Raw genomic sequence first — 72,089 nt, forward strand, 5'->3', positions numbered from 1 at the left:
AGCTGAATGAAAGGAGGAGACAAAGAGAAGGGGATGATGTACATAAAGAGAGTTGTTGTTGTTATTGTTTAGTCACTAAGTATGTCCAACTCTTTGCAAACCTATGGACTGTACCCTGCCAGGCTCCTCGGTCCATGGGATTTCCCAGGCAAGGATACTGGAGTGGATTGCCATTTCCTTCTCCAACAGATCTCCCCTACCCAGGGATCAAACCTGCATCTTCTGCAATGGCAGGCAGATTCTTTACCTCTGAGCCACATAGGGAGAAAAAGAATATAAAAATCAATTGAGACAATAAATGATACTGTAGGTGCTGCAGTAGTAAACAATCCACCTGCCAATGCAGGAAATACAAGAGAAGCAGAAGATGCCTGCAATGCAGAAGATCCCTGGGTTCGATCCCAGGGTCGGAAAGATCCCTTGAAGAAAGAAATGGCAACCCACTCCAGTATTCTTGACTAAAAAATTACAAGGACAGTGGAGCCTCGCGGCAGGGCTGCAAAACAGCTGGACAGGACTGAGCATGCACACATTGTACTAGCACTAGATGGCAATTTGTTTTGCTACCAGCTAAAAATATTCAGGAAAATAAAATAATTTTAGTTTAGAAGGCAGTATTATTCTAAATAGGTATGTAAATACTTCTTGTGTTTGGCTGCATCTTTTTGTTTTCCTACAATTTTAAAACTCCATTTACTATTAAAAAATCAAAAACTTTTGAAACAACCTAATGATCCATCAATGAGGACTTGATTAAAATAATGTGCTTATTATGGAAAACTTCCACGGGTTCTTTGCTAGCTCAGACAGTAAAGAATCTGCCTGCAAAAAAAAAAAAAAAAGAATCTGCCTGCAATGCAGGAGACCCAGATTTGATCCCCGGGTCAGGATGAACCCCCTGGAGAAGGGAATGGCTACCCACTGCAGCATTCTTGACTGGAGAAATCCATAGACAGAGGAGCCTGGCGGGCTACAGTCCATTGGTTCGTACAGAGTTGGACACGACTGAGCAACTTTCACTTCACTTCACTATGGAAAACTTTGTAGTAATAAAACCACAGCTGACCTATCTTTCACTTTGTGAGCCTAAGGCTCACAGTACACATAGGAATCCATGAAAATATGTTAATTTAAATTTCAAGAAATAATAGTAATAAATAATAATCATTCCAGCCTTGATTATATTCATCTTTATATCAACACATAGTTGGTACCAACATGAAGTCATAAAATAGAACTTTTTTTTTTTTTTTTAATTTTATTTTATTTTTAAACTTTACATAACTGTATTAGATTTGCCAAATATCAAAATGAATCCGCCACAGGTTTACATGTGTTCCCCATCCTGAACCCTCCTCCCTCCTCCCTCCCCATTCCATCCCTCTGGGTCGTATTATTATTGCTATTATTACTATTACCATTACTATTATTCATGAAGAAAGGGACCAAAGAAGGCAAAAAAGCCTACGGCTCACAAAAAATTCACAGAAGTAAATAAAACATTATGACAAGTCTCATAATATACTGATATGGAATGATCGCTAAAGTATTTTAAAAAATAATACCAACAAAAAAAAATAATACCAACAAAAAAGCAAAGTACCAGACTGTATGTAAAGAACACTACCATCTTGTTTGTGTTAAAAATGACACTTTTATATAACTTATATACATATGTTTATCTCTGGAAGCTGCATGAAAAACAAGATATTTTTAGGCTTTGAAAGAGGAGCTGTTTATCTGGTGAGTAGGGATGGAAGACAGTTTTTCAGTAAATATCTTTTTATACATTTTGAATTTTGAACCATATAAACTTACTATGCTCAAATATTTTTAAATATTCAAAAATTTTAACCATTTTTAATATATAAATAGTTTCAGCTATTCACAGAAAATGTTTATTAATAAAAACTAGGTTTTCATCATATGGAAGCAATGGATCATTAGGAAGCATTTTTCTCTCATGAATGGCATTAAGTATATCTTTCAAATTAAAGAGCCACTTTAAAATACAACTATGGCTATCCAGATATCATACGCTCTTTCTGGAATGAAACAAACAAGTATAGTGTATCCAGCAAATTCCAAGTTGGGTTCTAGCTCTATCAAAGAATGGCAAGATCTGTTCACAAAGGTTTACATATTTAATGGCCTTGGTGGATCCGGTTTCTTTTTTGAGGTGCCCATCCTGTTTCTCACCTAGACATAAACTGCATTCCCTCCTCTGACCTGCTAATATCAACCACCAAAGACTATATTGCACCAAAGAGGCCCGAGGGAAGAGTTGCGGACATATCACTTACAGATTACAAACCTCATGACCCTTTCACCCCAGTGACCATTCGTGCCTCAATAAATTCCCACTGCCCCATAAGTGCAGGTTTTTACCCACTTGGTAACACTCATGCTAAGGAAGATTCTACTGTGCAGTGGGCATATAAAACCAGTCGAAACTGCTTTATTTCACACAATAATCTCATTCTTTCTTCCCCTCAAAACTGATACTGACTTTTGCTTTTAGGTTCACTGCCAATACACTATCCCTCACCTCAGGAATACTAACTTGCTGCATAGGATAAAACGTGAACTAGTATAACCCTCCTCTCTGGGGCCCAACCATCTCCCAAGTGCTGATGCAAAGAATGGGAGACAAAGGTATTATAGCCCTACTTCACAGTGGCCCTGGTCTCACACATCACCCTCCTGTGTTCTTACCTGTATTGACCACAGTACTGGGTTTACTTTCCACAGCTATTAATATTATTCATTGGGCTGGGTGCTCAGCTACAGTCAGTGAAACCATTCATCAGTTAGTACTGCCTCAGCTCTATCCACTTCAGCTTTTTAAACAAGTGACACAAGAAAATATTTTTTTAATCTTCAAGGCAGAGAAATTCTGTATACCCAATACCCTAAAATGAGAGCATCAACACACATTCCCTTAAGAAATAATTCATGGCAAAGATGCAGAAAATATTTAATCAAAATAATACACTAGTGGTATTTTTAATAAATACAGATTCGCAGATGATACCACTCTAATGGCAGAAAGTGAAAAGGAACTCAAGAGAAAAATCTGGGAGATAGTGAAGGACAGGGGAGCCTGGCATACTGAAGTCCATGGGGTCCTCTCACAAAGAGTCAGACACGACAAATGTTATCACAATAACAAATGTTATTACATCATTAGTAATAACAGTGTTCTAGCTATAGGGAAATTGTCCAATATAGTAAATACATAAAAAAAATCATTAAAATTCATGTTTACAGATACCTTTGTGACAAATAAAATATCATTTATGACATAAATATAAAAATAGAATATAAATTACATATAGTCTATTGTTCTGATTGGGCTTCCCAGGTGGCTCAGTGGTAAAGAATCCAGCTGCCAATACAGGAGACACAGGTTTAATCCCTGGGTTAGGAAGATCCCCTGAAACAGGAAATGGCAACATGCTCCAGTATTCTTGCCTGGAAAACTCCATGGACAGATAAGCCTGGCAGGCTACAGTCCATAGGGTAGAAAAGGGTCTGAGCAACTGAGCATGCAAGCATTGTTCTAAATATATAAGCAAAGATTGAAGGCAGGAGAAGGGGACAACAGAGGATGAGATGGTTGGATGGCATCACCAACTTGATGGACATGAGTTTGAGCAAGTTCCAGGAGTTGGTGATGAACAGGGAAGCCTGGCATGCTGCAGTCCATGGGGGTCACAAACAGTTGGACACGACTGAGCGATTGAACTGAACTGAATACATATATACACACAGGCACATATACAATCCTGGAATATTGAAATGACACTCTTAGGGTGGTGGAATTATTTTGTCTTGATAAGTTTCTAAACTTCAGTGGTATCAATGTATCACATTTATTATTTTTAAAAAATGCAATCTTCATGATCTACTGTAAGAAATAAATGACAAAGGTATATTTTTATTTGGTGCTATTTATATTATCTTTTATAGATATAACTTCTATTTATTATTTTTTGCTGGTTGCTCTAAGAATATTTCTCTGTATTATAATTGTTACAATGCCTATTTGGCAACAATATTGGGTCACTTCAATTTTCACTCCTACCCTTAGTAGTTTACTACTTCATAAACCCTTTCACACTTAACATTTCGCACCTTATATTTAACAAATGCAATAGCCTTAGGAGAGCACGATTCTATTTGTAAACATCCCACTTCTAACCTTTAGGAGCTTCCTACCTCATGAATCCCTTTTCACACCTGACATTTCAAACTTCACATGTTACATATCATATTTCACAAATGGGAAAGAGTCTATTTCCATTTACTTCACCTCCCTTTTCTTTTAAGTTCTATTGCCATGTTTTTATATGCACATACATCATAAACATGGCCTTATGCAAAGCACTGCATTCTTTTTAAGAAAATTAGGGAGAAATAAAAATAGGTTTTTGTATTTACACAGTGATTCTCCATTTCTGCTTGCCATTCTCTACTTTCTGTAAATAAAATTTTCCAACTTGTACCACTTCAATTCAGCCTGAAAAACATCCTGTGGTTTAGTCTGTTGGAAATGAGTTTCCTCAGCTTTCACTTGCCTGAAAACATCTTTAACTTTTTTTTTTTAGAAGATAACTTAACTGGATATAGAATTCAAGGCTGGTAACTTTTTAATTTCTTTTAGCACCCGAAAGATGCTACTGCTTCTGGTCTCCATTGTCTCAGATTAGAACTATGCCTTCATATGCGTTATTTTTCTTTGGTGTGTAATGCATCTTTTTCTTTGGCTCATTTCAAGATGTTCTAATCTGGACTCTGATATCTGTGACTCTGTGTGACTCTGATATGCCTATATGTGCTATTCTTGGCATTTATCTTGCTTACTACTCTCTGATCTTCTTGGAACTGTAAATCAAAGTTTTTTAATCATTTACTTAAATATTTTATTGCCTCATTATATTGCTTTTTCTTTTTGGGCTCCAGTGCATATATATTCAACTGTATAATACTGTCGTGTAAGTTCCAAGTGCTTTGTTCTTTTCTTGAATCTTTCTATATCTCCTTTTTAGAGACTGTATAATTTCTGTTTATCTATTTGCAAGTCCCTGTAAACTGTGTGCTGTGTACTCAGTCATGTTTGATTCTGTGACTCCATGGACTTCAGCCTGCCAGGCTCCTCTGTTTATGGGATTTTCCAGGCAAGAATACTGGAATGGATTGCCATTTCCTACTCTAGAGGATCTTCCCAACCCAGGGATCAAACCCGTCTCTTTTGTCTGCTTCACTGGCAGGCAGATTTTTCACCACTAGTGCTACTGGGAAGCCCCTTAGTAAACTGGTGAGATCCAATCTCAAACTCTTTCTCCTCTAAGAATCTTGTTAGGGCTTAGTTTCTAAGCTTTGTTAAAGTGAGTATAAAGAGGGCCTTTCTCTGGGTGTGGTCTTTATCATACAGCAGTGATTCCATTTGATTTCCACTATGTTAGGAGGTGTTAAAGAGATCTATTCAGTATGTCTGGGCCCTAATTCCAAAGTCCCCAGCACTGTTTAATATCTAATGTCTCTGTTCTGCTCCCACCTCTGTAACAGCAAGTTTCTTATTAACTTCGTGTGGCCATGTCTGGTAGTACTATCCAGCTTTCAGTCAAGGATGTGTGGGGAACCTCTATATGAACATCATGACCTCCACAGACTTTTTTCTTAACGCCCTGGCCCACAGACCCCAACCATTAAAAGCCTAGAACTCTGATCTCTGCCTCTTCAGATAAGAGAGACTCCCATATTCTGACTGAACTCCAGGTTCATGCACTATAGCTGGGAAATTTTCCACAGGCAGAGCTCCAGAAATACTCACCTCGTTTCTTTCCTCTCAGGAACCACAGCCCATTTATATAGTCGGTGTTTGTTTGTTTGTGTGCTTTAGATAGTTAACCTTAACATTTATTCAGATTCCTACTTGTTTATGCAGTGCCTAGTCCGACAACACTGTTCCTTCTTATCTTGAATTATTGTTCTTTAGTGGTCCTCTGAAATTCCAACTCTTCCTTCACCTTCAAGATTTTTAGTGCTTTCTCTCCACTTTCTGGTTTTGTGATCAGTTCATAGTCCCTTTTCCTGACTATTGAACTTTTTCCTTTTGGACCTTAGGGTATACACAATCCACCTGATGTGGCAGTATCCTGCCATTTAAAAGTATGAGAGACTCCTTCTATCAGATGTCACTATGAATGACCATTACAGTTGAGACAACCTCCTACATTCCCTCTTCCTTAATGGGCAAGCAAGGAAATTTTGCCACCAGAGAACATTTATTTGAGCCTTGTTCTCTACTGCTGCTGCTACTGCTGCTAAGTCGCTTCAGTAGTGTCCGACTCTGTGCGACCCCATAGAGGGCAGCCCACCAGGCTCCGCCATCCCTGGGACTCTCCAGGCAAGAACACTGGAGTGGGTTGCCATTGCCTTCTCCAATGCATGAAAGTGAAAAGTGAAAGTGAAGTCATTCAGTCGTGTCCGACTCTTAGAGACCCCAGGGACTGCAGCACACCAGGCTCCTCCGTCCATGGGATTTTCCAGGCAAGAGTACTGGAGTGGGGTGCCATTGACGGAGCTAAAATTGATATGCCTATCAATATAAATGGCTTAGACAGTAAAGAATCTGCCTGTAACGTGGGAGACCTGGGTTCAATCCCTGGGTTGGGAACAGCAACCCACTCCAGTATTCTTGCCTGAAGAAATCCATGGACAGAGAAATCTGGGAGACTGCAGTCCATGGGGTCGCAACAAGTCAGACACGACTGAGCGACTTTCACATACACACATCAATATAAATGAAATCCCTATCAATATGAGTTGTCTTCTTTTTCCTTACTAACATAAATTTCTATAGGGAGTAGAATATGCCCATTTTAATACCACAATTCTCAGATTACCAGAAGCTAGAAGAAGCCATGTGACATCTCTCTCTCCAATGAGATATGTGTCAAGGCCATCAGGTAGGACTTTGGGTAACCAGTAACTGTTTAAAAAGAAAAAAGACATGCATGGCTGCTCATTTCTCTTTATGCCTATCCCCCATCCCCTTTCTACTTATCCATAAGGCCAACTTAAATTTGTAACTCTCACCTTGACCAAAAACATGTGAAAAATAAATGCTTATTTGCTGTATGCCACTGATGTATTTTTCAATAGTGGTTATGCAGCATTATTCTAACAATAGCTGATTGAGACAATAAGCTAGACTCAAATCATGGAAGCCTACAACTAGGAGAAGACAAAATGTAAGAGGCAATATTGACCTCTGCGGCTATAGTGCCTGAGTTTATTGCCCAGCTCTATTGCTTTTACTCATGCTGATTTTCACCAACTTGATTACCCTTTATTGTGGTTTCTTAATTGTAAATTAGGAACAATAATGGCAGAATTGTTTAGCATTTCATAACATGAGATCTGGTACACAACAGATAATTAATATGCAATATTATTATTCAATATGTGACCAGGGAGGGACAATTAGATTTTACTTAATAGGCCAGTGGTATTTTACACACTTCCGTGGAAGACTCCTGTTCTGTCAGCTGGGGTGTTCCCTGATAAATCAGAATAATAGGGGTCTTTTCCTAGTATGCAGGTTAATTTAAGTAAGTATAACTTTTCTTCTCTTTTATGTTTTTAAATCTCTCCTGATTGATACAACTTGTTTGCAAGACAAAAACATGTAAATGAACAAGTAGCATTATTATTAACAGAAAAAATTCAAAAACACCAATTAGTTGGGCATTCTGTCTTTTAAATAGGCATGTGTGCCCCAAATTGTCATTTTATATTATACAAGCAAAATACAATATTTTCTCCCAGGAAACTGGTTTCTAGTTCCTGTGATGGAATTAAAAATGTTTCATGACAGTTTACAAATAACACAGTATTATGCAAAAACCACAATAATTTCCAGCTTCTCTGCCTGCTTAAGATCTCAAGCAATTTAAAAATAATTCTTTGTCAGAAGCAGGGAACAGAAAAGAACTGATTAACGACAGAGACATTAGGGAAATAGGGAAAAGTTGATAACATTTGGATATAGGTGGTGAGGGAATGGAGAGATTCTTAAATGTTAGTGCAAATAAAACTTACCCTGAGAGCTTAGTAAAAATGCATACAGAATCCATGTTCCCAATCCCCAAAATTCTGGCTCAGAATTTCTAGAATAGTGACCTAGAACTAACATTTTTAACAAATTCCATTTCTGATTCTGATTCAAGTAGCTAGCTGCAGAAACACTAGAATGATTAGAATGTTCGAATCATTTGGAATCATTAGTTTACCTCTGCTATTTCAGAATTATTTAGTACATTGCCATAACCAGTAAGCATGTTGCAGATAGAAAGCTAAGGATAAATGATGACTCCAAGATTTTACATCTGAACACCTGAGTAAAGAATAATGCCATTAATCAAGATGAGGAACACAATGGTAAAATGAGATCTTGTAAGGAAGGAAAGATGGTGCTTTTGTTTTGTTTTGTTTTTTGGTATGCTGAATATTGGATTTTTTTTGAGGAGTGGAAAGGAGTAGCATTAAATACTAACCTTCCATGTAAGGCTCTGAATAAGATTGTGGATAAGGGAGAGAAGAAACCCAAGGAGCCACTTCATTATGGATAAATGTCCAGGTTGGAAACTAAAATTAGTGTGTGTCACCAATGGTCTTTCTCACACTGGAACCCAGCATTAAGATGCCTAGTCCCGGCAGTTCTACATGGGTTTGCATGAGTCTATTACCCACAAGCAGCTAGAAGACACTATACTGACCACCTTACCTACAATAGTCCTTTACACAATTTTTACTATAGACTCTGTGCTTGTCATTTTTAACATGCACTTCAAAATAAGAATGAATGTGACTATTGTGTTATTTCCATCTGACCCTAAGGACTATGAGAGCAAGGATGATATCTTGTCTTCTGTTCAATACTCAAACACAGTTCTGAAGGAGTAGAAAATGTAAAAAATTTGTTGAATGAGGAAGTTTTTAAAAGAACAGATACTAACTTCAATTTCTGGTCTGTTGTTTTTGTTTATATCTGCTCACCCCAAAGTTCCACATTACTGATGTCAAAGTTAAAACAGGTAGAGACTTATTCAAGATGATCACAACAGAAAAGGGGGGCCAGGACTCTGTCTGAACTCAACTCAACAGAAAGCTTAAGATATTTTAAGAGTAGGAAAACTCTTAGGTCAGTTCTGTTTACCCAAAGGAAATTCCGACTCTTTTTGACCCCATGTACTGTAGCCCACCAGGCTCCTCTGTCCATGGGATTTTCCAGGCAAAGGATACTTGGGTGGGTTGCCATGTCCTTTTTCAGGGGATTTTCCCAACGCAGGGGTTGAATCCGGATCTCCTGCACTGCAGGCGGATGCTTTACCATCTGAGCTACCAGGGAAGCCTTCACATAGAAAAAGTAAAATTTCTCTAAGCTTCGTGACTGGAGGCAGTTTTACAACTTGAAACAAAGCGCCTGCCTAACTTAGGCTTCTATGCTTCCAAGGAGACTGGGAGATACGGGTGCTGTCTCCTTTTCTGACATTTTAAAAGGATGACTCCTAGTTCCTTAAGAAAGACAGCCCTGGGTTGTAACACGGGAAAGAACTTTTAAAAAGATTTATATCCCCAAAATGCAGAGAATCAATTACCAGTTACCAATACCTGTACCAATTATTGGTATAGTTACCAGTTTTCTAACGTAATGCTCTAAGGAAAGGGAGGTCAAGGACCTAGAGGCAGGAAAAAAATACCTGTCTAATAAAATGTGTACCTGAGGTGAGGGAAACGTCAAGGAGCTCTTTAATAAATGATTAGTTGTGTTTATGCAGTTTTGCACCAAAAAACTCAAAATATGAGCTTCCAATCTTTCCTGGTTTCTTCCTGCAAAGAGTTGCTGCACACTTGACACAACTCTGTTTCCTTTCTTTCTAGTGAGCCAACCTCCCTGTCTAGTAAAATGTGTACCTGAGCTGAGGTAAACGTCAAGGCGGTCTTTAATAAATGATTGGCTGTGTTTCTGCAGTTTTGCACCAACGAACTGAAATGATGAGCTTCCAATCTCTCCTGGTTTGTTCCTGCAAAGAGTTGCTGCACACCTGACACAACTGTTTACTTTCTTTCTAGTGACCTAACAACCCAGTCTAGTAAAATATGTACCTGAGCTGAGGGAAACGTCAAGGCGGTCTTTAATAAATAACTGGCTGTGTTTCTTCAGTTTTGCACCAACGAACTCAAATCACGAGCTTCCACTCTCTCCCGGATTCTTCCTGCAAAGCGTTGCTGTACACTTGACACAACTCTCTTCCGGTTTGCTTTCCTTGTAGGGAGCCAACCGCAGGATCCTTCCCCTCGCCTTCCGGAAGTGCGCGGGGCGCAGACGGCCTCGCGCTCCTGACGTCACGGAACGCGCCAGCCCTGGAAGGTTAGCAACCGGGAGCGTCCCTAGTAGCAGGGGGCCGCTGAGATGTACGAACTTCCGGTTGTCGACGGCAGCTGCCGCGGCTGCCGCCTCCGCCACCTGCAGCGGGCCCGGTCTTCGCCCGGGCTTCCGTCAGCGTTTCTCCTCCGTCTCTTCAGTTAACACGCCCATGGTCCCGCCTGGAGCCAGGGCGGCGGGCGCCGGAGCTCGCGCGCGGTGAGGGAGCCGGCCGCGGACCATGCAGCCGACGCTGTGCAGCTGCTGCCTCAGCCGCGCCCTGGCCTCGGCGCTCCTGCTGTCGCTGCTGCTGCCCGAGTTGAGCGGGCCCTCCGCGGGACGGCCGCCGGCAGCGCGGGCCGCGCCCGACCTCCAGCCTGCGGCGCGCGGTCCGCGCACCCGGCCCCCTCCGCCACCCGGCTCCTCCGCCGCCCGGCCCGCGGGCCGCGCTCCGGCCTTGGAAGCCGCGGGCGCGCGGGGAGCCGAGGGCGGCAATGGCAGCACGCCCGGGGCGGGGCCGGCCGCCGACGACCCTGGCGGGAAGGCGGGGGCCGGGGGCCCGGCGGGCGGCGTCCTGGCCGTGAGCCCCGACCCCGGCGACAAGCCCATGACCCAGCGTGCCCTGACCGTGCTGATGGTGGTGAGCGGCGCGGTGCTGGTGTACTTCGTCGTCAGGACGGTCAGGTGAGGCGAAGCCTCCACGAGCGTCCCCGGCAGGCCTGATGCGCGCTTATCTGCCGACCTCCTCCCACCCCCTCAGTCACGGTGCCTGCTGAGTGAGATTGTGACGAGGACGGTCTTGAAAGCCGGTGGTACCTTTGGGAGTGTTCAGACTGCCAAGTCCCTGCTGCCTCCCTTTCATGTGTAAACTATAAATTAGCACCGAACCTCTATATCAATATTTATTTGAGTAAATTGATAGTAATGCAGAATGATCTTTAAGGATGATTTATTTTATAAAATGTAAAAAAGAAGTTCTTTTAACAGCAATTTCCTGCTGTTGACTTTTAACTCGCCACCATCGAGTGTACCTTATGAAGTTTCTTGCTTTCCACCTTTTCTGAACCCGGAAAACTGACAACTGAGTATGGTTCAATCGTTGTTAAGAGTCCGCATTAGAAACATCTAGCATTCATCTTGCATGACACTAAATAATGGACATGAGCTTGAGTATACTCCGGGAGTTGGTGATGGACAGGGAGGCCTGGCGTGCTGCAGTCCATGGGGTCGCGAAGAGTCGGACACGACTGAGCGACTGAACTGAAATAATATGGTGTGAAATGTTACCGATTTCTTGATAAGATGGAAAACTGATACCTATGCAGCAAAGGAAGAAAAATGTCATAAATATGATCCCGTTATAATATTGGAGAGTATGTTTAATAGCTTAACAACTATATATGATTTTAACTTTACAAAATTTGAATTAGTAAATGGATAGATTTACTTTTTTTAATCTTCCAAAAAACTTTTCTAAAATGAATTCATCTGTAAATAATTCTAAGTCATTCAGAAGCTTAAAGTTACAAATGAATAGTTTTTTGAGCTTATTCTTACTGCTGCTGCTAAGTCATGTCACTCGTCTCCGACTTTGTGCGACCCCATAGACGGCGGCCCACCAGGCTCCCCCGTCCCTGGGATTCTCCAGGCAAGAACACTGGAGTGGGTTGCCATTTCCTTCTCCAATGCAGGAAAGTGAAAAGTGAAAGTGAAGTTGCTCAGTCGTGTCCGACTCTTCGCAACTCCAAGGACTGTAACCTACCAGGCTCCTCCATCCATGGAGTTTCCCAAGCAAGAGTACTGGAGTGGATTGTCATTGCCTTTTCCGTATTCTTACTATAGAATGTTAGATTAGAGAATTACTTAAATTTCAGATTTGTTACAAATATGGACACTTAAATGACATCTTTCACTTTACCTACGATAAAACTGACCTAGGAGAATAAAGTGATGTCCCACGGTATATAATAATCATCACTGATTGTACAATCCATCATTTGCTTTGAAATTTTTTTTTCCATGATGTCTGTGTCCAAATCTGTGATCAACCTTTTGATTAAGTACCAGGTTATGAATAAGTAAATGACTATCACTTATTTTTCTACTCTGTTTAATGCCTTATCAAGTGGAAAAGGAATTATATAGTTCAATTAGTGATATTTTACATTGTCGTAAGTAACTTCCACTTGATACGTTCTATTGTTATAGAAGTAAAGTTATTTTATGGCATGAATCATGGTATTATAACATTCCAACTATGTAATGAGACCGATTTGGAAAAATCATAATAAAGCCTCTTTAACTGAGTGGGGGACCACCTCTCTGAAGAGCTGAAATGCAGAGCTAAGAACTCACTGTTAGAAGAAACCAGCCAAGAGAAGAGCTAAGGAAGCACTAGGTATTCTATTTACTGCAGTAGAGGTAGTTGTGTGGGAATGCACTGGTTTGTTCTCCAGATTATTTCACTTTTTTTTTTTTTCCTGTAACTGCCTACCCTCAACCATTTCATATATTTCTTTAAATGGATTTACTTAAAAAAAGTTTCCTTTTAAACATATCTGTTTATTATTTTGTGAGTGAAAAACATTATTTAAGCCAACATTCCTTGGCTTAAATAACTAACTGATAAAGTACAGCATAACAGGGAACCCTGGAGGGTGGGAGGGATCTCTGAGACCTGTTCAGGTATCTGCAATATTGAAACTATTTTCAAAATAATACATTCCCTTATAAGTTTATGACTTCCCTGGTGGTTCAGACAGTAAAGCATCTGCCTACAATGAGGGAGACCCGGGTTCAATCCCTGAGTTGGGAAGATCTCCTGGAGAAGGAAATGGCAACCCACTCCAATATTCATGCGTGGAAAATCCCATGGACAGAGGAGCCTGGTAGGCTACAGTCCATGGGGTCGCGAAGAGTCGGATATGACTGAGCAACTTCACCATAAGTTTATAGGACCCAAGAAGTTCATTGATAATAGTTTCAAATTCCACAGTGCAGCCAACTCATAAGAAACTACCTCTTATTGAGTTTTGGTGTTCTATCAAAAAAAACACGTTAACACCAGAATCTGAAAAGCTATTAAAATGTACCTCCATTTTCCAAGTTCATATCTACTGTACCTGGATTTTCTTCATATCCTTCAAATAGACAATGCATAGCAAATGATTGAAGGCTGAAGCAGATATCAAAATCAAGCAGTTTTCTATTTTTCTAATTTCTCTCTTTTCATTTTCTATCTCATTCTATTTAAGCCAGACATTAACAAGATTTGAAAAAAAATCTAAATCTATGCCATTTTTTCACCTTTGTTGGTTTTCTTTTTGACAATATATTTTTCACAAAAAGCTATGTTAATCTGTAGTGGATTTATTATAATTTTAAAAAGCAAATGGTATTTAAAATTTTCTTAGGTTTAATTAATATATTAATAATTGATATTTATAATCACATAATTATAATCTATTCAGGGTCTTAAATAATTTCTAAGAATGTAAAGCAATTTATGATCAAATGTTTGAAAATCACCGGTGGAAACATTATTTGAGCTGCATAGTATTGGTTCACAAAACCCAGCAAATCCAGGCCCACTTTTTATTCAAGAGAAAGCTAGAAAATGTTCATGAGGTGTTACAGGCATATAACCACCAAACTGAAACTTTCTTCTTGATATGAAAAAAATATTAGAAGAAAATTGAGCAGTAATTATTCTTCTCACCATGTAATTGTTATTTAATGCTGTATATTTCCCATATAGCATTGGAGTACCCTAAGTATTGTTTCATACACAAAATAAATGATGAGTCTGATGATAACTTTTTGGGGATGATCTTTTTTCATTTTGCTTTCACTTATTTGTAATCTTAACATATAAGTATTTCTTGCCATGGATTTTCCATCTTCATTTCTGTAAAGCTTATAAGGGTACAGTCTTTTCAGTCTGATTCTATTGGATGAATCACTAACATTGTTAACAGCAAAATTCTGAATCTATGACTAAGAAAAATTGGACTCTTGAACCAGTATCTAGTACATTCATTCAGGCCAACTCCTAAGTATAGTTGGCCACCTGATGTCCAACTTGATTGATGCTAACAATGTCTGGGCACTGTTCAGAACAGAACTCATTCTTTTTGCTTCCAGATTATGAAAATCATTTATTTTGGTGAATATCCATTTTGACTCTCCACTTCCAAAATAGGTGTGGCAGCACAGCAGCATTATTTATTTGTGCCAACAGGGAAGAACGGGCCAAAAAGTCTCCTTTCGTTAACTGATATGAGAAAACACTGAGAATATTTTACTTGTAAAGTACTTGAACTCCATAAAACTTCCATACTGTTTTTAATCTAATTCAGTTATTATGAATGTGTAACTAGAAGTAACTTCCCCTCTGAGTCTAGAACTATTCTAAAGAAAAATTAGATTCTTTCTGTAGAAATTGAAATATATATATATATATATATATATATATATATATATATAAGAAATAAAGTAGGCTTCCTAAGATTAGTATATAGTCTTTATGAAAAGAGACTCGTTGTATGTCTTATTCTCTATTATATCCCCAGTGCTGAACATTATGTACAAAATGTGGTAGGCATTGGGTAAGCAGTTGCCTAATATATGAGCATTCTTGCTTCTTAATCAAGGATCAGTGTGGGTCTAGGGAAGACTCAAAAACCTCAGAACAAAGGCTATTTACAAATCATTATTTCGCTAAGGCTAAGTACAGTGTTTGCATTCAGGCATTAACTAAATGAACTGGGTTTGATTACACTGAGAAATGTTCAGGTAGGGAAAACCGTTATTTTATTAGACTTGTCAAAGGAAATAACATTTTCCATCTCCTGTGTATTTTTCCTTTAACACTTCCTTCCAATATTAAAGGAATATTAGATTACTACTTCTATTAGTTACTATTTTAATTAAACACATAGAATGACCCTGGCTAACTTAAACTAAAGGGGATTTCCTGGAAGAATATTGAGATCTCAGAAAGTCAAAATGCAACAATTAGAACCAGACATGGAACAACAGACTGGTTCAAAATTGGGAAAGGATTATGTCAAGGATGTATATTGTCACCCTGCTTATTTAACTTATATGCAGAGTACATTAGGCAAAATGCTGAATCACAAGCTGGAATCAAGATTGCGGAGAGAAATGTCAATAACCTCAGATATGCTGATGACACACCCTTCTGGCAGAAAGTGAAGAGGAACTAAAGAGCCTCTTGATGAAGGTGAAAGAGGAGAGAGAAAAAGCTGGCTTAAAATTCAACATTCTGAAAACTAAGATCATGGTATCCAGTTCCATCACTCCATGGCAAATAGATGGGGAAACAGTGAGAGACTTTTATTTTCTTGGGCTCCATAACCACTGCAGATGGTGACTGCAGCCATGAGATTATGAGACATCTGCTCCTTAGAAGAAAAGCTATGACAAACCTAGACAGCATATTAAAAAGCAGAGACATTCTGACAAAGGTCTGTCTAGTCAAAGCTATGGCATTTCCAGTAGTTATATATGGCTGTGACAGTTGGACCATAAAGAAGGCTGAGCACCGAAAAATTGATGCTTTTGAACTGTGGTGTTGGAGAAGACTCCTGAAAGTCCCTTGGACTTAAAGGGGATCAACTTGTCCATCCTAAAGGAAAGCATTCCTAAATATTCATTGGAGGGACTGATGCTGAAGCTGAACCTCCGGTACTTTGGCCACCTGATGTGAAGAGCTGACTCATCAGAAAAGATGTTGATGCTGGGAAAGAGTGAAGGCAGGAGGAGAAGGGGGCGACAGAGGATGAGATGGTTGGATGGCATCACTGACACAATGGACATGAGTGTGAGCAAACAGAGAGTGAAGGACAGGGAAGCCTGGTGTGCTGCAGTCCGTGGGTTGCAAAGAGTCAAGACACAGCTGAGGAACTGAACAACAGCAAAGTCGAAGAGCAACTGGAGATTCACAGAAACTAAGTCAGTTTAGGAGAGGAGACACTAAAATATCACAGAGGTTTCTTGGCAGGAACAATCCACTGTGAAGGTATGCAGTAGTTTTCAGTCTCTTTGTCCCTTAGTTTAGGAGTCATATTCCACAGAAGGAGAGGTGAATTAAGTCCTGGGAAAGAAGGGCCTGGTTTGGCTACAGTCCATGTGGTTGCAAAAGAGCTGGACAAGACTAAGCAACTAAGCAACAGCAGGGCTGGGATCAGTTGCTGTCTAAGCAAAATCATGGTTCCATTAAGGCAGAAGTTTCCTTCAGGATACATAAAAAGCCGGTAACTGTTGCAGTGTTCAAAACTAAGAAATGGCCTAACCAGAAGAACATAAATGCACTTGTTACTGCTAGTGGCCACCAAATTCGTACTTTTTACCAGGTAAGGATGAACTAGAAAATGCAATTCACTTAAAACAATATATCCAGTCTAGTATAATGTAAGATGATTGTGTTAGAGATCAGAAGACTGGTAGCTAACCTTGGACCTTGGTTAAAATTACTTTGAATCATATAGGAAGATAATACAGCCTAATGTTTAAGAACCCAGACTTGGGAATAAAATTGCTTGATTACTTGCTCTACTATTTACAGTCCCAAATTTAATTTTTTCTAAGGTCTGACTTTTCTATGTTTAGAATAAGGGTACTTAAAGGCTTGTGGTGAGGATTACCTCAGGTAGTGCTTGTAAGCTGCTTACTTCAATTGCCTGACTTATATGCACACCCAAGAAATAGTAATTATTTTTAGTGAATTCTTTTTGTATCTGCAATTTCAACTGTAATATTTTGTTGGGAGTGTTCATGGTATTTTCTAAAATCTCCCCCATACCATATTCTTATAATATATGAACCCTGAAACTAATCTGCAAGAGGTTAGGTCTGACAAGGCTAGAGATGGGGTGGGGGCAGGGAGAAAAAAGAATGGGAGATGAAGATGAGAGAAATTTCAGATAAAATAATTTTTGCTATGTGCTGTATACTGTGTTGTCATGGACAACTGAAATTGTGGCTCACCAGTTTTTATATAGCTTTGTCTCAGTACAAAAACAAAATGAGTTCCAAAAATCATTGTTGGTTACTAATTCACCTTTTTGCCCCAAAATACTCAAGGTAAATTTTATATCATAAGTTGTATCTTTATTAAGATTTACTCAGCCTTATCATTGTACCTGATCACATAGGAGAGTGTATGTATGTAAAATATCCATTAAATACCGTATTCCTCAGTCTAGTTTTGAATGATAAATAGAAGAAATTACTTAATAATATCCTACAGGCATTCAGTTAAAACAGGAAAATCAGATCAGTGCAGCAAGTTGTAGCAAGTTACGATGATTGCTTGTCTCCCTTTCACAGAGTAGTAAAACGAAATGAAGTTTTATTCTGTTGTGTTTATTTTATGTGGCATCATACATTTTTACATAAAACTTTATCAACCTTACTTTAGTACTTTAGCTTTATTTTTCTACTGTAGCTTTTACATGTTATTTAAACAGAAATGATTCTTACCAACCTGAGTATAATGAAACATTGAGGAATCTGCATTCAGTTGAGACAACTATTTGAATAATAACTTGAATACCTAGAAGGTATCTGATCAAGATCAATATCTAGAAGGTATCTGACCTGTGATTGCCATGTGATAAAGGAATATAATTCAATAATATAAACCATACTGCTACTTTCTCTTGCTTTCTTAGGCTTACATATTTTCCTCTCTACATATTTAAAGTTCCATTTTTTAAGACCCAACAAAATTTGTTTTCAGATTGCAATATGCATTTACTCTGGTAAAATAATGTACACATATATAATGCTATATATGTAGTTATTAACATACATAGAAAGTTTGAGCATCGCGAGCTTAATGAAAATAATAATTTATGGAGAGAACCACAGCTTTTAAAATTGCATGAATTTTAAATCCTCCTTTGCTCTTTTGTTCAAAAATAATGTACACTGCATATTAGAAGTAGCCTTTTACTTAAGATTTCAATGCATTTTTTATATGTATTATATTTTACACTTAATGTTTATTAATATTTTAAGCAGATGGCCCCTTGAATCAGCCCAATATTAAGGCTTCATAAGTGTTTCTGGCTTTCCCTGAGGACAGGAAAAAAAAAAAAAAATCACTGCATATGGGTGTATTGTATTTGATGTTTTTATGGCCATAAAGCTGCCATGATCACGTAGCCATTGCATATATCTTTAGACTTAAGAAAGATATTCTTAGGGGAGTCTCATTTTAAGTTTAAATTCTATTTTACAATATGTAGTTGTTTTTTTAATTTGACTTTGATGCTTTTGAACTGTGGTGTTGGAGAAGACTCTTGAGAGTCCCTTGGACTGCAAGGAGATCCAACCAGTCCATTCTGAAGGAGATCAGCCCTGGGATTTCTTTGGAAGGAATGATGCTAAAGCTGAAACTCCAGTACTTTGGCCACCTCATGCGAAGAGTTGACTCATTGGAAAAGACTCTGATGCTGGGAGGGATTGGGGGCAAGAGGAGAAGGGGACGACAGCGGATAAGATGGCTGGATGGCATCACTGACTTGATGGACATGAGTCTCAGTGAACTCCGGGAGTTGGTGATGGACAGGGAGGCCTGGCGTGCTGCGATTCATGGGGTTGCAAAGAGTCGGACACAACTGAGCGACTGATCTGATCTGATTCTTAGGTGAATTAGTAACATTTCCTAAAATACAAAATTATTTTAATTGAACTACATTCCCCAACTTATTTGGTGCCAAAGAGTGCACTCTCTTTGCATATGAAATAGGTTCTTATCAAATAGCTTGGATTCACGTTCAGAAGGTAGCATTTATATATGTTAAAAGACAGTAGAAACTAGAATAAATAATAAAGTGTTCATAGCAATGCAGTCAAATGTTTACATTTTACACAGAAAGAGAAAAATAGCATTATTGGGCAGATTCAGTTATCCACTCATTGAAAGATTGAGAAATCATTCAAGGAATGATGATGACCTTGGAAATGGAGAAGAATGTCAGCTGAGATAATTATTAAAAGTCCTTAAGATAGATGTTCATGTCGTTTCCTTTTTAAAGACTTGCTAAGGTATCCTATGACTGATGATGGCCTGGTTATTAACATATTGACAATTTAATGACCTGGAAGAATCTAGTTTATTTCCAAAAATAATTTCACATGGCTGAAACTGCAAGAATGTTTGGAAGGCCATATGATTTAGAAAATTGAGCAACAGACTGGCAAAACAGAAGAGAAGAATGTAAAACCTTGAGTATTCTTAACTCATTCTTAAGTTTTCAGTTTTTAAAATCAAAGCGATGCATGCAAATGTTATTAAATCCTGTGGTTCCAAAGGACCAATGAGTGTGCTCAGTCGCTCAATTATATCTGACTCTTTGCAACCCCACGGACTGTAGCCCATGAGGCTCCTCTGTCCATAGGATTATCCAGGCAAGAATACTGGAGTGGGTTGCCATTTCCTACTCTGGGGGATCTTCCAGACTCAGGGATCTGATCTGTGTCTCATATCTCCTGCATTGGCAGGTGGATTCTCTACCACTGTGACCGATGGTGAACTATAACTCCCCAAGTCCCTTGGACTGCAAGGAGATCCAACCAGTCCATCCTAAAGGAGATCAGTCCTGGCTGTTCATTGGAAGGACTGATGTTGAGGCTGAAACTCCAATACTTTGGCCACCCGATGCAAAGATATGACTCATTGGGAAAGACCCTGATGCTGGGAAAGATTGAGGGCAGGAGGAGAAGGGGACGACAGAGGATGAGATGGTTGGATGGCATCATCGACTCGATGGACATGGGTTTGGGTGGACTCCTGGAGTTGGTGATGGACAGGGAGGCCTGGCATGCTGCGATTCATGGGGTCGCAAAGAGTCGGACACAACTGAGCGACTGAACTGAACTGATGCATACAGTTTCTTAGCGGGGCCGAAAGTTAAGAAGTAAGAAGGCCTACAAGAGATGGGAGAACGGCTGGAATAGAAGGCCTCAGTAAAACTATTGGACCAGAACAAAGACTTAAGAGATTATCTGTCAACATTATCAGCTGACAGAGAAGAAAGTGTGTCAGTCAGAAGAAATGGTGATGGCACAAGACATACAGGAGTAGGTGTTGATTAAAAAGTAATCGAAAATAAATAAATAATCTTAAATGGTTAACTGGTTACATTTCTGAAATGTAGCCATTCTGAGACTGAACGCCTTCAGTGTCAGAAAGTGGAATAATTTATTTTTAATTTACAAATAAGTGTACAATTAAAATCATCCATACCACACTTAGAAATAATTTTTATTCATTAATATTTTCTATTTAATAGGATGAGAAGAAGGAACCGAAAGACTAGGAGATACGGGGTTTTGGACACTAACATAGAAAACATGGAATTGACCCCTTTAGAGCAAGATGATGAGGAGGATGATAACACATTGTTTGATGCCAATCATCCTCGAAGGTAAGTGTTGAGCAGTTTAAAATTGAATTTCTTTTAACAGTTTTTATCCTAAATGATGAGTTTTGGGTTCTGTTTAATGAAGTTTTTTGTGCTACCCAACCAATAGCTCACATTTGCTTTGCTTTGCTAAAATAGTTGTGTAGGATAGAATACCATCCCCCAGAGAAATCGTCACTGCAGGGCTCCTGTGGGGCTTCCTTCCCTTTTGCTGCTGCATGAAGATAATCCTCTGTGTGTGTATGTGCATGTGAGGGGGGCGGGGGGAGGTTCTGGGAGGTGTACAGGGAGATTAGTAAACTTGATTTTCTTTTTGCATTCTGAAAATATTTTGGTTTTAGTCTTTGTTACTCTATTTGTAATCAGCGTTTTTGGCAAAATTGTGGGGCTAATGGTCAGCGGTCTGGTACTGTGGCTATTATGTCTGTTCTTATATCTGTTCTCACTGAGTTAAGAGCTTTCCTAAAAGGTTTGGATAAACAGAGTTACATGGATATAGACTAGTTTCAGTGCAGATGGCATGAGGAAGGGAAGCAATAAAGTTTCCACTCAATAGGGAAGGCCATGTTGAAGTAGAGGAGACATTATTTGGGTGAAGAAAAGCCAGCATCCAGCGTCAGGTACATACATAGAAAGCGTAATAGAAATCTGGGGGTTAAAAAAAAAGTCTCAACAAAAATTGGATTATTAACTCAAGTATATATGAGCTTTTGGGTGCAGGTAATTAATTCATTTAATAAAAATATATTCATAAAATGCCATAGTAATAGTAGAGTCTAGATATATGTGTGACCCAAACAGCTGTATTTGCTTGTTAGCAATTCTGTATCTTAGTGAAAATAAACATGAATAAAGTACATTAAAATGTATTTATTTAGAACATTCTAAGGTTTATTTAGAACATTCACATATACCCCGTGAAAAGCCCTTAAATTGGCTATAAAGTACTGTACAGTTCCCATTTAGTCTAATATTACCAGTTATTAACTGTTGGCTTAGGTCAGATGAAGTTGCTCACATGCATTTAGGAGCCATTGTGTGTAACATATTTATCTTTACATACTAGAATGACAGAGTCATTTCGAAATACTGTTGGGAACTGAGAATGAGCAAACAGCTCATCTTGTCTCTCCTCTTGGGCTCATCCTACAGAAGGTGCTCATGGAGTAGGATTGGGGGGCAGAGTCTCACTTTATTGTATAATTATTTTCCTTTAATCTTCTGCAAAGTTTTTAATATATTTTAAAAGTATAGTATTTGTCATGTTTTAAAAACTGCAGTGCATATGAGGTCCCTCTTTCTGCACAAACACAGAAAGGGAACACAGAAAAGGAAGTTGTTGACTTAGGAAGTCAGGGTTGTTTCCAAAGAGGAACTGAACTTGAAGCCTAGCTTGTCTATTTCAAGTGTGCTTGACTCAAGACAAAGGTTGTTACAGTCAGCAAAAAACAACCCAGAGTTTGTAGTTGTGACAGATGATAGTTTATTCAGAAAGTGAGCAGCACAAAATGTCTAGAATGCAGACTTTTGTATGTGCGTGTGTATTTATACGTGCAATATGTTGCATGTGGGGATCAGCTGTGACAAGTCCTGGGAAGGTGCCAGTTTTTTTGGTTGTTGTCTTTTTTTTTTTTTTAAGGAGTTTGTTGTTATCCTGCTATTGTTACTGATATTATTTGGCTAGAGTGTATATAATCAGTAATCAGATGTGTGTTGAAGAATGAGACCTCTTGTTGTAGTGGGAAAAGTGGCCTAGGAGAGATCAAGAGGGGCAGAAGCAGGGAAGGTGGGAGGGATATAAGAAGGCGAGAGTTTCCATGAAGTCGTCACGCACAGCCATCTCTTATCTGCGTCTCACCTCATCACAGGCCTGTCTCTCCTATTTATCTTTCATATACCCCTCTTTTCATGAAGCTTGCATTCCATCAGGGAGCTAAACATGAGTCAGAGTTACAGAAACAGAGAAAGAGGAAGAATAGGATGATGTGGGAATATATAGTGGGGTTGCAGAAACGAATGATCCAGAAAAACCTCTTGGAAGTGACAGGAAAATTGAGACTTGAAACATGAATAAAAATTAGCTAAATGAAGGGTGGCTAGAGGGGCCAGAGTTGGAGAGAGAGCTGCAGTCACAGAGAATCAGAAGCAACAGAGTAAAGTATATTCAGGGAACTGAAAGAAGTGTATACTATATTAGTATGTATGAAAGAAATGAATGGGGGAATGAATGATTTTTGAGCTTTGAATGCAAAAGGCAGAACAATAAATAAGAAGGCAGATTGTGACCCATGTTAAATCCGTTACAAATTATTCTACAGGTTGCAAAAAGCCACTTGGAAATTTTTAAGACAGGGAAAACATAATGAAAGCTATATTTTGAAGATAACTGTGCATAAATTGGAGGAAGATTATGATAAACAGCAAGGGGACCAGGAAAAAGATCAGTTAGATGGTATACATACATTGGAGAAGTAGGGACTTCGCTGATGACCCAGCAGTTAAGACTCCACCCTCCCTATACAGGGGGGCCTATGTTCAATCCCTGGTCAGGGAACTAAACCCCACATGCCACAATAAAGACCTGGAGTAGCCAAATAAATAATATATATATATATATATATGTGTGTGTGTGTGTGTGTGTGTGTGTGTGTTTTTAGAAAAGAGAAATAGAGTGGAGTGAATTTTTCAAGAGGCTTTGAAAGATGCTGTCAACAGGATTCAAGTATTCTGTTTAGAAGGTGAAGGATAGAGAAATGGAAATACTGGATTGGCCAAGACGTTCATTCAGGCCAAACAAAGAACCCAATAATAATGGAGATGGAAGTTTTGGGAATAATGATAATTATCAATGATGATTGATAATGAAATAAACTTGAATTTCTTAATGTTTTGATACCATTTACTTAAAAGACTTGGGAAAAACTTATACATATGTCTGGACTAAGTAAGGAGGACGGCATATCATTAAGTGTGCTTGTGTGCTGTGCTTATTCGCTCAGTCGTGTCTGACTCTTTGCCACCCCATGGACTGTAGCCCACCAGGTTCCTCTCGCCATGGGATTCTCCAGGCAAGAATACTAGAGTGGGTTACCATGCCCTCCTCCAGGGGATCTTCCCAACCCAGGGATCAAACCCAGGTCTTCCACATTGCAGGCGGATTCTTTATCATCTAAGCCTCATCCGTCCAATAAATCAGTGATATAGCAGCTAGTTCATACAGCAATTTTTTAATGCTTGGCACTAGTCTAGGGGCTTGGGTCACATTAAAGCAACAAAACAGAAAAGAAAAATTTTAAATATCCTGACTTTGTAAAGCTTACCTTCCAGTGGAGAATAGGTGAGATTTGGGGACTGACATTTCATTTTCATTTTTTACTTTTCATTTTATATATTTCTATGTTGTTGGATTTTTTTTTCTTCAAAGAGCCTATGCATATGCATTACTTAATTCCACCCCCCGCCTTGGGAATAATTTCAATTCTATAGAAAAGTTATAGGAATAAAAATATTACAAAAAGTACCCTAAACTTTTAATCTAGAGTCACCTATCTTTAACAGTTTACTTCATTTGTTCTCTTACGTTCTCTCTTTCCCAGTCATCATGATACAGAAGAATGCATCCCACTCATTTTATATATAAGTGATTTTCTGATATTTCCTCTTTATTAGATTCAGAGTGTGCATTCTTGGTGGAAATATTCCATACATCATTCTGCATCCTTTTCGGGACATCCTTATCTGCAGACACACAGTGTTCATCTGTCCTTCAGTAGCAGTGGTAATTGTGATGTACCTCTTCAAAATTTTGTCTAATTTTCCAAAATGTGCTTTTCTTCCCCCTTGCAACTACTAAAAAGGCATTTTAAAATCATATAGTATTCTGCTTCTCATCAAAATGTCCCCCTAGATTTAGTACCCATTTGTCATTATTCTTGCCTGATTTAATCTTCACCATGATAGTTGTAAAATCATGATTTTCCAACTTCAACATTTCCTCCATATTTACCATTTAGCAGTGACATGTACTGTTAGCAAGAGCTTATCCTTGTTTCTTCTTTATCTATCTATATATCTGTCTATCAGTGGCAACCCACTCCAGTATTCTTGCCTGGAAAATCCCATGGATGGAGGAACCTTGTAGGCTACAGTCCATGGGGTCGCAAAGAGTCAGACATGACTGAGCAACTTCACACTACCCTATACTACTATCTATCTTATTGACTGTAAGGATTCATGATTTTCTCTTTCTTCGAAGGTTTATAATTCATTGATGTAGTTGCCGGTGGAGGCCTACTCAAGCTGACTTCTGTACCCTTGTGACTTGCTCCCATTTTTTTTTTAAAGAATTTCCTTACATTCTGGCCTAACAAGGTGTTCCAGGCTCATTTTATATCTGCACTAGCCATGGAATTAGCCATATCTCAAAGGAGCCCTGGTTCCTTTGGGTACTAGCTGAGCTCTTTGCTTCCAGACGTCCTTCAGCAGACAATTCTATGAATGTATATATAACACTTACACACACACATATGTGCCCTTATACATGCATGAGTGTATATGTGTGCACACATTTAGTGGTGTCCCACTTTTTGTGACCCCATGGACTGTAACCCACCAGGCTCTTCTATCCATGAAATTTTCCAGGCAAGAACACTAGAGTGGGTTACATTTCTTGCTCCAATATGCATGCACATTTGCATATATGTGCATACTTTATATACTATTACTTTACGCCTCCCATTCTGCTATTCCAGTCTATCCCCACTGGGTTCTCTCTTGCTTTCTTCCTTTTCCATAATGACATTTTTCTTGTTCATTGTGTTAAGAATGACTTCCAGCAACATCCTGGCTCCCAACAACATCAACACATTTACTTACTGCTCAATCTTACAATAAAATTAATCCCGTGTCAGAATCACTTTGCGTATACAGTAGACAAACGTACTACTAAGAGTTTAGGATTTGTTTGCAATTTTTTCCTTACAACCTCATCCTGCCCAGAACTGAGGGTAGTCAGGTATTGTAAGTGATTTGGCTTAGTTCTTTTTTTCTCCCTTTTCAGTGTTTATAGTAGACCTTTAAAATATAATTTAAGTCGTTTGTTTGCTTCTGTTCTAGTTTTCTTCTGCCTTTCCCATCCTTATTGTTTTGTTTTGGGTTTTTTGTTGTTGTTGTTCTTGCCTGGAGAATCCCAGGGATCGGGGAGCCTGGAGGGCTGCCGTCTATGGTGTCGCACAGAGTCGGACACGACTGAATTGACTTAGCAGCAGCAGCAGCAGCAGCAGCATGCCTCCAAAAGTAAAAACTATACCAGAAAATTTTAAGAATACATACCTGCTCACTCTAGGATACACTCAGAGAAGTACTGCTCTCTTGATACCTTCCACAATTCTTCCCACCTCACCCATTGTAGATGGTCAATTTCATTACTTTCTTGTTGGTCCTCTGTGATTCTTTTGATGAAAGTTGGTTGGAATATATATTTCTTACATTTCTCTCTCTCACACAAGATGTAGCCTATAGTTTATATACTTTTATATTTTTTGGTTGCACTTAATAGTACTCCTGTGAGTCATGCTATGTAAGTTCATAGAGATTTTCTTTTTCACAGCTGTGTAGTGTTCCACATGGTGTATGTATCATGGTTTATTGAATCAGTTGCCTATACTTTCATGTTTGGGTAGTTTTCATTCAATTATTTTGCAGTTACAAGTTATCCTGAAGTGAATAACCCTGCACATACATATTTTTGTATTGTTGGAGGTGTATGTTCAGGGTAAATTTATAGGAGTGGGATTTTTGTCAAAGAGTGTGGAGTCAGTTTTAACCATGAATATTGGAGGTGCCTGTGATATCCTAGAGGACGTAATAAATTAGATGGATTCATCTCTTTATTAAAAGCAATGATAAACTGTCTGCCATGTATCCCGAAGCATTCCACTAAGCTCTGGGGATAGCGGTGAACAAAAATGGATAAAATACCCAGCCTCATGCAGTTAACAATAGATATACATCCATAGGCCAGGAATAAAGAACAAAGAAGTCTGAACTAGAGTTGGGTTTCCTGATTATCATTTTTCAGCCTTGCTAAAACCAGAGGAAAGGCTCTTCTCTAGGCCCAACCTGCTTTTGTACCTTTTGAAGTGAGCAATGAGATGGATGCATACTTCAGGGTGCCAAGAAGCAAAGGCTATTTTTTTTTCTCCTTTTATTTTCTTCTTCAAACAATGTTAAATAATACCTACACTGATTTTAGATATCTGCTGTGATTTTTTTTCCCAAAGTCTATGCAAACATGGATCTCTTTCTGTCTCTCACTTTGAGGAAGGTAGACTCATTTCTTTTCTCCTACTGGACAGAAATTTCAAAAACATGTAGGTAGAGGTGTGTTTGTATTTCTATTACCTTCTGTAACATAGAGATTATTTTCTGATGAGATATAGAGTAAAAACTCTGTTAGTTCATTTGAAGTAGATTTAATAGGTAGGACTTTCTCTGGTTTTCAAATGTTGGCACATGCATACATGCTCAGTTGCTTCAGTTGTGTCCAACTCTTTTTGATGTTATGGGACTGTAGCCTGACAGGCTTCTCTATAGTCCGCCAAAATCTATGAGATTCTCCAGGCAGGAATACCTGGAGTGGGGTGGTAGGCCCTCCTCCAGGGGATCTTCCCGACCCAGGAATCAAACCCACATCTCCTGTGTCTCCTGCATTGCAGGCAGATTCTTTACCCACTGAGACACCTGGGGAGCCCTCCAGTGTTGGTGTCAGATATTAAACATGCATTATGCCATCAATTTATTCAACATTTCCAGTTTATCTCATGGAAAAGATCTCCTTCAACTTACTATGGAGTTATGTCTGGACAAAGCCATCATAAGTTGACAATATCATAAATTGAAGATGCATTAATACACCTAACCTGAACATCAGCATTTAGCACAGCCTACCTTAAACATGCTTAGAGCACTTATATTAGCCAGAGCACTGATATTAGCCTATAGTTGGGCAAAATCAACTAACACAAATCTATTTTATAGTGAAGTGTTGAATGCCACATGTAATTTGTTGAATGCTACACTTAAAGTTTGGTTGTATGAGTACAGAATGGTTTTAAGTGTATCATTTGTTTACCCTCATGATCTCATGGCTTACTGGGAACCCTGGTTCCCTGCCACTGCCCAGCATCACAAAGGAGGTCGTGCTAGCCTGAGAAAAGATCTTGTTGGATCATCTTCAATTCAAAATTAGGAGTATGGCTTCAACTGAATCCATATTGTTTTCACATCATCATAAAATCAAAGACTTGTTAAGTCAAACTGTCCTAAGTGGGGACTGTTCTGTATAGATCCCACTGTGACTCACTTTAGTAATGGCTGATAATCATGGTTAATGCCATGATAATGCATTATTTTTAAAGGGAAAAATCAACACTTATATGGAGAGTGTATCACAAGGTCTTTGTAGACCCTCAAAGAGGATTTTTACTAAGGGCTTCCCAGAGCAGTCATATAAATAGTAGAAAATCCAAGGGAATGAATGGTAGTGATAGAGAGAATGTCTTCAGAGGGAAAAGATCAGGCACGGATCTTGTAACTGAGCCAGGAGAAAAACTGGAGAGAGTATAGAGTTCAGTTCAGTCGCTCAGTCGTGTCCAACTCTTTGCAACCCCATAAATTGCGGCACGCCAGGCCTCCCTGTCCATCTCCAACTCCCGGAGTTCACTCAGACTCATGTCCATCGAGTCAGTGATACCATCCAGCCATCTCATCCTCTGTTGTCCCCGTCTCCTCCTGCCCTCAATCCCTCCCAGCATCAGACTCTTTTCCAATGAGTCAACTCTTCACATGAGGTGGCCAAAGTACTGGAGTTTCAGCTTTAGCATCATTCCTTCCAAAGAAATCCCAGGGCTGATCTCCTTCAGAATGGACTGGTTGGATCTCCTTGCAGTCCAAGGGACTCTCAAGAGTCTTCTCCAACACCACAGTTCAAAAGCATCAGTTCTTCAGCTCTCAGCCTTCTTCACAGTCCAACTCTCACATCCATACATGACCACTGGAAAAACCATAGCCTTGACTAGACGGACGTTTGTTGGCAAAGTAATGTCTCTGCTTTTGAATATGCTATCTAGGTTGGTCATAACTTTCCTTCCAAGGAGTAAGCGTCTTTTAATTTCATGGCTGCAGTCACCATCTGCAGTGATTTTGGAGCCCAGAAAAATAAAGTCTGACACTGTTTCCACTGTTTCTCCATCTATTTCCCATGACGTAATGGGACCAGATGCCATGATCTTCGTTTTCTGAATGTTAAGCTTTAAGCCAACTTTTTCACGCTCCACTTTCACTTTCATCAAGAGGCTTTTGAGTTCCTCTTCACTTTCTGCCATAAGGGTGGTGTCATCTGCATATCTGAGGTTATTGATATTTCTCCCAGCAGTCTTGATTCCAGCTTGTGCTTCTTCCAGCCCAACGTTTCTCATGATGTACTCTGCATGTAAGTTAAATAAGCAGGGTGACAATATACAGCTTTGACATACTCCTTTTCCTATTTGGAACCAGCCTGTTGTTCCATGTCCAGTTCTAACTGAGAGTAGAGTAGCAGAACTATAATAGGTATAATAATCACTTAATAGTAAACGCCTACCTTAGTGCAGGATGTACCAGATGCTGTACTAAGCTCCTTACGTATACGATGAATTCATTGAGACTGTGTTGCAAAGTAGTTTGTATTGCTTTGACTTCAAAGATAGGAAAACTGAGGCTTGGAGAGTTTAAATAATCTAGGCTTCTCTTCCTACTGCAATCCTCATTCCATTTTTTAAATATTTATATGATTTATACCCATAATGAAAATAATTCTAAAGTCTGTTCATTCCGTCCTCTATACTAGCACACAGTATTATTTTTTTGTTTTTCACATGGGGACCCCTATACTTGATCTTAGTGAAAAGGCCGAGAAGCGATCAAATGGGACCCCTAAAATGAGAAATATAAATATTATTTGCCTGCTTTGTTATTTGCAACACAGAATCATATTAGTCTGCAATAAAACTGCTGGTGATTCTTGTTGGAGCATCTCTTACTGATGCTTCCTTCATTGTTTAAGTGCTTTCTAAAATTCCTTCACCTTTATTTTCTAAACTCTGTCTACAAAATAACAAGAAACAAGTCATTTTCAGAAAGGTAGATTAATTTCTTTACTTATGATTTAATCACAGTATGAAACTAGCCTTTTGTAGTCAGTTCTTCCTGAGTGACTACAAATGGGTGTGGCTTTTAATATATAAAGATTTTAATAATGATTGTTGTTGGTGGTTAAAATTTGGAGTAATAATTTTTACCATTTCTTTGCATTAGATTGAGCTATATGGAACTGCTACTATATGGTTTAATCTAAATCTCCTGAGAGAAGTTTATTTTTTCATGTAATAAGATAGATCAGGCAGGGCCAACTCCAAGAACAGTACATCAGGGCTCTGGCTTCTATTCCCCCTGATCCTCCTAATTCTGACTGTCTTCATGTGTGAGTTTCATTTTTAGACCAATAATAGGATGGTGCCAGCAGTTCCTATAATCATGCCCTGAATAGTAATTTTCAGTGAAAGTTAGGTACCAACTATCTTGTGTCTCTTTCCTTAGGAATGAGAAAAGTTTCCCCAGAAACTCTGTTTAACAGAATTTTATTTTTGTTTTTTGTATCATTGGTTATGTGATCATTGCTAAATTGAACTGTGGCAAGAAAAATGAAAATACCATAATTAGTTCAGAATTATCATCTGGGGTTGAATGGATATTAGGGAGTTAACCATCATTACCACTAGGTCTGCTAATTTAAGCTTTGAGGTTAATATGATTAAATTGGGAAAATTTGTACATATGTGGGAAAACATAGCTCAAGCTGTTTAGTTAATATAATTTCTCTTGAATTTGCTGTTGTTATCATATTACATCTATTTGTATATTAGACATAATTTCTTTTGGTTAGTGAAACATTTTACTCAAAGGAATTATAAAACTAAACCACATACCTATGTTTTAACAATTGTGTAGGACATTTTAGCTCTCTCTGATAGAAATATGATGAGAAATCAGAGATGACTATGTATTAACCAAAACTTACCTTTCATTTTCTTACAAGCATGTTGGAAATAAATACTCATAACCAGTCTCAAAAATGTAGTTTTAAACATTACTTCATAACACAAAACAAGTGGAAATAATACCTTGTTATTCTGTTTGATTTCTGCTAAAGAGAAAAGTTATTATTATTATTTTATAATGGTGTACAGTAAAGGACATTTTGACCATCTTGGTTGGCAGCTTTTAAAAGCTAGTACTTCTGTCACTTCAAGGCTATTCTAGTAATTTCTGCCATGTATATAATTTTAAAAACTCTAAATTTGCTTCTTAGCTCCTCTCTTCTGTGTCATTAAATTTAATACTGTATTATATGTGTTCGTTACATTTGTGCTCAGTGTTACTTGGCCACAGAATATTTTCTGGTTATTAACATCAGCATATCAGAATCAGGAAACAGATCTAAGTGTGTTGACCAGAAGCTCTCATTTAAGAAGATCTTATTCAAACAGTTATCAATTTGCAAATAATAATTTATAATAAATAATTCTAATTTCTAAATCACTGCTTTCAACGTGGAGCATAACATTTTATCAGAATAAACACTTAAGGTTATTCAAAGTAAATAGAGTATGTATAGGAATCTGTCAAAGTACTAATGCTTATTTTAGCTAGAAATTGGTATTTGAGGATGTCCAGTGTGTGTTACTAGTAGGATAGTCTGTACCTTATCCACTTTAAGGGAACTATGCTGTCTTTGTTATTATTTAAACAGTTAAAGAGAATGTCTGTTGTAGGGTTTAGGGGGTTCTTCTCAATGTTTTACTTTTCTGTGGACACTGAGCCTTAGAAAGAAATTTTGCCTTGCTCCAGTTATCATCACAATGTCTTTATTGGTAAAGAACATGAAAAATGTGAATATTATTAAATGATTATGTAACATTAAACACTGTTTGGTAATGCTGTTTTCTCATCTCTTGACGTGGTCTAGAGGTGCCCTGTCTAATTTGGTAGCCACACTAGCCTTATGTGGCTTTTCAGAAATTTGAAAGTTGACTAGCGTGACCCAGGAACTGAATTTTTAATTTTCAGTTCAGTTCAGTCACTCAGTTGTGTCCAACTCTTTGTGACCCCATGAGCCGGAGCACACCAGGCCTCCCTGTCCATCGCCAACTTCCGGAGTTTACCAAACTCATGTCCATTATTAATTTTATTGGGTTTTAACTGATTGAAATTTTAACTTTAATTGCCAGATTGCTATTGTTTTAGACAGTACAGAGCTAGAACAAGTGCTAGACTGATCTAAAGTAATTCTGTCAAATGGAAACTCTTATAGAATAGCTGAATCACAAGTTTCTGTTCATACAACAGTTGATCTGTTTAATAAAATGCTTGCTTACTGCCTTGGTTCAGGATTTGTGTTCAGCTGTGATAGTCTGGGTCGCAGACTCTCTAAGGTATATGCTGGGCTGGATGGGCAATGCAGGCAGAGCTTGCCACCCAGAAGGCTGACTTATATGAGTTGGGTTGCAGGACAGTAAAGGGACAAGGATCTCAAGTTTATGAAGAAAAAGTCCTAAACACAATTATTAAGGCATTAACCTTCCTGAGCATTCTCAGATAGTGTTCATTCTGTACAATCCAAAGACATTGTATCTTCTTTAAAAAGGACCAGGGAGGAAAAAAAAAAAAAAACTCCAGGAATCTAATATTTGCAAGTGTATTTAAATGAAGAAGGAATAACAATATTCTTGACTACAGTAGGACAGTTTTCCCTTTCCAACTTGATTTGGTTTAATAGCTGTTTTGATAGTTTAGGATTTTCTGAGTTAGCTCTTAGGTTGTCCTTGAAAATGTCTTTTTTTATACTATATCATTGCATAATATTTACAGAGACAGAACGTTCTTGAAGCTTGAAAAATACCCAAACTGAGATTTCCATAAAATGTATTATTACTACACATTTGCTTTACTTCATAGAAAAGCATGTGTAAGAATGCTTAAAAATGCTTAAAATGAGATCTGCTCTCTAAAATGTTTAGGCACAGAATACAGTATTGTTAACCTTAGGTTCAATTTTTTTTTATTTTATTTTATTTTATTTTTAAACTTTACATAATTGTATTAGTTTTGCCAAATATCAAAATGAATTCACCACAGGTATACATGTGTTCCCCATCCTGAACCCTCCTCCCACCTCCCTCCCCATACCATCCCTCTGGGTCGTCCCAGTGCACCAGCCCCAAGCATCCAGTATCGTGCATCGAACCTGGACTGGCAACTCGTTTCATACATGATATTTTACATGTTTCAATGCCATTCTCCCAAATCTTCCCACCCTCTCCCTCTCCCACAGAGTCCATAAGACTGTTCTATACATCAGTGTCTCGTTTGCTGTCTCGTACACAGGGTTATTGTTACCATCTTTCTAAATTCCATATATATGCGTTAGTATACTGTATTGGTGTTTTTCTTTCTGGCTTACTTCACTCTGTATAATAGGCTCCAGTTTCATCCACCTCATTAGAACTGATTCAAATGTATTCTTTTTAATGGCTGAGTAATACTCCATTGTGTATATGTACCATAGCTTTCTTATCCATTCATCTGCTGATGGACATCTAACATTTCTGGAACATATTCATCTTGCATAATTGAAACTCCATAGCCTTTGAGTAGCAATTCCTCATTTCCCTCTTCCCTCAGTCCTGGTAACCACCAGTCTCTTCTCTACTTCTATTAGTTTTACTGTTTTTTAATATAAGTAATGGAGAATCTAGAATCACAGAGACTCAAGTTTTTCTCATATCATGAGAAGCCTGCAGAAGTTGGCTGCTGGCATCTGTTCAATGGCAGTTTGATGACAGGGTCTACATGTATGTGGTTTACCTAAAGCTTTATCCTAGTTATATGGCTGCTGCAGTTTCAGCCATCACATCTGTATACCAGAAAAGAAGACAGTGAGAGGCAAGACCCAAGTCACATCTGTCCTTTTATCAGGAAATCAGAATTTCTCAGAACCTTCCCTCCTTCCAGCATATTGTCACCCTACTTAGCTCACAAAAATAAATCAGTATTTTTATTAGCAAAGAGGAGATAATAGATATTGAGCAGACAATGAAAATATGTCACTCTGACTATTCAAAGTATTTTCTGAAGGTTAAACTTGGCAGCTGGCAATAGAGAATTGGTTTTGCAGGGGACCCTGAATGAATGCATGAATTCTGGGCAATTATTGTTCATGAGTAGCAGGTTTTTTATTAACCTTCAATATGTATTTTTTAAAAAGCTTAAATTTACCCTCAAAATATATTGGAATTTCCTTAGCTTATAACAACATAATCATTTAGAGATCTATTGTAGATTGCTTATTATAATTTAGATAAAACATTAAGTTGGAAGAGAGTATTACTCGTTCTCATAGGTATCTCCAATGAAGTTCTATATGTTAATGATGATTATAAAGGACAACTTATTAAGTTAGTAAAATCTGCATACCTTTGCTTTTGGTTGGATTAAATGCTTTTGGTTGTAGTGGCTCTTACTAGCAGAAGTTCCTTAGCATCTGTGGTTTAGATTAAGTAGCAGTAAAGCCTGATGTATAAATAGAATTAAGGTGTATAAATATGTGTGATGAAAATATAACCTCATATTACCATAAACTAGTCAATAAGGTAAGAAAATAGGCATATTTGCCACATCATATAATTTATAGAAAACCTTATCTTCTGTATGGAAAAATTTTATAACTGTATTATAAATATTAAAAGCATTTTTTGATTGTTTCATTGAATATACTTCAAGGCCTGCAGCTTCAATTAATGCTGCTTTCTGAAGGTTTAGAAATAGGATCTGTTAAGGATTGTGTTTACAGAAACTATAAACAAATAATTACATTGTATACTTGTCAAAGTTGTTCTATGTATAAAATTCGTTTGAAAAAGTTAGAAGTATAATTTAAAGAATAGTATCTGATATAATTAGTGTAGACAAAGTAACTGTTTTATTAGTGCCCTTCATTATAATTTCCTTAAATTAAATACTTTCATTATCTTCTGGCACTCCAAGTCTTTGGGGATATTTTCAAGTGTATTTGAATTTGTTCCAGGATAGGCATTTATAGTATTTTTTTTTCTTGCAGATAAGAATGTGCCTTTTGATAAGAAAACTTCATCTTCTACAATGAAGAGCAGAATGTCTATGTTTAAGGAATAAAAAGCCACTTTATCAATTGGGGGGTATTTAAGTTACATATATTATGATAACCTTCAATTTGTTGTTGCAATAAATGTGTATCATTTGTTAGTTTTTCTCTGTATAGAAGTGCTCTTAATGGGCTCAGAGTTGTTGGGAGTAAATTGTACTATAAGAGATCTGAAAATTACTTTAAAGCAGTGTGTTTTCTGATCAATTTATCTTTCTTATTTACCTTATTATTGTAAACTGCTTATGTACTAATCAGTTCATTTTATTTATATATGTGTATATATATATAATTTATTTTTTGGCTGGTTAAGGGTTGTTTTTTTTTTCCTGGAACTATAAATCCCAACAACCAACTGGTGTGTAACTTTATCAAGATGTATTTCCCATTTTTGTGGGGAAAAGAAGCCAAATTTATTATCTTGAGTTTGAGTTTTTTAAATATAAAAGTGTCTGTGTTGTGTGTAAAACAATAAATACTATTTAAAATTCTTTGAATGTGGTATAAACAAGATGTGTTTATACAGTAAACCCAAAGCTATAGATCTATATATTAGCATATGTATTTTATATGATTTCTTCAAAAATCTGTCAAAAGTTATTGTATTTTAACAACTTCCTTGTTATGATACCACGTTGATTAGATATTTCAGAAACCAGTGAATTTCAAAGCCATTTAATTTGTTTACAGTATTGTGAGAGAAGTACCAGTGGAAACGTTCCCATCACGTTATGACGTAGAAGAGGAAGGAATTGAAGTATGTGCATAGACTTTGGAGTCAGACCTAGATACAGAGACTGACCTCATTGTCTTCTGAACATGTAATTAACCCTACTGAGCTTCAGTTTTTCACATTCTAAAAACTAGAGGAGAACTGACAGGGAAAGTATGGGTCACAGACTCCTTTTCCTAGAGGGGCCGTGAAGGTAATTTAAATGTGTGTGTCAGGACAGGCTGGTTGATAGAGTAGTAACAGATGGTCCCCAGATCACGGTGGGTTACAGCAGAGATTTCTCTCTCACTCACACTGCCCATTTGTTATGGACGGTGATTCTGCTCTTCATAGTGTTTTCTCCAGGGCCGAGCTGATGAAGAAACCTCAGCTTGGAATATTGCCTCATAGCTAAATGTCCAGATGCGGTGAACTGCATGCTAGTTCATAAGCATCTGCCCTGAAGTTGTATATTTCATTTCCATCTACATTTTATTCCAAAACAAACCCTGAAGCCTCTCTAGAGTTCAGCAAGGCAAGGACAGGTAATCCTCTAGCAATGAGGTAACTTGGAGTATTTGACCACTTAAAATGCCAAATTAGTTTCTCCTATATGCTAACAGGCTTACCACAGTGAGCCAAGTCCCCCTGATGTCAGTATATTCTGTATATTATGTAAACAAAGACTAAAGAGAAAATGTATTTCCTGTTCTAAAGGGATCAGCCTTTGTTCAGCTCCCACTAATAGTTATTATGAGGAACTATTTACACAGTGTTGATAAATACTTTAGTTTTATTTTCCGAAAGAAACCAAGCCTCCAGATTTCTTATATGAAGCTTCATCATTTAAAAATGTTATTAAAACCAGATCATACCTAACATTTTGTGATATTTGAAAATCATTTACTGTAGTGTCTTAGAAATAGTGTTAATTCATTTAATACTTGTTATTTATAAACTGATTTTTGCATTAAAACTAAATGGAAGTAAGAATCAAATCTATCAGAAAATAAGAAAACTAGCTATTAAGATAAAGCAATGATAATCGTTATACATGATCTCTAAGTTGGCGTTAAAGGGGATGTTACCAAATGTTTTAATATGTGGCAGCAACTTTATTAGAAATACACAGTTTCTCTAGGTCACTACTTTAAAAAGGATATCTTTTATCTGAGTATGAAATTCTGACATGTTTGTTAAAAATGCTCGTATTTCATTCCTTTCATATAGTCATTCTTAAATTGCAAATCTACTATTTAAGCATCATAATAAGTTACTTTGATTCAAGTGCCAGATAGTACACCAAATTTTATTTAGCACACAATGTACATAAATTTTCATTAGATGTGTAGCAATCATGGTGATAATATGGTTAAGATTTTCACCTACAAAACTAAATGCACACTGTAAAGTAGCTGGTGTTTGAAAACATGTTAGCTATTCTCCTTTCCCTTTTGTACTTCCTTTGGCTGTCTTATTAGAAAGAGCCTGACCTAAGAATTAGAGATCAGTGGAAACTGGTGTAATTGCATTCATAGCTCAGGAGGGAAGTAAGTGGAGAAAAAGAACAGGTTTGGAGTAGCTTACAGATGTTCCACCCTTGATCTGGAAGCCTGACCAGCCACTACATGTGGCTGGAAAAGCACATCACTTTTTGCCTGATTTCTCATAATTATTAGATAAGTAAACACTACTATGGAATCAAATCCTTGGCCTGAATACTCAACCTACACCTTGTCAGCTTCTCTCTAGTTCTGGAGTTTAGTTGTTTACCAAGGATATAATCTACTACCTTTTATTATCTGTTCTCTTTTTCCTTCTTTTTTGCACTTTTCGTTGTAGTTCTGTTCATTTTTGCTTATTCAACATAAGTTTATCTAATGTACTTTTTAAAGTAAAACAGTAAAGGAAGAACAGTTTGTTTCTGTCATGTTGGAAGATAAAAGAACTTGTAAGGAAAACTACTGAAGGGATGAATATAGTAAAACAATCCATTTCATAAATGTGTGATAGGAATTTTTTTTTCCCTGATACTCCTTAAGCTTTCCCAGGGTTTTCAAGGATGGCATTCATAAACAGCTTTATCTTCAGTGACTTACAAGAATCCAGCAAAAATGATTCTCAGTACAGATGCTATGCTTGATAGATTCTTACTAAGATAGAGGTTTGATAATTCCTTTAATTTCACATCAGTCCCTACATCAGAAGTTGAATGTTTTATAAATCCACAGTTTCCAACATATTTTGCCTGCCCATATTAATGGCATGATACAAGGCAAAAGGTAAAAGCAGAAGGAAGAAGATGGAAGAGGGATCTTTGCCCAAACCTCTATGTCTGGCTGTTTGAAAAGCCAGGGATACTGTGTATTTCATTACAGGATCCTATTATAAAGACACAGTATAGGGTCTCTAGAAAGGTTTCCGGCTCTATTTTTCATCTAACTCTTAAATATATGTGTTTTTACTTGGATTTCTCTCCATTCTGATTATACAGATTCCTTCAGTACTCATGACATGTCATCAGGGATAAGTCAAAGTTTCTCAGTTTTTCTCAAATAGGCATTTGAAGCAAAGTAAGCAAACATCTCTGATAGTTATTCCTCTTAATCTCAGGGTCCTTTTAGGGCAACCTGGCCCCACACCTATTTAATTACTCTAAAAGGATTAGGAACTTATTTTTTCCTTTAACTCTGCTCACCCCCTGGCCTAAGATTCTTTAGAGTGATTATACTGTTTTGGTGGTAGTGGTGGTTTCATTTTGTTTTTAATCCTTTAACTCCAAATGGGAAGGATGGCAATCTTTCAGCTTCAGACTTTAACTCTTATCTGCTTGTCTTATGTTTATTTCCCACTGATTCTATTGTTACTGTTCATCTATGCAGGGTCTGATCTCCTGCCCTAAAATTCCACTTTTATTTTACCCGGTAGGCTTCTCATGGGCTAATAGCTTCTTGTGGACAATTGAGCTAAATTTTAGGTGAACAAGCACCAATGTAGTCAGGGAGGTTCAAAAAGCCTGCAGATGTACTTACTTCTATGCAAGACACATGAGACCTTTAATTTTTTGCCCTTGGTTTGTCAAATTTGCGTTACACCATGCCTGGATTGAACAAATCCTAAAATCTAAGGTAAAATCAATAGGTGTAGTCTTTCAGAGAAGACAAACTGTGTCATTTCTGCTGATAATTATTCTTTATTGGAATATGGCAAGCTAGTCTCCAAAAAAGTAACCAACCCAATTCTCTGGCTCATCTTCTGTAATGGATTTCATTGTTCTATTTTCCAGATATAGATAAGTGAATTTAATTTCACAAATTACCATAGTTTTGAGATTTTTTTTTCTTTTTCTTTCTCAACTCTATGGTAAAATAGACTTTTGACAAATAAAGATAGGTTTATAAACTTATTTCTAGCATCCACAAGGGTCCAATCTTTATTGCTCCTGAACTAGTTGCCTATCAAGGTACTTAACATTATTTCCAGGGGAAAAAAAAAACCCACACTGGATATCTGCTCACAGTTTTATTTACTTTTAACTCATTTATGATATGCATGATATAAAAATCAAATATACCTGGGAACCCGAAAGTCAAAATTACTAGCAGGAACTAGGAACTCTTCATAGACGTATTCAAAAGCAAGATTTCTTTTCTGCAAAAAGTGTGACAGTTCCTAGGCTATGGAAATTTTTAATAAATATATGTGACGTGTTGTTCTGACCCTCAAGAATTTGTGTTATATGGACATGCAGAGTGGCCTAAATATCTGTACAGTGAGAAGCTCCACAAATGAGTCTGTTGTAACAGATTGAGATCCTCTGAAGATTAACCATATCGTGATTAGCTTCAGAGACGAACAGATTTGTACTGGATTTTGGCTCCATCATTTTCCTCAGCTTAGTTATCTTCCATATTTCTTTTTCCACAGTTTCTTATTCTCCGCATATAACTAATAGTTCAGACTAACTGAATGCTAATGTGCTAAATGCTTTAGATTTGTTAATTCATTCACTCTTAATAATAACTTTCAGATTATTGTCTTCATTTTGCAGATGAGTATACTAAGGCTTAGAAAAATTGAAGAATTTGCTCCAAGTCAAACAACTGTAAAGTAGCAGAATGGCCTACTGAATATGAGTTTAGGAAATGTATTTTTATTAATGTAAATCTCAGTTTGTTTCCAAAGAAAGGTAGTTTATAAATGTATATACAATAAAAAGATAAATTTGGGGAGGTGAGGAAACAGGCACAGGTAAACAAAAGGTAGGAAAATAAGGTCACACTATGATTTAATTGTTTCACATCTATGCTCTGAAATTATGTAGTTTTGCTATAAGGGCGCCATAAATGTCACCCAGTGTCACCCTGTTGCTAGTACAGAGAACAAAGGGAAAATCAACCTTAGCGTTTCCTTCACCTCTTGTATCCAAATCAACATTGAGCGACTGAACAACAATAATACGCTATGGGCCTGATCATTAATATATCAGTTTGCCATCTTTATTGTGAAATGAACAGAAATGTTCTAAGAGAAAACTCTTATTCTGTTACTGTATTACTACCTCAGCCAATCTCCAGATTTGATCAGCCTTCCATCCAGGTACATATCCTAATTAGTCTCTTCAGTTTCCATAAGAAATGGTTCACTCTATCTCCATATCAGCATTTGTGTCTATCTTTAATTATATTCAGTACTTAACACTGCTGAATTTTATCAGATTGGTTTATCAACAGCTTAGTATCAAAGTGTTTATAAAGATTGTTAGTAGAAATCCCTAACAACCCCTTTAAATTCTGAATTTTATTCTTGGATTAATTCAGACTGCCAACAACTGTAAAACTGGACTTAATTGTTCTTCATTTTGTAGAATTGCTTTGGACTGTCTGGTATTATGAGAGAGATCTTATAAAAATATATAGCTGTAAAAGATAATATATTTAACTTGTTAACAATGAGTAAGTTATATACTGCCTAACACCATATCTTTTTTTTTTAACAAGAATCTATATGAGAGATATTTGCTTGAACTTTGTATCAGAAATGTTTGGGCTTCCATTGAATGGCTAGTTTGATTTTTTATTTTATATACTGTGGCAATTTTCTAACTATATGACTGGTGCTTTTTGTTAACCCGCAACACTCAAAGCAGAACTGGTAGCCCCAGTTTAGTGAAGTACAGCACTTTATGGTATCATTTTGCATATTCATCTCATCCCTGGAGTGTCAGTTTGTTTATGTGATTGTGTGTGGCTAAACACCGAGTTAGGAGATTCTTTTTCCTAATATCTTGAAGTCAGGAAGTTCATGGTTCCCAGTGCTTCATTTATAGATCAAGGAATTCAGGGCCAAGGTCTCTAAAAATGTTTCAATATTTCCTTCATGGGTTTAAGATTGTTCCAGCTGCAGGCGTCATGCCTTTGTTTGCAAAAGGAAGGAGGAAACGACCAGAAGAAACATGGTCGGTCCTGATAACAGATGTTCCTGCCATCTATTATTTCACATCAAGCCTCCTCCAAACTGAGCAGCTTGAAACAATTTATATCATCACTGTATATTGCCTAAGCTCAACTGACTATCCCCACTTGGGATCTCCCGAGTGATTGCAGTCAGGCGGGTTGGTGCTATGGACAACCAAAGGCTTCCCTGGGCTGAAGAGTCCAAGGTGACTCACTCACGTGGCTGAGTTGATGCTGCCCGTTGGCTGGGAACTCAGCTGAAATGCCTACACTTTCTCATAGCCTGGCAGATGGGTTCTGAGATGGAATGTCCCAAGAGTAATTGATGAAAATGACCGAAGCAAAGACTTTTAATAACCTGGTCTCAGATGTTTTTGAATATTGCTTCTGACACATATTCTAGTGGTCAAGAAAAGAACTAAGGTGTACTCAGATTCAAGGGAAGGAAATTACAGCCTGTGCGGGCATGGAGACAAGAGATCTGTGGTGAACATTTCTGAAGACTGCCCACCACATTTCAGGCTATCAATATGCATGTTTGTCCTGCATGCAGAATAGACTGATTCCTCTTCCATATGTCCTAAATTGTATTCCATTATGACACCGGTTTATAGTGTAGGAGTCATCCTTTAAAGGATGAGCATGGGATGATGAGGGTCCAATTTCTCAAATGCAGTTTCTTGAGCATGATTTCTCTCTAATGGAAGATCTTTGAACTAAAGAGATAAGCTATCTGCTCAGTAAACTCAGTAAGTTATCTGTTCAACACACTTATGTTACAGTGTTGTTTCAAAGGTAGGAAATTTGCAAAGCAAACAACGACTCCAGTTTTAAGAGGGTGGAGTCTCACAGGAGGCACACTGCAGTCACTCATCCGCAAGAAGTCTGAAATCTACCTGTTCCTCAATTGGGCTGAGTCCTGCTTCCCAAGGAAAAGTTTCTGTGTCACTTGGGCCTGCCTTCCAGGTTTTGACTCTGCTCTCTAATGCTTCCCTTTTCATTTAGAACTGGCCTGTGTTTGCTGCTGAGTAGCTTTCTCAGCCTACTTTCTGCCTTTGGAAGGTTGGAGACCCCAAGGGCTCTCTATTAGTTTGAGTCGCTTCTATCCCTTTTAGGCCAATTTTGTTGGGTGTTCACTCCATCAGACAAAAGCCATCCCCACAATTTTTTTCTTTTGTTTTAGGCTGAAAGACTTGATGCTATGGAATTATATCCTTAATATTATTAGGAATCCTATTTTCTAGTTAGCAAAGTCTACAAGACACTTTGATATATGATATCATAGGAGTCTTTCTGTCTTGGTTGAGGCCCTACCAGAAATGTTTCTGAAATATCAGTAAAGGGAGCTCTAAAGACACCATTGAACCGAACTTTATCCTCCTGCCACGTGTTATTGGAAATATTCTGGATTTGAGTTTTGCCCTGAGGACACTTCTTATTTTGAGAAGCCTCTTGCTGCTTGCAAAGACTGGAGATGATAAACAGTTCTATTTTTGAGCCCAGTAAATCCTACCTCTCTTCCCTCTAAATTCATCTATGAAACACTGAATATTTTTTTTTAAGCTCATTCTTTCTCTGTATCTTATCTTATGCATCTAACAGAAACCAATCAGCACGTTCAACATTCTGCTTGGAAATCTCATTTGCCCGATTTATCAATTCATTAGGACCATTTTCTACATTACGTAGCATGTCACTAAACTTTGTCCAACTAAAAGGTTTCATATGACCTAGTTTCAAAAATTCCTGACATCACTCCTGCTATATCCTATCAGTCAAATCAGTCACTAAGTCAATCCCAGATTCATGAAAAAAAGAATTAGACTTCACCCCTTGATATATGAAGGAGCATGCATGTAAAGAAAAGGAAAGAATTTATGATGGCCATCTTTAGAGATTATCTATGTCATCAGAAAAATAAAAATTCCCAGAAGTCCTTAACACACGTTAATTTTGCTCATTGGTTGGAATTGTTTCAGTGTTTGGTACGGGTATAGTGCAGACACTAGAAAATGTGTTTAGGGTTGTTTTTTTTCGTGTTTTTTTTTTTTTTTTTTTTTTTCAGGATTCATTGCAAACTCAAACAGGAGATACAATGAGGAAGAAGGATTTCCCTGGTGGCTCAGATGGTAAAGAATCTGCCTGCAAAGTAAGGAGTGCCAGGTTTGATCCCTGGGTCAGGAAGATCCCCTGGAGAAGGGAATGGCAATCTACTCCAGTATTCTTCCCTGAAGAGTTCCATGGACAGAGGAGCCTGGCCAGCTACAGTCCATTGGATTATGTAGAGTCGGGCACAACCTAGTGACTAACACTTATCTTGAATAGAACCACCTGTAATCCAATGGAGACATCCCAAATTCTCTTCTAGTTGCTGCATCCAGCTCAAAGTTCAAGATGTGTAATCTTGATGACAGGTAATTTCACCATTAGGACCACACGCAATTCCTGCTTGTGTGGTAATTATTACACTAAAAGGTAAATTGTCCCCAAAATATGCACAATGTTGAAGAAAATATAGATGAACTGTAATGAAATCTTCCATTTGCAAAGAAAGGATTAATAAAATACAAGAAGTAATACCCATAATAACTTTCAAACCTAGCTGATAGGAACAACAAGGACTCCTTGAACTAGCAGCAGAGTAGAAGCTCTGGGTTGGCCAGTCTTGGTCTCATTCTCTTTTTATGGTCACTGGCTCTGCTCCCTGAGATGCTGTCAGATCTGGTACTTCAGGCTGTTGTACTTTTCAAAAGCAATTGCCTATTACCGTGAGTTTATGGAGACTGGAAATTGTTTCATACCTTTTTTAGTGGCGCAATGACAGTCGCAAGACTTTGCAATCCAGACTGGGTGTTTGATCACTTACTCTATTGTCAGAATGTTAGCAGATTACCTGTGTCAGTCAGTATCCTACAGATATAACTGTAACCAAAGATATTACCTTGGGCTTCCCTGGTGGCTCAGCTGGTAAAGAATCCGCCTGTAGTGCAGGAAACCGGAGTTCTATGCCTGTGTTTGGAAGAGCCCCTGGAGAAGGGAAAGGCTACCCACTCCAGTGTTCTGGCCTGGAGAATTCCATGGACTATATAGTCCATGGAGTCACAAAGAGTCGGACATGACTGAGCAGCTTTCACTTTCAAAGATATTACCTAGTCCAAGTTTTTAACCTTGAATTTTCTCTTTACTGAGTAGCCTTTTAACTTTGAATAGCCTCTTTACTGACTAGCCCTTACATTCTGCACGCTCTTCCTCCCTTAACTTAATGGCCATTCCCTTGAGGTAATTTAATATATTTAAACTATGAGAGTCACTCAGTTGTGGCCAACTCTTTGTGACCCCATGCACTGTAGCCTGCCAGACTCGTCTGTCCATGACATTCTTCAGGCCAGAATACTGGAGTGGTAGCCTTTCCCTTCTCCAGGGGATCTTCCCAATCCAGGGATTGGACTGGTGTCTCCTAAGTTGCAGGTGGATTCTTTACCAGCTGAGGTACCAGGGAAGCCCAAGGACACTGGAGTGGGTAGCCTATCCCTTCTCCTGCAGACCTTCCCAACCCAGGAATTTAACCAGTGTCTCCTGCACTGCAGGCGGATTCTTTACCAGCTGTGCTACCTGGTTGGGCCAAGGCCAAATCCTTATCTCATTTTTGCCTTCATACTGTTCCATTTGCCTGGCTGCCTACCAGTTTTATTGCTGCTTTGCTGCCTTTGCAATGGCTTCTGTTTAGGGTATAAGATACGTTTGTTTGTTTATCCTTCTGAGGTGCCAAATTGGAGGATTCTCACGGAATATAGATGTTTCACTGTAGGGAGAGAGTGTTTCTCTTACTAAAGTGGCCTTTCCCCCTATCTGTGCTCCCAAGCTATCTACTTTCCATCTGGGTTCATCTGGCTGTTGTAGACTTTTCCTAAAGGTGGCTATAGAGTTAGCACTAGCCAACATTCTGACCAGTCCCCACTGCTCCCAACATTCAGTATCAGTCAGAGGGTAGTTTGGCTCAACTAATTTATCAGATAATGATCTGACCAAATATTTTCCATTGTATATAAAGTGTGACCAGTTTTCCAGTGTCAAGCCTCTAAGACTTGACTTCTCCTCTTTCCACTTTCTCCATTAAGTCAAGTCCATATTTTAGTTCCAGTTTGTGATCTGGTAACAATTTACTGTATTAAATGCAGTGCTTACGTGCAGAACAATGTGTTTTAAATAATTTAATTAGCTACAGTTAGTTCACAAAAACCCCAGAAGAACCAGGGAAAAAATAGTTCACAGAGAAACATTACTGCTCCCATGGCTTGTCACCTAACACTTGTAACACTAGGCACTTGAAAACAGAAACTGCTACAGCTGCCCCAGAATAACAGCTCTCTCTGGTTATACATGCCAGAAGATCAGATCTCCCTACACAAAGGCTGACTCATTTGGCTTCATTCTATTGCCAAACTTCTGCTTGGTGTTGCAAAGCAGTCTGGGGATTGTAGTCTTTAGCTTTACAGCCTCAATTTACAGAACATCAAGCAAAAGGGGATGCAAGTGGATATATAGAATCAGCCACACTTGTTTTTTTTTTATTGTATTCTTCTTCCTATAAAAGCAGCATAGCAGAGTGACAAATCTAACATGGCAGGTTCAGCGCTCAGACCTCAGTGGCTTCCGTCTGCCACTAGCTGTGTGGCCTTGGGTGTGACTTTTTATAAACCTTAGTATCCCTATTTTGAAACACTAGGAGAACAATATCATATTATAAGCATAGTGTGACAATTTATTAATAGGAGAGTGCAAGTAGTTATTAACATAGTATCTACATGAAGTCAATTCTAATAGTTATAATTCTTAATAGTAGTAACAGTCATTGCTATTATATATTATTTCCACTTTGAAGCAATCTCCTAACTTAGTTTTTATTCAGTTTTAAAGTTTTACTATATTTATTTTGAGAAGCTGCCTCAGGGTTTTGAAGTTTCTTTTTGAAATGAGACATGACTTAACTATAAGTAATTCTGAGTATTAAAATATTTTTAAAGTTACATGAAAGCCTAAGATTTACAAATGAGAAAGTATCTCAGGATTTTTCTGGGAGAGGTCTAAAGGTCTTCTGTAAAATGTTTATCACCTCATGTTTCTCTTTAGGCCATGAATAACGTTATTGAGTCTTTATGTTTAGTCACTAATTCTACAAAATTTTGTTAAGCACTTAGTATGTGCTAGTCACTCTGCCTAAAGGTGAAAAGACTGATAGGATCTTCACTCACATAGAGTTTATACTCCAATAAGGGAGACAGGCTCAGACAGTAAAGGGTAAAGAATCCACCCACAATACAGGAAACCTGGGTTTGATCCCTGGGTTGGGAAGGTCCCCTGGAGGAGGCCATGGCTCCCCACTCCAGTATTCATGTCTGGAGAATCCCATGGACAGAGGAGCCTGACAGGCTACAGTCCATGTGGTCGCAAAGAGTCAGACACAACTGAGCGACTAAGCACAGCACAGCAAGAGAAACACAATAAACCAGTACACAAGTGTGGGTAGAATGGTTACTGATTGTGATAAACCCTGAGAAAGAAGTTGTGTTAGGAAAGTTTTGGTAGGGGCAGGGTAAGCTACTTAGCATGGAATTTAAGAAATGCATCCCAAAGAGGGTACATTTAAAAAGGGACCTAGAGGAATGAAAAGAGACAGATGTGTGAAAAACCAGTGGGAAAGCATTCCAGGGAATGGCAATCTCAAATTCCCTAAATGGAAACTAATTTGAACCATTATAGAAACAGAGAACACCAGGCTGCCTGGGGTTTAGTGAGTTAGAAGAGACTAGTGCAAAGTTAGAAAGCCAACATGGGCCAGATTTTGCAGAGCTATAAAGGCCTGGCAAGAAGTTTGGGTTTTATTATAACTGAAATGCAAATGGGAAGCTATGGAAAGGTTTTTAAAGTAGAGATGTTGTCTAATCTAATTTGTGTTTAAAAAGATCCCTCTGGCTCTTAGACAGAAACTAGACTGGAGTGAGCTAAGAGAAAATCTGAGAAACTAGTTAGGAGGCTTTTGAAATAAGTAGGTGGTTATGGGATCTAAGGTGGTGAGAGATGAAATGGATTAAGTAAAGGATGTTTGATACAATTTAGACATTCAAACCAGCTGGACCTATTCCTGGATTAGATGAGAGAGATAAAGAAAAAGGTGAAGTCAAAATGACTCCCAGGTTTTTTGCCTTAGTGATTGGGTCAGTTGTAGTATTCTGAGATAGGGGAAATTAGAAAGAGGTGAGGCTTGAAATTAAAAGATGCTTACTCTTTGGAAGGAAAGTTATGACTAACCTAGACAGCATATTAAAAAGCAGAGACATTACTTTGCCAACAAAGGTCTGTTTAGTCAAGGCTATGGTTTTTCCAGTAGTCATGTATGGGTGTGAGAGTTTAACCATAAAGAAAGCTGAGTCCCAAAGAATTGATGCTTTTGAACTGTGGTGTTGGAGAAGACTCTTGAGAATCCCTTGGACTGCAAGGAGATCTGACCAGTCCATCCTGAAACTCCAATATTTTGGTCACCTGATGCAAAGAACTAACTCATTGGAAAAGACCCTGATGCTGGGAAAGATTGAAGGTGGGAGGAGAAAGGGACAACAGAGGATGAGATGGTTGGATGGCATCACCAACTCAATGGACATGAGTTTGAGTAAACTCCAGGAGTTGGTGATGGACAGGGAGGCCTGGTGTGCTGCTGTCCATGGGGTTGCAGAGTCAGACACGACTGAGTGACTGAACTGAACTGAACTAAGGCTTGAAGTAACTATTTTAGGGGGATGACCAACAAATCAGTACTTTCATTAACTTGTTAACTTTAATATTTCAATGAGATGAGCAAGTAAGGATCTCAAACAGACAGGTGGGTCTGGGTCAGGAACACAGAGGCAGTAAAATATGCATTTGAGTATTGCCAAAATGAAGGGCTTCCATGGTGGCTCAGATGGTAAAGAATTTGTCTGCAATGCAGGAGACCCAGGTTCAATCCTTGGATCAGAAAGATCCCCTGGAGAAGGAAATGGCAACCCACTCCAGTATTTTTATCTGGAGAATCCCATGGACAGAAGAACCTGGTGGACTATGTACAGGCCACGGGGTTGCAAAAAGTTGGACATGACTGAGCAACTAACACATTTCTGAAATACAATGATATCTAAATCCATGACTCTTGGATGAAGACAAAAATGTGCATTATATAATGTGCATCATATAATGTGCATAAAGACAACATTTATCATGCGATGCAAAATGAAATTACCTAGGGAAATTTTATAGATTTAGAGAAGAAAAGTTGTGAGATCACTGTCTGAGGAACCTCAGTGTACAAACTTTGTGAAGAATTCTGTTACATGTGCTCTTGAGTTATTAGATTACAGACTGCATAAAACATGTAGGCATGTTTCTGTTCAAGTAATGTTTGATTTTGGAAAAAAGCTCTGGAGTTGGGTGGAGTCACCAGTCACCTAGGGAGAGTGTACAGATGGAGAAGAGTAGAGAGACCCAGACTGAGCTCAGAGAAACTTCAACAACAGTTTAGTGGAGAAAGATACACACAAGAATGTTTTAAAAGAAAATAAAGGAGAAAGACTATGAGTCAGTGACACCAAGGCTGAGAAAGGAAAATGGAAAATATTTTAGGAAAGATGAAGTGGAGTAGTTTAACTGAATCAGATCCTGCTGAATGTTTTAATAACATGACACCAAAACATATATTGAGTTTAGAAACATGAAATTTATTGGTGGCCTTACCAGATTAGTCTCATTTGAATGATGGAGATAAAAGCCAGAAAATGTAAGTTTAAGCCTGAATTTGAGATGTAGTTACAACAGAGAAAACCCGGTGAAGACATGGAACCCAGAGAAGGAATCAAATCTTTTGGAAAGCAAGCATGATGGGGATCTTGAATTCAAGGGGAAGACTTGATACTTTATGGGAACACAATGGTTTCTTTAGACATAACAAGAGGGAAGTTGGATGTAAACACTGATGGGATCAAAAAATTATTAACAAGAAAGTAGAGATTTCACATTTGATATTGAGAAAATGATCAGTAAGGATGAAGCTAAGAAAATGATAAGGAAATCTTTGAAAAAGGGGGAGGTGAAATGGTATAAAATAGCATTTTGAGCCAGTAGAACAGCAAAATTTCTAGGAAGGATATGATATTGCTCAGTTCTCAGTAGTTTATAAGGTCTGTTCAAAGTTATTGATCACAGTTTAAAAGGGAATCCAGATATGTGGTTACTTAACAGTATCTCAGAATTCTCAGAATCTGTTTGACCACAAACAAGACAAAATTCAAAAAAAAAAAAAAGTAAGATTCATTTTCTCAGTTAAAAAGTCCCAACATTGCATTGTCACAATGTTGATTAAATCAGTGGTTTATGGTAACAAAAGTTAATTCAACTTCCTCTGTCCAGTCTCAAAATGTTGGCATTTTCTATGACTAGCTTCCCTCACGGTTGGAAAATGCCTGCCACAGTTCTAGGAGCCATATGCAGACAATCTAGGCAAAAAAACGACGGACCATAGCACCACTATTTCTTTTAAAGAGTAAAGGAACTGTTTCTGGAAACCACTTAGAAAACTTTCTTTCACTGGACAAAATTCTGTCCTATTTTCAAGCTTCAGCCACTGCCTAGCAAGAGGAATGGTGAAACACCGTGGCTTAGTCTAACCAGAACCTACATCTGGGGGCTGAGTCAGCCTCTCCTAAATTGCTTGCTCATGAATAGTATGGTGATAATAATAATAACAGTAATAAGAAATAGATTTCTGTTTGAAAGGCAATGGGGAATGACCATTATCTAGGCATTATGCTGTTTATGTTATAGTTGGGCTTCCCTGGTGGCTCAGAGGTTAAAGCGTCTGCCTCCAACGTGGGAAACCTGGGTTCGATCCCTGAGTCAGGAAGATCCCCTGGAGAAGGCAATGGGAGCTCATAGTGGTTTTGATTTGCATTTCTCTGATAATGAGTGATGTTGAGCATCTTTTCATGTGTTTGTTAGCCATCTGTATGTCTTCTTTGGAGAAATGTCTATTTAGTTCTTTGGCCCATTTTTTGATTGGGTCATTGATTTTTCTGGAGTTGAGCTGTAGGAGTTGCTTGTATATTCTCGAGATTAGTTGTTTGTCAGTTGCTTCATTTGCTATTATCTTCTCCCATTCTGAAGGCTGTCTTTTCACCTTGCTAATAGTTTCCTTTGATGTGCAGAAGCTTTTAAGGTTAATTAGGTCCCATTTGTTTATTTTTGCTTTTATTTCCAATATTCTGGGAGGTGGGTCATAGAGGATCCTGCTGTGATGCATGTCAGAGAGTGTTTTGCCTATGTTCTCCTCTAGGAGTTTTATAGTTTCTGGTCTTACGTTTAGATCTTTAATCCATTTTGAGTTTATTTTTGTGTGTGGTGTTAGAAAGTGTTCTAGTTTCATTCTTTTACAAGTGGTTGACCAGATTTCCCAGCACCACTTGTTAAAGAGATTGTCTTTAATCCATTGTATATTCTTGCCTCCTTTTTCAAAGATAAGGTGTCCATATGTGCGTGGATTTATCTCTGGGCTTTCTATTTTGTTCCATTGATCTATATTTCTGTCTTTGTGCCAGTACCATACTGTCTTGATAACTGTGGCTTTGTAGTAGAGCCTGAAGTCAGTGGTACATATACACAATGGAGTATTATTCAGCTATTAAAAAGAATACATTTGAATCAGTTCTAATGAGGTGGATGAAACTGGAGCCTATTATACAGAGTGAAGTAAGCCAGAAAGAAAAACACCAATACAGTATACTAACGCATATATATGGAATTTAGAAAGATGGTAACAATAACCCTGTGTACGAGACAGCAAAAGAGACACTGATGTATAGAACAGTCTTATGGACTCTGTGGGAGAGGGAGAGGGTGGGAAGATTTGGGAGAATGGCATTGAAACATGTAAAATATCATGTATGAAATGAGTTGCCAGTCCAGGTTCGATGCACGATACTGGATGCTTGGGGCTGGTGCACTGGGACGACCCAGAGGGATGGAATGGGGAGGGAGGAGGGAGGAGGGTTCAGGATGGGGAACACATGTATACCTGTGGCGGATTCATTTTGATATTTGGCAAAACTAATACAGTTATGTAAAGTTTAAAAATAAAATAAAATTAAAAAAAAAAATAAAAAGTCAAAAAAAAAAAAAAGGAAGGCAATGGCAACCCACTCCAGTATTCTTGCATGGAGAATCCCATGGACGGAGGAGCTTGGTAGGCTACAGTCCACAGGGTCGCAGAGTCAGACACGACTGAGTGACTTCACTTTCCCTTGGCTATAACTAGATTTAGGTTTTGCCAAGTGCATGCAAGAGAAAAAAATGGAAGACAAGACAATTGGGAGTATTTGCAAGTGAGGATTAAAATGATTGACAATGGGATCTAAGCTGGACAGTAAGAGAGATGAAAACCACAGCATTGATGGACTGTGAGAAAGTGAAGAGGTAAATGGGTCAGTCATCTTGAAGAAATTAAAATGTTGTGGAAGTGATGGGAATATTATTAAAAATAGCTTTCTGGATGGAAAATGGCTTGAAGTTGTGAGATATTTGAAACTATGACTGTGAGGACAGTAGACTCTCTGGTATCAATTCTGATTAATTAATCTTCTGATGGGATGTGGTCTTAAAAAAGTGGGTCATTGGACCTAAGATGTTATTTTTTCTATAAATTCCAAATGTTGGGCTTAAAGACAGGTTTCGACTATCAAAAAAAGTAGAGATCACTACTGAAATGCAGACCTTCAGATTTTTGAGGTATCTCAGTTAATAATAGTGGGGAAGAACTAGGTATTTCATGGGAGGATACTAAAATGAAAGGGTATAAAGTCTAAAATACATAGGCTGTATGAAAAATGTCTATCTTTTGCAGACATTAACAAATACGGTGTAAAAAGAAATAACTTGGACTTAACCGACCTGTTCAGTAGTTTGTTACCAGTGCTTTATCTTACAAAACAAAACAAAAAAAAAAACACTGTCCAAAATTTTGAGTTAATTCAAGAAAATTCAGAAACAGTGAGGGATGATATTTTGTAGGCTGGATATCAGGATGGGACCTTTAACAAGCCACATTCCTTACAGGAGACCTAGATTTTGGTTTCTGTTTATTTTTTGCTTTTGTCTGTGTACCCTAGCAGCATGCTTTTTTTGCGCTTAGTACCCTCCCTTGCAGAGTGGATACATATGTATATGAGGTGCAGCAACATGAAAACCTGCCAGGGTTGTTACTGGAGTCAGACTCAACATTACAGCTGTTGTCTCACTGTCGAAGTTGGCAGACTGACATGAGTTAGGTTTTTGCGTCCATGGTTAGCAGGCCTTGTTTTATACAAAAATAGCTATTGGCTGAGCTTCAGGGTTTATAAACACAGCTGCCCCCTACTCGGAGGCTTTCTTTCTTTCTTTCTTCTCTTCATCCGAAAAGCTTAAAGCTTTCATTGCCGTCCAGGCTTAGGAAAAAGTCAGCCTCATTGGGTAGACCAGCTCTTGTTTGCAGCAGTTAAATTCTATGTGAAGATGCATTAATTATTTTTAAACTTTGAGTTTTAAAATGGTTCATTTTGGAAAAAATGCTCATTTTATACCCATTTATGCTCCTACTGTTCTTAGATCTTAAAAGGGAAGGTGTAAGTAAATGGCACAGGAGCAAATTAAAAGCAAAGATAAATTTCCCAAAACCCAAGAATTTTTAAAGGGTGGTTTCCATGTAGAAAAAGTAAAGGACACATTATTTCTATCAGATAAAGAATAGGTTTTTGGAATTCAGCCTTGTCATTTTTCACATGTATATAATTGCTTTTATCACCTTTTACTTTTGGAAATTTCAGTCAATTCTATTCAATTCATCAATAATGTAATGCTCACTTATTACATGGAGGGCATTGGGCTGATACATTGGAAAACAAAAATGATAACTATTTGCCCAGTCCTCAAGGAGCTTATATTATATATAATGCTTTAAAAGAAATTGAATCTAGTGATTTTTTTTAGTTGCATGAGCCCTCTAGATTTTGTTTTAAATATATATATTTTAAGACATAGTTCACAACAAAAATTTTTATATTATTTGTTTTTTCTAAACATATGCACAATCAAAAGGCATCTTCAGAGATTCAAATTCATTGTTTCATGATACTTCTCTCCACTGCTCCCATTTACCTCATTATTTCCCATAGAGCTTTGTAAAGAATGTGTGTTGGCAATTTTTTTTTTTTCTCTACTGGTTCTTTGCTCAATGTGTTTCTTCCCTTTATATTTATTGAATTTTTCATACCATCGTTAACTTTGTGCACTTTACAAATTACATTGCCGTGCTGATCTGCCGTGTTGATCTATCAGGTCATTAATGGAACCACAAGGAAATTAAATAATTTGCTGCTTTCCTTGAAAGAGCCTGTGTTTTCTGGCCCTGGGGGCATAATGGAAGATCCGTCTGTTTGTCAAACACAAGCCAGAAGAAGCAGCAGGCTCAAGATCCCAGATACAGTCCTGTTTGCAAATAGACTGTTGTAAATAAGCATAGGTGTTGTTTTTTGTGCCAGAAACCGTAGAATGAACAGATCAGAAGCTGAATGATGTCTTAATTGTAAGTTTTTATGTAAATGTCAGTTAACACAAGCTCTATTTTCATTGTGTGCATGCTCAGTCACTCAGTCATGCCCAGCTCTTTGTGACCCTATGGTCTGTAGACTGCCAGGCTCCCTTGAGCATGGAATTTCCCAGGCAAGAATACTGGAATGGGTTGCCATTTCCTCCTCCGAGGGATCTTTATAACCTGGGAATCAAACTCACATCACCTGCATTAGCAGGCAGATTCTTTACCACTGAGCCACCTGGGAAGCCCCCTATTTTCACTACAAAAGACCAACATTACCTTTAAAAGTTTAGCTTTTTATCCTGTCTTCTGAGATTAAAAAATAGTCATCATGAAAAATTTTGGAAAATGCAAATTCAGAGGCTACACATTTAAAATAACTTGATGGCCTATCACTGTAACACATTGTATATGCACAAACGCACTCAAACCTGCAAATGCATAAATATATACATGATCTAGAGTATCAACAGCTATTTTTAAATTTAAAAATTAATCTATGTTCTGCTTAGTCAATAGTTTTAACATCATTTCTATGGACTGTACAAATTCTATTTTGTGGAATAATGCAATTTATTTAATCAAACCCTGTTGTTAAACATTTATTTAGTTTGAGTTTTTGTAAAGAATCCTAAAGTAAACATCTTTATTATATACATATATTTGTGCATGGATTTCACTGTTAAGGACAAGTTACAGAAGTCATGATGTTAGATAAAGTACACAGGATAACTGCTCTCATTTCTATGAATACATAGAAATTGTTTATAAAGTTAAAACCATATCACAGTGCTGAAAAAAATACATGAAGAAGAAATATTTTGGAATTCACAACAGGAAATGAAGTTCCACAGTCCAAGAGATTCTAGGCTCAGAAACAGGAACTGAGTTTAGAATTTCCACCCTTGAATATGAACAGAAGGCCTCACAGCTCATGCATGAGTCATAGAATATAGTTGATAAAGTTTAGTCCACTTGTAGGAGAAACAAACTGTTTCTATGTGGTGGAGGGAGTAAAAAGAAGCTTCAGTACCACTTGGATCCTAGTCAAGCCATTTGCTGGTTTTTAAGATAGAGATGCTGTTGTCCAGAGTTTCAGACACATTTGGATGATCTTTTCCTGAGCTTTGGATCCCTGGGGCTGGGCTGAGATGGCCTCAGTAGAAAACAGAGATATTCCAATGCAAGATCAATTTTCAAATTAAGATTTGCTGACTTAAAGGACAGGACATTTAGTTCTTTCTCACATAACAGTACAGGATGAGAATTGGAGTGTGGTGCTGAGTTTGACACATGTAATTGTTCATTGACCTGGACTTATATGTGTTGTCCCATCTGTAGTATCTGGCTTTAAGAATTGCTCTTATCACCATCTTGAAGAACACAGGAAGTTGTAAAGACCATGGGGAAGAATGGAAGGCAGGTGTTTAAGCCCTGTGTAGAAGTGGCAAATGATGCTTTTAAGCAAAATCTGCTAGTGGGTATCTTGGAGTCTCACACTCAAATGAATTATGGAATAAAAGCATGGAGTCATCAATCAATAACAGGCGAATCTAAAAATTAATTAAAATATTGGAATTAAAATAAAATAGTTGATATAGTAAATTTAATAGAAAAGCTCTACAGTAAGCTAAGTGCATCAAAACATATAATTAGAAATGTAAAACAGAAAATCACTCAGAGTTCCAGAACAAAGAGAGAAAACAAGTGTGTTTTTGAATTTATATGCGCAGCTCAGAGAGGCAAGCGGGGAGAGATGCAATTCAAAGTTATAATGGCTAAAACTTTTAAGAATTGAAGAAAAATGTGCATATTAAGTTAACAAATAATAAAACACACAGAACAAAAACTAAAAGGTATACTTCATATAGCCTTGACAGCTTTATAGCTGCATATTGTCACCCTGCTTATTTAATTTTTTTGCAATGTACATCATGCAAAATGCTGGGCTGAATGAATCAAAAGCTAGAATCAAGATTGCCAGGAGAAATATTAACAACTTTAGATATGCAGATGATACCACTCTGATGCCAGAAAGTGAGGAGGAACTAAAAACCCTCTTGCTGAAGGTGAAAGAGGAGAGTGAAAAAGCTGGCTTAAAATCCAACATTCAAAAGATGAAGATCATGGCATCTGGTCCCATCACTTCATGGAAAATAGATGGGGAAACAATGGAAACAGTGACAGATTTAATTTTCTTGGGCTCCAAAATCACTGTGGATGGTGACTGCAGCCTGAAATTAAAAGCCGTCTGCTCCTTGAAAGGGAAGCTATGACAGACCTAGACAGGGCATTCAAAAGCAGAGACATCACTTTGCTGACAAAGGCACATATAGTCAAAGCTATGGTTTTTCCAGTAGTCATGCACAGATGTGGGAGCTGGGCCATAGTGAAGGCTGAGTGCCAAAGAATTGATACTTTTGAATTGCTGGAGAATTGCTGGAGAAGACTCTTGAGCATCCCTTGGACAGAAAGGAGATCAAACTAGTCCATCCTAAAGAAAATCAACCCTGGATATTTGCCGGGGTCCAGCCCCAGCTGATCCAGGGTATTCGAAGGAGAGACGGCTAGGCGAGGGTCAGGGAACAACTGCTTAATTAAACGTTAATTAAGGAATAGAATAAGGATAGCTCAGTAGGAAAATTCAGTGGAGAAAAGAGGCTGAGTAGCTTGGTTTACGCGGGGGACCAATAAAACTTCAAGACAAGAAGCTTGCACCACTTACGTAGGCCGCAGGCGTCCTTCCGTTCTCCCGAAGGAGAGGAGACACTGAGGCCTCCCCGGTCGGATCTTAGAAGCCCAGGCATAATTAGTAAGCATGGTGGGTTCCGCGCTCCAGATGGAGACTCAACCAGAGTGAGAGAGAGAGAGAGACATGGGGAGACCAGTCTTTCGAGGAACTGATCCCAATTCTTTATTTTCCATGGTCTACTTTTATACACTGAGGTGTTATGCAAAAGTCACGCGGGGTCAGCAGTCCTGACTTTTATCAAAGTCAGGTGCTTCATACAAATGTATACAGAGGTCTTAGGGGTGTTACATCATCTTCTGACCAGGGGGCCTGCTGACAATTTACGACCCTCTCCTTGTGACAGCGGTCAGTCAACCAGGACACTTATTTCTCCAGGGGTGATTATTCTTAAAACAGACGCCACCCAAATAAAGTTACATTCCTATAGGGTGAGGGTGTAGTGGGTTTTAGTTAAGGAAAGAATTTACTTAGCCTAAGGTCTAACGTGATTTGTATCAAAGGTTAATACTTATTTCTTCTATATATTCATTAATGTGTATAAGGGCAGGGGATGTGGAGACTTAGCAGTAAACATTGGCTCAACAAATGAAAAACCCTTCACCAATACAATTTCTAATCAGCCCATTACACTTATACTAATAATTTTCTAACTTTTCTAAAGAACCTGTTTTTAGAAGGTTTAAAGCATCTTGTGCCTCTCATGGTTGGGAGGCTGTGAGCAATCACATGTGGCTGGACAAGCCTGTCAGGCAGGCTAGAGAACCTTCAGAGGAGTTTGTAGGTTAAAACACTCTTGTCACGCCCAGGGGTTTTTATCAACTGGAGCTCTAGGTTAACTCCTTCTCCGAAAGAGGTGGTGGGGGACAGCCCCCCGTAAAGTCAGAGGTGTAGGTGAGAGCACAAAGTAGTAAAGTAGGCAGGCTCTGGTTATGGGGGTAGATGCTCGAGGATTTCCAGGGGGACTCCTGAGGCTCGATCCCGCCTTTGCGTATGTCGAGCCTCCTTCCTCATGACCTTTGCCATGGGTGGAGTGCCTCATGCCGGCCCCCAACAGATATTAACTGGAAGGACTGATGCTGAAGCTGAAGTTCCAATACTTTGGCCACCTGATGTGAAGAACTGACTCATTGGATAGACCCTATGCTGGGAAAGATTGAAGGCGGGAAGAGAAGGGGATGACAGAGGATAAGATGGTTGGATGGCATCACCAACTCAATGGACATGAGCTTGAGCAAGCTCCACAAGTTGGTGATGGACAGGGAACCCTGGCCTGGCGTGCTGTGGTTCATGGGATTGCAAAGAGTCAGGCATGACTTAGCGACTGAACAAAAACAATATTTTATATATTCTAATAAAGCTACTTAATACAAAGGACAAATATAAAAATCTAAGAATCACCAAAGAAAAGAGAATGGTTACAAATAATTTTTTAAAAATATTGACTATAGTATACCTCATCTATAATAAAAATATCTGAAGATAATATAATTATATATTTTAAATGGAAAGGTAACTTCATTATAAACCTAGAATTCTCTATCTACCTAATATTTTACTCAAAAGTGAAAACAAAATAAATACTTGTTTAAGCAAAACATGACTATGAGCTTAGCAGTTGTGGGAAGTCTAGGAGAAAGGCTGTTAAAAGATACATTTCAGCAAGGAATAAAATGAACACAGAAAAAAAGAATGGGAAGCGAGAAGAAATGGTAAAAACTAATTGGCAAACCAAGTTGCTAAATGCAAATAGAATCAATTTATAAGAAGGAAAAGATGGGAAAAGGAGAAGCATGGGGAGGATGTTAAATATATTTATGTGCTGACTTTGACCTTCATCAGAAAACATATAATGTTAGTAAGTTTGTTCAATAGTTAGGCTAATCAATGAAGTTAGAGTTTATCACTTAATAATGAATAATGAGGGAGAGAAGGAAGTTATGATTTAAAAAGGGGTAAAAGGAAAACAATGCAAAAGCAGTATGGCATATATACAAGACTGCAAAGTGAGACCAAATACACACTAGTATTAATATCAGCAATGAAGACAGATGGAATAAGCATATTATTTATAGAACAAAAGATTGGAATTATATAAATATAACTGCTTATTAAAAGAGGAACTTCCATATTCTAAAAATACAAACAGATGAAGTTGAAGGGTGGAAAAGGACTCAGTAGACAACAACTAACAAAAGAAAAGCAGCATTATATGAAAAACAGAGCAAATTAAATAGAACATAAGCTGAAGAACTGATGCTTTTCAACTGTGATGTTGGAGAAGACTCTTGAGAGTCCCTTGGACTGCAAGGAGATCCAACCAGTCCATCCTAAAGGAGATCAGTCCATGTTCATTGGAAGGACTGATATTGAAGCTGAAACTCCAATACTTTGGCCACCTGATGCAAAGAGCTGACTGACTTGAAAAGACCCTGATGCTGGGAGGGATTGGGGGCAGGAGGAGAAGGGGAGAACAAAGGATGAGATGGTTGGATGGCATCACCGACACAATGGACAAGAGTTTGAGTAAACTCTGGGAGTTGGTGATGGACAGGGAGGCCAGGTGTGCTGCAGTCCATGGGGCTGCAAAGAGTCAGGCACGACTGAGTGATTGAACTGACCTGAACTGAAAAATGGTTACTTAATGTTAAGAGAAAGATCATCAATCATAATTTTGTATGTAACTAAAGCATGGCCTAGAAAAATACAAAGTAAAATCTGAGATAATTAAAGGAGGAAAAAATATTAACAGCCATATCAGGTTTTCTATATCCATTTCTAGAAAAATAAAAGGTCAAAAATATTAATATTTTTTTCTTCTTTGGCCAGTACCATAGTTCCCAGGTGGCGCTAGTGGTAAAGAACACACCTGCCAGTGCAGAAGACATGAGACCCAGAGTCAATCCCTGGGTTAGGAAGTTCCCCTGGAGAAGGGCCATGGCAACCCAATCCAGTATTCCTACCTGGAGAATCCCATGGACAGAGGAGCCTGGAGGGCTACAGTCCATAGGGTCACAAAGAATTAGACAGGACTGAAGTGACTTAGCATATGCATATGGATAGAAATGCTTTGTGTGAGAAGAATAATCTTCTACTAAGAAAATTTGAGTTTGAATTTAGGCTTCATTTGAACAGGCCTTGGGCAGGCAACTTAAGTAGTCACTAAGGAGTTCATTACTGGTTCTTCACACATGTAGTGAAGTCCAGCTATGATTTAGGACCAACCTAAATGTCACTGTCCCAAAGAGATCTCCCAGTTTTACTTGTAATTCAGTCTAGTTATTCCTTATTACCATGTCCTGTTTATTTCATTTGCTTAATCCCACTCAACATTCAAAAAACTAAGATCATGGCATCTGGTCCCATCACTTCATGGCAGATAGATAAGGAAACAATGGAAACAGTGGCAGACTTTATTTTTTGGGGCTCCAAAATCACTGAAGATGGAGACTGCAGCCATGAAATTAAAAGACGCTGCTCCTTGGAAGAAAAGTTACAACCAACCCAGATAGCATATTGAAAAGCAGAGACATTACTTTGCCAACAAAGTTCCGTTTAGTCAAAACTATGGTTTTTCCAGTAGTCATGTATGGATGTGAGATTTGGACTATAAAGAAAGCTGAGCACCGAAGAAATAATGCTTTTGAACTGTGGTGTTGGAGAAGACTCTTGAGAGTCCCTTGGACTGCAAGGAGATCCAAGCAGTCCATCCTAAAGGAAATCAATCCTGAATATTCATTGGAAGGACTGTTGCTGAAGCTGAAGCTCCAATACTTTGGCCACCTGATGGGAGGAACTGACTCACTGGAAAAGATCCTGATGCTGGGAAAGATTGAAGGCAGGTGGAGAAGGGGAGGACAGAGGATGAGATGGCTGGATGGCATCATTGACTCAATGGACGTCAGTTTGAGTGAACTCCAGGAGTTGGTGATGGACAGGGAGGCCTGGTGTGCCGCAGCCCATGGGGTCTCAAAGAGTCAGACACAACTGAGCAACTGAACTGCACTGAACTGAATCCCACTGTAAAATTAGCTTATGTGTTTATTTATTTAATTGATGTTTCCTTCCCTCTCACCACCTACACAGAAATGAATACTGTATGTGGGCAAGTTTTTTGACGAGTTCATTTGTATTCAACTCTAGGCATGATGTCAGCACACAGAATAGGGTTAATAAATAACCATGAAATAAATGAACACATTTCCAGGAATAAGAAACACTGAAGTGAAAACTTGTTTCCTAAAGGACACTCCACCGGCTAAGCAAATTAAATTCTTAGAGAGAATTAAATATTTAATATGTTGCTTAAAAGCGTTCCTCAATTTTCTAAAGGAAAACAGTTTTATATTTTTAGAAGTGCGTTTCTTGTGAATTATTTGTGTAAACAGTATCCTTTGTAACCATATCTACTTGTACCCATAGGTCCAGGCATTTTAAAACATCAGGCAAAACCTTGCCTATTATCCACACAGAAGAAACAACAGTTCCAGTGGGATTATTGGAGGATGAATTCTCCCTCCCTCAAAACACAAGTACGTATATATGCACGTGCACGCACACACACACACACAACATGGTCTTCCTTTTGAATTCTGAAACATGCCATCAATGGATAGGTTTAGATTACTTTGCTACTTATGATGGAGTTCCACAACCCTTTAGAATTAAAATATTATTATGTATACCACCATGTCTAAATTCTTAAGTTCTTTGATTTATCTCTGTCAACTGGCACCTTTTGCTACATATATTCAGAACTACCAAGAATTTGCTTTCATTTAACATATAGCTCGGAGAAGGCAATGGCACCCCACTCCAGTACTCTTGCCTGGAAAATCCCATGGATGGAGGAGCCTGGAAGGCTGCAGTCCATGGGGCCGCTGAGGTCGGACACGACTGAGCAACTTCACTTTCACTTTTCACTTTCATGCATTGGGGAAGGAAATGGCAACCCACTCCAGTGTTCTTGCCTGGAGAATCCCAGGGACGGGGGAGCTTGGTGGGCTGCCGTCTATGGGGTTGCACAGAGTCAGACATGACTGAAGCAACTTAGCAGCAGCAGCAGCAACATACAGCTATAATAAGGACTCTCTTTCTATGATTGCTTCTGTTTATGCCTATCAATCTCTGTAAATATAAGGGAAAGAAACAGTAATAACTTTTGAATAATGGAAGTTAGTGAAATTACAGATGTAAATATGTGCATTTTATTTTTATAAGAGTTTATAGAAGCAGGGATTTTATGAAGCTATCATAATCAGAAAACACTAAGTTATTTTTGAAAAAGACAATTCTCACGGAAAGTCAAAACATTCTCATGGAGAAAGCATGCAGTTTCTTAACAAAGATTGTAAATATCATATTTGCAGCTTCCTAAGTGACCACCCAGTCGCATAAGTTATTTCAAGACCACCATCCTGACTTTTACAGCCAAATAAACTCTGTGAGCACCGATGCTCTCTTTCATGTCAGTGCCATGCATTTATGATCTCTTCATCCCAGAATAGAAGAGCTTTCTAATTTGCCCATGAATTTAAGCATCTTTTATTTAAGCATCTTTTAATACCATTTATTGGAGAAGGAAATGGCGACCCACTCCAGTACTCTTGCCTGGAAAATCCCATGCGTGGAGGAGCCTGGTAGTCTACAGTCCATGGGGTCTCAAAGAGTCAGACACGACTGAGCGACTTCACTTTCACTTTTCATTTTCACACATTGGAGAAGGAGATGGCAACCCACTCCAGTGTTCTTGCCTGGAGAATCCCAGGAATGGGGGAGCCTGATGGGCTGCCATCTATGGGGTCACACAGAGTCGGGCACGTCTGAAACAACTTAGCAGCAGCAGCAGCAGCAGCATTAGAAGTAAACAAAGTCAGCAAGAATGAAGAATCTTTGCTTCCTTCTGGAATCCACTTCAAACAGATGTATGGTACTTTCATTTCTTAAAAGAATATCAATGGTATTTTCTTATATTTACTTTAAATTATGTGTTAATGTGATTATAATTATTTAAAGTATGACATTACTAAAGAGTTTATAATTTCCATTGAAAATATTTCACAAATTAAATATGCATTTAATTCATCTTCCTTCATAGTTATGGGTTTTTATTAACTAGTATTTGTACCAGTAGGAAACATGTAAATAAATTTGAATTTCTCCTGTGAGTACCTGTGAAACATTGTATAATTTAGGTAGCAAAGTTTATAAGTTTCTATTTTTAGCAAAGTAAAAGTTATGAATAGAATCCCTCATATTTATCAGAAAACTGATTTGTGTATTTTAGAAATCATTTCTTTCCTGAATATAGTCAACATAATGATTTTATATTTAATATTTAAATAGTAATATAACTATTTTGCCATGTATTATTATATAAATATAAATTTTTCTTATATTTCTTCTTTTGTAGTATCACAAAGAATTCACAGACTTATTTATTCATTGCTTTACCTTCAAATGCAGTCACTTGTTATGTGTTAATCGGCCAGTGAGAACACTTTCAAGCTGATTTTATGTCCTTTTGACAATTTTCCCATTAGGTTTTCTTATTTTCTTGCACAACAAAAGTCCTAGACTCACATTTTGTTTTCTCACGTTTGATCTTGAAATGTGTCCAAGAGCCCTGGTTTCTTTTAGCAGGGTATATGGAAACCAAGACTGGAGTTTCTGAGTTTTAGAGGTACTTATTGAAGGAATGATGCTAAAGCTGAAACTCCAGTACTTTGGCCACCTCATGTGAAGAGTTGACTCACTGGAAAAGACTCTGATGCTGGGAGGGATTGGGGGCAGGAGGAGAAGGGGACGACAGAGGATGAGATGGCTGGATGGCATCACTGACTTGATGGACGTGAGTCTGAGTGAACTCTGGGAGTTGGTGATGGACAGGGAGGCCTGGCGTGCTGCGATTCATGGGGTCGCAAAGAGTCGGACACGACTGAGTGACTGAACTGAACTGAACTGTACTGATTGCTACTAGAGTGTCTTGCTCTTTCAGTGACCTAAGAATCATAAGTTCATGTTTACAAGTTTAAAATTTAACATGGCTGAATTCTTAACTTTGTTGTTTTTATAATTTTGCCCCTTTTCTCTTACATGTAAAATCTCAGTCACTAACATTAGTAACATTTCATTTGCTCAAGCTTTCAATTTGAATGTAATTATTTCAAAATTATAATACCAATATATGTATTTTTTTACTAACCAATATTTTTACTGACAATACATCAGGTAAGAGAAGTTTAAGATTTCTTTGCAAATTTTAACCTAAAAGAATATTTAAACGGTCTGAGTTGTGCTCAAAAACTACATTCCTCCCCACTGTGGCAATGGTACTAATATGATACCCAGTTAAGTTTCACTCAAGTCACTCCAACTTCACTTTCCCTACTTCCACACCAGTGTTTCTCCTCCAGTCCCACACTGCCAATATCTAGCCTGGGTAATCTTTTTTTTTTTTAAGTATCTAGTGTTTTTATTTATTTACTTTTGGCTGTGCTTGGTCTTCACTACTGTGAGGGCTTATCTCTGGTTGAGGCGAGCAAGGGTTACTCCCTAGTTGTGTGGACTTCTCACTGCAGTGACTTCTCTTGTTCCAGAGCACAGTCTCCAGAGCACAAGCTCAGCAGTTGTGGTGTACAGGTTTAGCTGCTCCATGGAATGTAGGGATCTTCCCAGATCAGGGATCGAACCCATGTCTCCTGCACCGACAGGCAGATTTTTTACACTGAGCCACCAAGGAAGCCTTAGCTTGGGTATCTTGATTATTTGTTTTTTCCTCTCCACATATGACACCCGGAGAAGGCAATGGCACCCCACTCCAATACTCTTGCCTGGAAAATCCCATGGACGGAGGAGCCTGGTGGGCTGCAGCCCATGGGGTCACTAAGAGTCAGACACGACTGAGTGACTTCACTTTCACTTTTCACTTTGATGCATTGGAGAAGGAAATGGCAACCCACTCCAGTGTTCTTGCCTGGAGAATCCTAGGGACGGGGAAGCCTGGTGGGCTGCCGTCTCTGGGGTTGCGCAGAGTCGGACACGACTGAAGTGACATACCAGCAGCTTAGCAGCATATGACACCACTGAGGGTTGTTGAGGGGATAGTGCAACAATCCATGTTAAGTTCAATGTATGTTTGTGTTTGACCTGAATTGAACCCTGACTCACTTTTTCTAATTATTTATATTCATCTATGGCTGACTCTCTATCAAGATTTCTAATATCCCCTCTTAAAATTCTCCTGCTTTATGTCTCAGTGAAATTCTTAGGTACAAGAATAAAGCCAACGGTGTGATTAATATTTAGAATCTCTACCTCCAGGAATTTGAAATTATTTTTTGTGAGATAATTGTCCTTCTTAAATTGTTTAGATTTAAATGGGATCTCTCAGCTTAAAGTCAAAGCTACATGGCTAGTTGGAATTTCCTGTATCAGCCAACAAGTCAGTTGATAAATGGACTGAATCAATGTGTGCATTGCCTCCAAAACCCAGAAGAAAGCCATCAAACACTGATGTCCTTTCTTAGTAACAGGAAGGACATACCGTAATGATTTGCTTTATATTTTAGAGGGTATATACTGCCATTACAAGGCCACTGACTAAAATTTTAACTAATAGCATGTTCCTGAATTTTTATATTTAATTTCTCACATCTTTCTATGTGTCTTTCTAAGGCATGAAGAATACTTATTACTTTTTGCTTCTCATTTCTGATTAATATGAGGTCATTAATATAGAGGGCTACAGTTACATTCTGTGCAACAGCCAGATAATTGATCTTATTTTGGACTGTACTGTGGGCTTCCCAGGTGCTGCTAGTGGTAAAAAATCCAGCTGCCATTGCAGGAGACACAAGACATGTGGTTTGACCCCTGGGTCAAGAAGATCCCCTGGAGTAGGAAATGGCAACCCACCCCAGTATTCTTGCCTGGAAAAATCCATGGACAGAGGGAGCCAGACAGGCTACAGTATTACTTTAGCAAGATAGCAAAACTAGGTATCTTAGAATGGTTTTTCCTTGAAACTGATTCTAAGATAAAGATTTGAGTATAATAGTTTATTTGGGAATTTCAGAAACCATTGGTAGGGATTGAGGATGCAGTTCAAAGAAGTAAAAACAGCTAAGGTCCATGTCAAAGTCAGGCTATTTGAGCTTAGTCTCACAGGAAAACTGTAAGGAATAAACCAAAACAGAGGAGTGGTTTCCAGGCCCTCCTACCGAAAGAATTATAGTTTATTCATCAGTTTCCCAATCATACTCGGGTGCATCCTGGGTGTGAGAAAGGATGTACTACAATATTCACGAGTACATTTAAATGTTCTTATCATTATCTAAGAAGAAAAGCAGCTTCCCAATGTCATTTCTTTACCATATCAGTAAGCATGTTTTCCAATGCATACTTTTGAATAGATAAATAATACAAAACTTCTTTCCATAGAATTGTTTATTTGTTTTATGGTAAAAATCATGATAAGTTTACTTTCAGAATGTTTTGTATTGTGTTGACAAAATAATTACAATTTTTGTCATATGCTACATGGATTTACTCTTTGATTTTCATTTACAGATACCTTATATTTATATACTCTGTGTGGGTTTGTAGTCACCTAATATCTGTGTTAAAAGTCATAAAATATGTGTGTATGTGTATTATGTGTACTTTTAAAATATAAAGTCTCTTACTTTGTAATATATCCTTTCTTTTAAGATAATTCTCTCACTATTCATAAAACATGGCAGGTCACTGAAATTGGATTACATGGGATAAAAGGCTCAATGCATAACATTGAACAGATTTGCAGCAATTTCACCACATTTGGCAATACAGTTTAATGAAAGAGCTTTTTAAGCCACTCACATATTGTTTTAAATCCCAGTGACATTACTTCAACTCTGCACCTTCATTTATTAAACTGAAAAATTGAAAAGCCTTTGTCTACCCATCTAGGTTATTGTAGGATGGAATGAGATTATATATATATTTTTTCTGTTTTCTCTTCTTTTATTTTTTTAGTTATAAACTTGTTTATTTTAATTGGAGGCTAATTACAACATTGTATTGGTTTTGCCATACATCAACATGAATCCACCATGGGTATACACGTGTTCCCCATCCTGAACCCCCCTCCCACCTCCTTCCCCGTACCATCCTTCTGGTCATCCCATTGCACAGGCCCCAAGCATCCTGTATCATGCATCGAACCTGGACTGACAATTCGTTTCATATATGATATTATACATGTTTCAATGCCATTCTCTCAAATCATCCCACCCTCTCCCTCTCCCACAGAGTCCAAAAGACTGTTCTATACATCTGTGTCTCTTTTGCTGTCTTGCATACAGGGTTATCGTTACCATCTTTCTAAATTCCATATATATGCGTTAGTATACTGTATTGGTGTTTTTCTTTCTGGCTTACTTCACTCTGTATAATAGGCTCCAGTTTCATCCACCTCATTAGAACTGATTCAAATGTATTCTTTTTAATGGCTGAATAATACTCCATTGGGTATATGTACCACAGCTTTCTTATCCATTCATCTGCTGATGGACATCTAGGTTGCTTCCATTAAATATATTTTTATATTTAAATAAATCTTTACTTACCTTCATCTCCTTTTAGCACATACTCTTGAAGCTATTCCTGTTTTCTTTTCCTTCACTGAGGGGGCAAATTCTGAATGAATGAAGGAATGAATGAATGAACACAGGAACTTTAGAGGATTTAGTAGGAGAAGTCCCAGAAGTAGTTTCTCTGAAATTAAAAAAAGAAGAATTCAGGATACTATGAGGGATAATAACAGGAAAATATAAACCACATCTTAAATATAAATTTTGACCAGTGTGTTATAGAGGGCTCTCCAGGGAAGTGATTTTTCTATAGAACCAAGCAGATATAAACATTTGGCATAAGAAGGCAGATGTGATCTTGGAAGGAAAGTAGTGAGCAGTCCTGAAGAGAGACCTTATTCCCCAGGAATGAAACCTGGGTACCCTGGATGGAAACCAAGAGTCCTGGGCACTAGACCAGCAGGGGCTAGAGGCCAGAAGCAAAGTGGCCCCAACCCTTGTCCCTGTTTGAAAGCAAGGCAGTTTCAAGGAGGCAAACACTGTAAAACAAGTAGAAAGTTTATTAGTAAAGACACGGCACCATGTGTGGGAGCACACACAGGGGAAGAGTGCATTTATCACAATCAGAAGCAGGGTAGGAACACACACCCAGAGAGAAAGGGTGTGGGCATCCTCTCTAATAAGGAGGCATGCAGTAAGTCAGAAGCTAGGTATAGTGGGCCGAAGACCTAAACAGACATTTACCCAAAAAAAGTCATGCAGATGGCTAATAAATACATGAAAAGATGTGGAGCACTGCTTACTATTAGAGAAAGCAAACCAAAGCTACAATGAAGTATCTCACAGCCGTCAGAATGGCCATAATACAAAAATCTACAAACAATATTGATATTTGGCAAAACTAATACAGTTATGTAAAGTTTAAAAATAAAATAAAATTAATTAAAAAAATTAAGAAAAAAATCTACAAACAATAAACGCTGGAGAGGGTGTGGAGGAAAGGGAACCCTCTTACACTGTTAGTGAGAATGCACAGTGATACAGCCACTATGGAGAACAGCGTGGAGATTCCTTAAAAAACTAGTAATAAAACTACCATATGACTCAGCAACCCCACTACTGAGCATATAGCCTGAGCAAATCATAACTGAAAAAGATACATGTACCCCAACATTGACCACAAGCACTATTTACAATAGCTAGGACATGGAAGCAACTTAGATGTCCATCAACAGATGAATGGATAAGGCAGTTATGGTACATACACATAAGGGAATATTACTCAGCTATAAAAAGGAATGCATTTGAGTCCGTTCTAATGAGGTGGATGAACCTAGAGCCTATCATACAGAGCAAAGTGAGGCAGAAGACAAATATTGTATATTGCACACATTTATGGAATCTAGAAAAGCAGTACTGACAGTCTTACATGCAGAGCAGCAAAGGAGATGTGGCCATAAAGAGCAGACTTTTGGACACAGTGGGGGAAGGAGAGGGTGGGATGATTTTAGAGAACAGCATTGAAGTATACACTTACTGTATGTAAAATAGATAGCCAGTGGGAGTTTGCTGTATGATGCAGTGAACTCAAAGGCAGGGTTCTCTGACAACCTAGAGGGGTGCAAGTGGAAGGGAGGTGGGGGTGGCGGGTAGGAGGGAGGGGACATATGTATACCTATGGCTGTCTCACGTTGATGTATGACAAAACCCATCACAATGTTGTACAGTAATTATCCTAAAATTAAAAATAAAATATAATAAAAAAATAAAAATAAAATATAATATAATAATAAAGTTAAAAAAAAAATAGAAACTAGGCAGAGACACACACTTGGAGAGGAGTGCTGGCATCCCGAATAAGGAGGAGCACAGTAAGGAGGGGATATAAACCACTTACATAGGTGACGTAAATCACTTCTGGGACTTTGTTTATCTTTGACCAATTCTCTTGTTTCTTTCTTCACACCTGACTGCTCCATGGATCCTCCCCAAGATGTGTCCACAATGCTTTTCTAAGCTGCACCCCACAATAGAGGCCTATGGGTGCATGTCCACACTTATTATAGAGTGGGGGTCGCCTCCGTCTTCAATCCCCAAGAAGCCTTCCTATGCATGTGCAGACAGAGAAGTCTTCCTGGATGTCAGGCATGGGCATCTTATCTCTTTGCTTTAGCAGAGCTCAGCTTTTCCCACTAGCTTACCACTAGTGTATGGGTGAGAACAAAGCTTAAATTTTATTCCATTTGACAAATACCAGGTGTCCAGCCAGAGGCCTACCTATTTCCTACCTAAGATTAAAGAGAATTCTAGGAATATTTAATTATATGAGCAATACTCTAAGATGTATCAGTTCAGTTCCATTTAGTCACTCAGTTGTGTCCGACTCTTTGTGACCCCATGGATTGCAGCACACCAGGCCTCCCTGTCCATCACCAACTCCTGGAGTTGACTCAAACTCATGTCCCTCGAGTACGTGATGCCATTCAACCATCTTATCCTCTGTCATCCCCTTCTCTTCCTGCCTTCAATCTTTCCCAGCATCAGTCTTTTGAGATGAGTCAGTTCTTCCCATCAGGTGGCCAAAGTATTGGGGTTTCAGCTTCAACATCAATCCTTCCAATAAATATTCAGGACTAATTTCCCTTAGGATGGACTGATTGGATCTCCTTGTAGTCCAAGGGACTCTTAAGAGTCTTCTCCAACACCATAGTTCAAAAGCATCAATTCTTTGGCACTCAGCTTTCTTTATAGTCCATCTCTCACATCCATACATGGCTACTGGAAAAACCACATCTCAATAAAGTTGTTTTAAAAATAAATAATAGTTTATTAAGGATTAATATAAAAGACAAGGAAAAGAACATTTTAAAGAATAAATACCTAATCTCTGTCTAGAAGAACATGAAGGAATTCAAATGCTGTCAAATAAGATGTAAAGAAGCATGTTTTGTGTGGGGAGAGATCATATAGTCTTCAATGTTAAAAGGAAAAAGAGAGGGAGATATGAGTGGAAACCTTAAATGCTTCTGATAAGGCAAACCATAAGAACACAAAAGTGTCCATTAGATATGCCAGTGCTGAGATGATCTGAGCAGGAACAGTTTTGGTATAAAGATAAGGAAAGACAGTTTTCCAGTGAATAACAGATTAGTAGGCAAAGCCAGTACTGTTTGAGGACTTCATTTTTAGTGTTAGGATTATCTATGTTACTGGCAAAATAATCACAGATTTCCCCATCAAACCCTTCAAGACTGGGCCTGTTGCCTAGACATCAGGCATAGCTATCAGGTTTGCTTTGTGCAATGAGATGTGAGTGGAAGGGAAGCATCCTATTTTCAGGCAGAACAATCAAGAGTCATGTGTTGGTTCATCCATGGCTCCTCTGCCCTGCCGTCCACATGCATAGACCAAGTCTGTTCCATCAGCCTGGGTCCTTCCCGGAAAGAAGAACAATCCAAGATGGACATATGACATGAGACTTCAGGATAACCTAGGAGAAGATAATTTAAAAAGAACACTGTTGGTTTTCCTATCTTAATTTAAATCCGATGCTGTGTAATTCGAGTGCAGCCATTTACTATAAGGAAAAATCAATGTCAAACAGGAGACAGAAATGAAATCTGTGAAATATGTAGAGTGGTATTTCAAATGTATAACGGGCATAAATGAGGTTCTAGTATAAATATGTTAAATAGAATTCTATAAGATATATATAGTATGTATACATATATAATTATAATAGATAATAATTATATGATATTGATAATACGTAATGATCCAACATAATTTATTTTTAAATGGCTCTGTGAAAAGCATACCATGAATAGATTCACCTGTTTTTTCTAACATGCTCTATCTTGTTTTTCTATGTGTTTTTAGTCCCAAGCAATTAACAATGAGGCTGTTAACAATTAATAATGATAGATGCAACTCAATAGACAAACAGGAAAATTAGTTTAGAGAGCACACGTTGGAGGACATCTCAGGCAAATGGGAGGGAGAAAGGCATTCTTGCCTTGAATTGAGTAGGGCCTGCCAGAGTTCACTTACTTTCCATTTAAGATCAGATGACTGGTGGAGGTGGAAATTGATCTTGTGCAAGATGGTCTCCTTGCCTCTTGTCTAAAGAGCTCTTCTTATTGGTGTGCAGCAGGGCTGCTCTGTAGATCACAGCATTACCTCAAGGACCAGACCATCACTGCTTTCTCTCTCTCTCTCTCTTTTTTTTAATCACCATTTGCCCTCTAACCAAGTTCTCATCACTGGAGAAACCAACCCCTCGTGATACATCTCAGCAGTAAAGCACACGATTTTCATTTTCAATTTGAATTGTTTTGTGTCAAAACAAAAAGATTGATGAGGCTGTTAACAATTAACAATGAGACTCAGTGTGAAACTGTCAGTCACTCCATGGTGCCTGACTCTTTGCAACCCCATGGACTGTAGCCCGCCAGGCTCCTCTGTCCTTGGGATTCTCCAGACAAGAATACTGGAGTGGGTTGCCATTTCCTACTCCAGGGGATCTTCCCAACCCAGGGACTGAACCTATGTCTCCTGCATTGCAGGCAGATTCTACCATGTAAGCCACCAGGGACTCAGAAAGACTAAGAACATTATCAAATTTTGCATATTACATAATTTGATTATATGTAAATTCAAGGATGAATGATTTCCATTCGTTTCTGACAGAATGGTCTCTGTTCCTTTCCAAGACAAACCATTCAATATCACAATAATCCAAGTCTATGCCTCAACCACTAATGCTGATGAAGCTGAAGTTGA

General features: G+C 38.2%; 1 protein-coding gene across 3 annotated transcripts; it reads left to right on the forward strand.

Moving 5' to 3' along the window:
• Positions 1–10,482: 10,482 nt before the first annotated feature.
• On the forward strand, positions 10,483–35,663 carry FAM174A (family with sequence similarity 174 member A). 3 transcript variants are annotated; one of them, XM_055565520.1, is made up of 3 exons: positions 10,483–11,119; positions 20,761–20,895; positions 35,108–35,663. In XM_055565520.1, exons 1-3 carry the CDS (start codon positions 10,677–10,679, stop codon positions 35,109–35,111), a joined length of 582 nt encoding a protein of 193 aa, XP_055421495.1. In that variant the 5' UTR covers positions 10,483–10,676; the 3' UTR covers positions 35,112–35,663. The 3 variants fall into 3 exon arrangements, with proteins under 3 accessions (XP_055421495.1, XP_055421491.1, XP_055421504.1); XM_055565516.1 differs by lacking the exon at positions 35,108–35,663 and adding an exon at positions 24,562–24,839; XM_055565529.1 differs by lacking the exon at positions 35,108–35,663 and having other exon boundaries at positions 20,761–20,899.
• The last annotated feature ends 36,426 nt before the right edge of the window (positions 35,664–72,089 follow it).

This window comes from Bubalus kerabau, chromosome 1 (assembly GCF_029407905.1).
Source record: "Bubalus kerabau isolate K-KA32 ecotype Philippines breed swamp buffalo chromosome 1, PCC_UOA_SB_1v2, whole genome shotgun sequence".
Lineage (NCBI taxonomy): Eukaryota > Metazoa > Chordata > Mammalia > Artiodactyla > Bovidae > Bubalus > Bubalus kerabau.

Coding starts and splice junctions, on each gene's coding strand:
- FAM174A (XM_055565516.1), top strand. CDS start 10,677: ATGCAGCCGACGCTGTGCAGCTGCTGCCTCAGCCGCGCCCTGGCCTCG. Junction 11,120..20,760: donor TTCGTCGTCAGGACGGTCAG/GTGAGGCGAAGC, acceptor TCTATTTAATAG/GATGAGAAGAAGGAACCGAA. Junction 20,896..24,561: donor GATGCCAATCATCCTCGAAG/GTAAGTGTTGAG, acceptor CCTCTTTATTAG/ATTCAGAGTGTGCATTCTTG.